The sequence below is a fragment of the Gymnoscopelus microlampas genome (genome assembly GCF_963454915.1).
Source record: "Gymnoscopelus microlampas genome assembly, chromosome: 22".
NCBI classification, from domain to species: domain Eukaryota; kingdom Metazoa; phylum Chordata; class Actinopteri; order Myctophiformes; family Myctophidae; genus Gymnoscopelus; species Gymnoscopelus microlampas.
The window spans coordinates 13,781,522-13,853,610 of NC_139959.1; the positions used below are offsets into that span (position 1 = coordinate 13,781,522).

The 72,089-nt window shown below is 40.6% G+C and overlaps 3 protein-coding genes and 2 long non-coding RNA genes across 7 annotated transcripts in view; 3 read left to right on the forward strand and 2 right to left on the reverse strand.

The window, feature by feature from the left end:
• Positions 1-3,180: 3,180 nt before the first annotated feature.
• Positions 3,181-22,174, reverse strand: mybl1 (v-myb avian myeloblastosis viral oncogene homolog-like 1). 2 transcript variants are annotated; one of them, XM_084047980.1, is made up of 15 exons: positions 21,704-22,174; positions 17,983-18,082; positions 17,554-17,625; positions 16,983-17,075; positions 15,802-16,022; positions 14,955-15,156; positions 14,468-14,542; positions 12,169-12,408; positions 9,858-10,229; positions 9,540-9,679; positions 8,957-9,071; positions 8,428-8,544; positions 8,221-8,322; positions 7,658-7,846; positions 3,181-6,841 (listed from the first exon to the last, which is right to left on the reverse strand). In XM_084047980.1, the coding sequence occupies exons 1-15, from the start codon at positions 21,730-21,732 to the stop codon at positions 6,713-6,715; spliced, it is 2,196 nt and encodes a 731-aa protein (XP_083904106.1). In that variant the 5' UTR covers positions 21,733-22,174; the 3' UTR covers positions 3,181-6,712. The 2 variants fall into 2 exon arrangements, with proteins under 2 accessions (XP_083904106.1, XP_083904105.1); XM_084047979.1 differs by having other exon boundaries at positions 9,858-10,247.
• A 3,928-nt stretch (positions 22,175-26,102) lies between these two features.
• sgk3 (serum/glucocorticoid regulated kinase family member 3) lies at positions 26,103-46,434 on the forward strand. The gene is made up of 17 exons (XM_084049215.1): positions 26,103-26,339; positions 34,584-34,775; positions 34,999-35,085; positions 35,354-35,426; positions 35,648-35,723; positions 35,959-36,034; positions 36,889-36,938; positions 37,397-37,454; positions 37,989-38,072; positions 38,170-38,301; positions 41,840-41,952; positions 42,478-42,514; positions 43,053-43,139; positions 43,464-43,559; positions 44,958-45,113; positions 45,350-45,439; positions 46,078-46,434. The coding sequence occupies exons 2-17, from the start codon at positions 34,695-34,697 to the stop codon at positions 46,246-46,248; spliced, it is 1,467 nt and encodes a 488-aa protein (XP_083905341.1). The 5' UTR covers positions 26,103-26,339; positions 34,584-34,694; the 3' UTR covers positions 46,249-46,434.
• Positions 43,566-44,870, forward strand: LOC311039375. Its single transcript, XR_014600160.1, has 2 exons — positions 43,566-43,702; positions 43,944-44,870. It is a non-coding gene; the product is annotated as an uncharacterized lncRNA (long non-coding RNA).
• A 12,923-nt stretch (positions 46,435-59,357) lies between the features above and the next one.
• Positions 59,358-72,089, forward strand: part of mcmdc2 (minichromosome maintenance domain containing 2) — a gene marked incomplete at its 5' end in the record, with an annotated part of 16,926 nt that continues 4,194 nt past the window's right edge. Inside the window, 14 exons of the mRNA XM_084048332.1 lie at positions 59,358-59,454; positions 60,365-60,495; positions 60,607-60,666; positions 61,379-61,577; positions 62,291-62,413; positions 62,582-62,683; positions 63,680-63,808; positions 64,118-64,355; positions 64,510-64,718; positions 64,886-65,052; positions 65,696-65,875; positions 66,003-66,145; positions 66,626-66,735; positions 67,025-67,203. Of these exons, the coding sequence (XP_083904458.1) occupies positions 59,358-59,454; positions 60,365-60,495; positions 60,607-60,666; positions 61,379-61,577; positions 62,291-62,413; positions 62,582-62,683; positions 63,680-63,808; positions 64,118-64,355; positions 64,510-64,718; positions 64,886-65,052; positions 65,696-65,875; positions 66,003-66,145; positions 66,626-66,735; positions 67,025-67,191 (2,055 nt within the window). The 3' untranslated portion in view covers positions 67,192-67,203. The remainder of the gene's footprint in view (positions 59,455-60,364; positions 60,496-60,606; positions 60,667-61,378; positions 61,578-62,290; positions 62,414-62,581; positions 62,684-63,679; positions 63,809-64,117; positions 64,356-64,509; positions 64,719-64,885; positions 65,053-65,695; positions 65,876-66,002; positions 66,146-66,625; positions 66,736-67,024; positions 67,204-72,089) is intronic.
• Positions 67,902-72,089, reverse strand: part of LOC311039217 — a 4,202-nt gene continuing 14 nt past the window's right edge. Inside the window, exons 1-9 of one of the 2 annotated variants that reach the window (XR_014600146.1) lie at positions 71,971-72,089; positions 70,714-70,754; positions 70,005-70,063; positions 69,670-69,703; positions 69,398-69,450; positions 69,130-69,182; positions 68,858-68,916; positions 68,611-68,652; positions 67,902-68,381 (exon numbers count right to left, since the gene is read on the reverse strand). The exon at positions 71,971-72,089 is cut by the window's right edge and continues 14 nt beyond it. This is a non-coding gene — a long non-coding RNA (uncharacterized lncRNA). Of the gene's footprint in view, positions 68,382-68,610; positions 68,653-68,857; positions 68,917-69,129; positions 69,183-69,397; positions 69,451-69,669; positions 70,064-70,713; positions 70,755-71,970 lie in introns of both variants that reach the window. The other variant, XR_014600147.1, reaches the window with a different exon arrangement.

The following is a 72,089-nucleotide window of genomic DNA, read 5'->3' on the forward strand; positions in this document are numbered from 1 at the left end:
TTGTCAGAGATGATGATGATGTTCTGGGGACGGGTGGGGGGAGGGTTTGGGGGGACTGTATTTTGTCTTTTTGTTTTCTTTTTATGGTGTTTTTTGTGTAACCTGTCTTTTTTCCTTTTCCCTTAATCTGTCTTTTTCAGTTTGTCTTATTTAAAAATAAATAAAATAAAAAATGAGAGAAAAGATTATGATAATGTTCATTGTGCATATATATATATATTTTAAACAGAGTCAGTTCACGTTATGTAAAGAGATTACACTTGTAATATTGTAACCCCCCCCCCCCCCCCCCCCTGATATTACCCCAGTCTCAAAAAAATGTTGCTATAAAATGTGGATGTTTTTGCAACAGTATGTGGCAGTCTTCTAGCAGCCAACTAGTTTACGTCAGATGGTGCTGCTCACTCAACAAGTGGAAAGAGTGACCTATATAGCCAGGGCAGAAAGGCCAGCGTCCAATTTTGTCACATACCACACACACACACACACACACACACACACACACACACACACACACACACACACGCAATCAGGTCTGTGGACTTTCCCGCCTAAAGTGGCCTATCCCTACTGTGGGTGTCTTTGGGTGGAGGGGGAGGGGGGTAGCAGGGTGCCTGCCAGATGACTGCCCTGTCAGCCCTATAATGGGTTACCATCTGCTGTCTGGCATACACAAAGGAAAACAGTGTGTGTGTGTGTGTGTGTGTGTGTGTGTGTGTGTGTGTGTGTGTGTGTGTGTGTGTGTGTGTGTGTGTGTGTGTGTGTGTGTGTGTGTGTGTGTGTGTGTGTGTGTGTGTGTGTGTGTGTGTGTGTGTGTGTGTGTGTGTGTGTGTGTGTGTGTGTGTGTGTGTGTGTGTGTGTGTGTGCTTTGAGGGATTTGAGATTTTCGCTAGGGGGCTGGAGCCTCTCTTTCATGCCTTTCCCCCTCAATGTTTTATGTACAACATTTATGTACATGTACACACTATAGCAAGGTGACCTTTCTGACAAGAATTCAAGTGGATGTAGGACTCGTTTGAAGGCTAAATACAAAAGGGGAGCATTATTAACAACTTAAACCATACAGTAAATACTTCGTTCAATAGCGGAAAAAACTGGGCTACAAACACTACATGTTGTGAGCTTGTAGATCTATTTTTACAGAATGTTCATCAAATGTTCAACTATTTTTACCAAATGTTCATATTTTTTTTGCTGAATGTTCGCCTATTATGACTTGTCCAATATGAATAGGGGATGTTAGGGTTCATGTGGTTAATCGACGTTTTATCAAAGCTAATTTCACATTTTGAGATATCAACACTGAATCTTGTATGGTTTTGGTAGCACTCCAGTAAAGTCAATTAACCCCAAAGACTGCTCAGCAAGAACAAGGAACACAAGGTAGCAGAGTTACAGCCAATAACCAATTAATAGGTTTCTGACAGCTTTCACCCCGAGTATGGGTCACCCAATGACAAAAGCCAAAGTCCTCATTGTACAAGAGTGAGAGGGAAAAGAGGCAGGTTGATGTAGTGTGCATGCTGTGCCTACATGTTTGTTTGTGATTGTGATTGTGTGTATGTGCGTGCGCATGCGTGCGTGCATGCGCACATGCCTATATACATGAGCACTCTGGCTTCTCCAGCATAAGGCAAGTTTTGAGTGCTTGCCTCCCTCCATTTGTGGGCAATTGAGTGAATGGGCCTGTAAAACCAACAGCACTTGGGACAAAGGAGCCCGGGGCCATTAAGTCATGGGTGAACAGGCCCCTTTAGGGCCAGCAGCTGACCCTGTGGAGAGGCCTCTTGTTCTGGCGGAGGGGGCTTGTGTCCCTGGACCCCAGGCCAAATTGACAAGACCCCAACACACACACACTGAGATGACAGGGGTTCAACTCCAGGCTCTTTGTCAATCTCTGTCCATACCTAAATATAGTACCTGTCTAGCTGTCATCTCCACCTGTTTGAATGCTATACAATTAACATACTGTATTTTTGTGGACTATAGGATTGGAATTGTTAGATTGCCCGAGACTGTTGGCTCCCAACAAATCATTAATTGGCTAGGATCCAAAGCCTTGTCATGCCTGTGGTGAGCTTGTCAGAAAAACTAAAGCATCATTGGAAATGTTTATTATGTGGGAAAGGTATGGCAATTTGTACAGAGCTACTTTGGCAAGACGTCAGTGCCCTACTCCAATTTCTTAAACCTGACAAAATATCAAGGCAAATTATAACAAGATGGGGTCTAATAACAGCATGTGATCAGCCGGTGATGTCAGTCATCTATATTTGAGGGCAAAGTTTCAGCTAGATCCGACTGCCATTGACTTCCATTATAAAAAGAAAGTGTTATGGGCTGGCTGTTTTCTCCTTTTTTTCCTTTTTGTCTCCGCCAGAGGTGGAGAGTATGTTTTCGTCTCCGTCCTTCTGTGTGTCCGTCCGTCTCAGCCAAGCTAACATTGGTCAAGCTTCACGTGACACGTGACAATATGTTGTCACCAATGCTTTGATTGGCTAGCGAGACGCATGACGAAATAAAAACCTATAAATAGGTGTCGCACAAGTGAGCTTCCATCAGCCAAGCTAACATTGGTCAAGTGACACGTGACAATATGTAATATAAATAGGTAAGACAGGATTAATCAGGAACAGTACTGGCGGAGACCTGTGCTCCGAGGAGCACATTTTCTAGTTTATTATGTGTCTGGTGTGTGCTGTGTGGGCGTGGGGATGGTCTGCCTGGGCGTTACTTTCTGTGGAGCTGTGGAGCTGCCTGCTCACCTGGGAGTGATCTGCTCATCAAGCCCAGCAGATAAAATCCCTGGCTCTGGACTCCAGCTCTTGCCAGATTATTCAGTGTTCGACCGGTAAAGACCTGTGCCTCAGCTCCTCAGTTTTTTTCTGTATTCGGCAATCTCTAACTCCCTGTCTCCCTGTCTCAGATCCTGTACCTCCACGCCTACTGCCTGCCTGCCAGACGTTTTGCTTGTAAACCTGGTTCGGTTGTTCTACTTTTGGGTCCTATTTACAACACACCATAACAGAAAGTTAAATATATATATCGGTCCAGTGGTTTGCAAAATTATAACATACACACATCTATATGGCTCTGATATCTACAGAGCCACACCGTAAAAAAAAAAACAGAACCATTGTAGATGTCATACAAAAGCATTTTATTATTTTGTCCATATTAAGTACACGGTTAAAATGGCAGTTGGCAGGAATTCTAATATACCATGGTTATGATCATTATTGTAAAACTGTATACAATGAAAATGTAAGTGTTACATCTGTGATTTGTCTAGTAAACAACAAAAAAAAGTCCAGCATCTTGTGTATTGCTCATGCATAACTACAGTAGTATGACAACTGCTACTTTTCTGTACATGCACTTAATTCCCTCAAAACCTTTACATGGCCAACTGTTGTTAACATGCAATGCATGTTCATACTTGGACCTACAAATGGAATGTACACGCACAAGTCAAACCAACAAACAGAATACAAATTAATCTGTTAGACTCATCTCAGCCACCATGATAAAATACAAATATTAAGCTCTTTTAAGCATTTAAGTCAAATATTATCACGGTCAGGCAGGAACCTTGTATCTCAAAATGTTATCAATCTTTTTCATAAATTCGTGCCCTATTTTATACTTAGTTGTATGACAAAAGTAGTGAAAATAGCTCATCTACACAAGCTCACGAGTCATGGTGTGATGCGTTGTGAGCTTGTACATCTGCTATTTTCCCTCTTTTTTTTTTACATTTTGCAAAATTGTGAACATACTTGAAAGATTTCACCTATAATGACATTCCCAGAGCAGGCACACCAGGTTCAAAGTGGCCTGTCTGTGTTTTTTTAATACTATTGTACCAATGAAAAGTCTTGACAAGAGCTTATAGACTAAATAAGAATTACATTGGATCCAAAGGAAAACAGGTTATTTTTTCCATTTCCTGAAAAGTTTTTGGACATACAAGGTTTCCACCCGACAGCGACGATACACTTTACTGTCCTCCTGCATACGTGCCTGATCTTTCCACTTGATATCACTGACAAGATTCCCTTCTTTTTCTCACTCCCATGCTTAATGCTAGATAATCCCCCATCTAAATCCAGATTATAGGTGATGATAACTGGATCCAGTGAGGTCAATATCACTGGGAGGACCATTTAGAACGGTAGTGTTACTTCACTGCTCTTGATTATAACATAAAAAGCATAAAAACACTGTTTCAGAGAGGATTTGTTTTGAGAAGATATCCAGAAATGCCTTCATCACACCAGTATTGTAAAACTGCTAACATGAAAGCAGTTTTCATAAATTGTTTTAAAAGTATCACACAGCCTAAATGCATGCAGAGTTAGCAGTGTTTGTGTACAAAGCCATCACAATAAAAAACATTTCATAGAAGGCTTTGTTCTAGGCCTATATAGCTAACATCCTTCTGTGGTAGCTAGAGCACACTTTTTTTGTTGCCTTTTCTTTTCTTTTACTTTGTAAAAATCAAGCAGCTTAATCGTGTCAGTATCCTCAATCCTTACATGTTAAGAGACATTCATCTAACAGCAAAACAAAACCAAAAACCAAACAAAACACACAAGCACACACACAAATGAGAGCTATATCGTCAGCACAAACAAATGAACAGTCCAACAATTACAACGACGAGCAAAAAGTGCAATTTGCCTATGATTAGAGGTCAGAGATGGAATCCTGCTACCTAAAGCCAAGAGAACAAGAACACACTTTGATTCGAAAGCAATAGTAAAAGAAAAGAAATATTAGTGATAGGACTACATTATGGTTATTTACTAGAGTGAGTCTTTGTCTGATTAGAAGTAATGATAAAACAAAATAAAATTAATGGATGTGGCAGTGCATGTTGACTTCTAACTTGGGAGAAAATGAGCTGAATGGTAGCCCAATACTATTTTTGACAGAGAAAATGAAAATATAATTCTTCAATAATTTCTTTTTTAAATGTTTTTTTTAAAAGAAATAAATATATTAATTAGTAGACATTAAATAAATAAAACATCCTACAGCCTTCGGGCTCATGGTAAATCCTTCTCGACCAAACGCTTGTTGCATTATGGTCAGTACCAACCTTTGACACACTGAAACATCTGACTAAAGCCAGATTCACACTTAATTGCACTACAGTGTTGTGCGTAGAAAATAGCCAACCTACTATTTGGTCTGCTATTTGTGAAGCGCGACACCGTCGTACTACGGAGCATAAATTAGGCCTTAACAACGCTGACCATTCCTTCCCTAGGACGACGCTGAAGATGCTGCTTATAAAAAGGGGCAAGCAAAGCCAAGGTTTTAGGCTGTCTCGTCAGCAAAAGGTAAACTTCTCAATGAAAGATTATGGCGTCCAATTTATATTAACATCTGAGCTTTAGGTAGCTGTCAAACAATAAATACAAGAAAAAAAAGAACAAAACGAGATAACGTACCCTTCCGTTCTGAGGTTCTTTCACAATTCCATGCTATGAAATACATTCAGTCAATGTCTCAGAGGAAACTATGGCCATGGAAAGGACTTGGGCACTGTCACTAAAAGATACGTGTCACAAGTGCTATCCAGTTTGCCCTTCAAACACTTCTCCTTTCTCTGCCTCAAATTCAGTAGTGCAATACTGACCGCTTTCTATTCCCGTCCCACAAGTCTTCATATCATCAGGGATAAGCATTCGCCACAACACAGCGCTGCCGCCATGGAAAACCCAACATAACTGCATTCCAGGCTCTTTTTTGATTCTTCCTGTTTTCTTCAATTGAAATGTTAACCTGATCATGTGTTGATGAACTTAAAAAAATATTGTTTTTCAAACAATATATGGTGCCTCAATGCAAAAAATATGGGTTCTATTCTTCATGTCTTGAAAACATACTTTTTGTATGCACATGATTTTTTATGCAACTACAGCGACAGGGCAGTTTAACGAAACAAGCTGGAGGAGATACACAAGTAGCGTTACATCATAAAATGTCTCATTCTTTTAACTTTTTTTTCATTTCAACAATATATTAACAATATAAAACTCAAGAAGCAGCCACTGCTAGTAATAAACAGTCTATAATCTACAGCCCGCTGTATGGGCGGGCTGTTTTTAACATGGTCGACTAGTGCAGAATATCTATCTTCTTCCTTTCTTTCAGTACAAAAGAAAATGTTACGTAGCCAGGGCAACAGCTTGCGTGTATTGATCAGAAAAGACAGGTCATCTAGAAAACACTTACAGTATGAATAGAATAAGTGCTTGAGCAGTGACCTAGAAACACGGAGAGAAAAAAAACAAAACTAACATAACAGCAGCCATGCCTTTTTTTATGTCCTTGGCAGTGCATTTCTGCGTTATATAAAAAGAAAACATAACATTGTGTTTGGTTGCCTACGACAGATTGTCTGTTGAGCAGTGGTTCTCAAAAGTGGGGTCCAGGGACCCTCAGGGTTCCTTGAAGGTGTTCTAAAATGGGTGGTGCTGGAAGCACAAACAAGCTGGCCAGATGTATGTATGGAGAACCGGGATGACTGGAGACTCCGATGGAGGGCTCGTCTGAGAACGACGCGAAGAAGATGGGGGTGCTTGAAATTAAAGGATTTGAGAACCACTGCTGTAGAGGAAAAAGTGGAGGCCGGGAATTACAAAGCAGCTCCCACTGCAATTGTGTCGGACAGGTGTAGTGTGTGTGGGTGTGGGTGACTTCAGAGCACAAGGGCCCTCGAGGTACAGCCGACGGACGGGTACGGGTTGAGGTACTGGCGGGCCTGCTCTGTCATGATTAGCTGGTCCTCCGTCTTCCCAAAAACCACTGTCTCCCACTCACTCTTCACCTGCAGATGAGACAGTTATTGACAGTTACTGATGAAGATCAGTGGTCTTGTAAACATCCCTCTGACAACAGCACACTTGCATCGTTCCCGACATGAATGGCCCCAATTAAGTCGTTGTGCCAAATAACCCTCCCCACACCTTTTTGTGTTGGCACTGCTATTATACCCACGCTGGGCAAGACCTTGGTTGAGTGTCTAAACAGAAGTACAGGAGTTTGGCAGAAGTACCGCCCAAGGAAATGATGGTGACGCTTTACAAATCTGTTTAGATTTTCCGTGAATGAAACGAGTGTTATGATTGGTCGAAAAAGATAGTTTCTGGGGGAAATACGTCCGACGGAAGTCCCGCCCCTATAGACACTCTCTGCTTTAGGTCGTGATCAGGCTTTTCTCTTCGCAGATGATTAAAGCTGGGAACGAGGCTATATTGTACCCTACTGGCTCACCTGCCAGTGAGAAGCCCCCACCGGGAGGACGTAGTGCCTTTGTCCTACTCCTCCTGTTCAACACCCTGCTGACAGAAGCCACCCCAGCCTGTAGGAGTCGCAGCGACTTAAGATCACGCGCCCTGGCTTCCCTTCCCCGAACATGACCAATTGTGTTCTTATAAAACGCTCAGCAGGCGGGGTGCATCGAGGTGAATAATAATACATTTCTGATCAAAATGGTGAGGTCAAATATCTCAGTGGACTAGATATTGGAGAAAAAAACCTCAGTGAACACATACTATAATATATTTAATTACAGATATGTGTATTCATCTTTGAGTCATTTTACATGCCTGTTGTTTACATCAAAGAGCATTCTTCTGTGCACCTGTACTGAAGGGTTGTGTGTTGGTGTTCCGTGGGTGGCTGGGGTCTTCTTCCCTCTGGGGCTGGGGAGGCGATGCAAGGGAACTATGGAGGTCTCCTCACTCCCAGAGGACAACGGACGGCTGTGTTCCTCTCGCTCAGGGATTGGGGTCATCAGAAAAGAGCTGCTCAGCAAATTTTCGTCTGCCTCCTACCAAAGGATGTATAATGAAATTAATCAAGTTCTGTAGTTCTGCAATTCTGCAATAATTGTCATGACCAGACAAGCTTCAATGTTTTTGTAGAGGATGATTGGCTTATGAGCTGTGCAACCTCAATCTGTGCACTATGTTTTGCTAACATTACATGGTATTTCACAGGTGGCGCAATTGACTTTGACAACATACACACATGGATATGATTGAAATGAAGCAAGAATCTCTGAATGTTTGCAAAAAATGGAAGCACAGTTAGTTATCAGTGCATATAGTCTTCTTTGAAAAATTACACATGTACAGTATTGTATTTAAAACATGAATGATGTATGGTGGCCTGTGTTATAAAGTGACTTCAGCATGAAGTTACCTCTGCATTGAGCTGCTCTTGGAAGAGCTGGACGTTGAGGCAGTCTTTGCCCACGGGGTCAAGCACCAGAGACTTGCGCACCTTCCTGGCTGGGCCATCCATCTGAAATAAGACACGCAAAACCTGATATTATAAAACCACCCATGTGGTAAAATGTCTTACTGTGCTGAAATGTCAAATACTAAAATATTTTAAAGAGCATTTTACATCATGTTTCCATGTCCTAAATTCATGCTGAATGTCTGCTCTGTTGAAGATATCGGCTCCAATCTCTCGCTTCAGAACTTCACGGATATCTTCCTCTAGAAATGCCAGTGGCTGGGGCTGCAGGACAGAGATAATACACAAACAAAATATAAACACAATGAACAGGTGGAATGTTACGTTATGGGACTGTTAAATGAGACACTTAATGAACAATGTACTTTTCAGACTTTCGGCCTAGCGAGACAGGCAAGGCATTAATTAAGATTGCTGAAATCTCCTGCCCCTTAGGAGAGATGCTTAGACACTTGACCTATGAACATCTAATTTGCAAACCTATCTGTTTGCAAATGTCCACAAAGACAAGTTGTTGTGATAAGCATGGTGAAGATACATGCAGAAGTTAATAATTTGACAGTAAAGCCTGAGTTTGAGCTAGTTTGAACTTTTTGTTTGGAAGATAAATACATACATACAAAACACACATAAGCACACAAATGCATGTGGCAAGCAATATGCATTTACAACCTACCTCCATCTTCAGTGGCCCATGCATTTTCTCCTGAGCAGCCAGAGCATTTTTGAATGGTGTTGGTGTCCTGGGAGTTGGCATCATTACGGCCTTACGGAACTTTGGCGTCCTGGACCTAAACGCAGACACACCTTATAACATAGGCTATAACAGTGGTTCTCAAACGTTTTTATTTCAAGCACCCCCAGGCCACAGACCCCATAACTTTTATAGTGTACAAATTAAATCCCCTGGGGGTCCACGGACCCCACTTAAAGAACCACTGGGCTATAAAATAATTATCAATACAGTACAAAGTCAGCCACGTATTATTTAATCTCTCAAGACAGATTCAGCTAACAGCAGAATCTGTCAGCACCAATGCCTTAAACATGAAGTGTAGCTGTTAGTAGGAATACACAGAGAAGCACCCGGGAGGAGGAAGTGGACTAAGAAAGGGGAGGGAGGAGCCAAACCCAAGTTCCTGTTTTACACAAAAAAAAAAGGTTTTGCCCCAAGAGGCAAATACAAAGACATTTTTTACCGAATGGGTTACCAGATTGCCTATTAGGTGACAAATATCAGCTATTGATTATTTTCTTACCCAGCATTCTCTTTCTGCTGCTTGGGTGTGGTTTCTTTTTGAAGGGGCGTGTTTAGGAGACACTTCTGGCCACACACAGGCGTTGAGGTGAATGCTGGGTGGTCCAGGCCTAGATGCTCTGCTCCTGACACGTTGAACAACTGGAAGAAAACAACCCGTGACAAATAGGAAGTCACTCACATTGGTAGTAGTGGAAGAAGTGCTCAGATTTAGTTTTACTCGCGTTGGTGAATTTAGCACCATGTACTGGACTAATAGTGAAGATTATGAACAGAGGATTATTAGTTTCTTCTTTTATGAAAATGTTTTTTTTTATACCTGAGATGGGGAGAAAGGCATCGACTTTATGGGCGTTTTCTTGGGCGAGTTGGTGACGTTCTCTAAGAAGGAAGGGTAGTTCCTGTCACACATGGGAGACTGTCCCCCCTTCTCTCTTCTCTTCCTCCTCCCAGTGGACGGCTGAGGTGGCTTGGACGTGTTGATGGGAGTGAGAGGGTTGCCCTTGCCCGGTCCAAACGGCGCACAGTGTTTCTCGTGGGCGGGGATGGTAGATGGGGGGTTGACCGTGTAGCCCAACGCCTCCATCGTCCGTTCTTGCAGCAGGGCTGCGTATCCCTCTTGGGTGTGCTTGGGGGGCGTCGCAGCCTCCGATAGCTCAAAGCTAGCCACCTCGCTCCACGCCACAGGGTCCTGCAGAGCCAGACAGATCTACAATGGATTTTCAGGACCATAAATCAGATCTATATGCTTGATTTAGGTGTAGCATTTAGCAAGTATTGACGACAACACTATTGACTATTCAGTGCTTTCTTTCTTTCTTTCCTTATCCCCTTATGACACATCTGTGAAAACGGTCTAGGGGCGCTGCAAAACAAATCCCTCTACGAGGATATTCAAGTTTTCTACCTATCTACATACAGAGTGTTTTTTTTTAACCCTCAATACTCCCACCTCGCACTTTTCTAAGCCAGTCTTGTGATGGGAAAAAACTAAATGAAAGTGGATCAAAATGAAAGATGATATGAATGCACTTAGTTTCCGTTGGCTCGGTGTTGTTTAGGCTGTGAACTTTGATAGAGCACAGCCTGTACTGTCTCTGGGTGTCCCCTAGTGAGCAACATAGTCTGTACACATGGTCCACTGCTGGAGATGGTGTAGGAGTTCTACCTAAATCATGCTCCATCGTACGACAGTGTTGCACATCAGAATAGCATTCTACAAGCTCACAATGCGTTGTGACTCATTGTGAGCTTGTAGCATGCCATTTTCGGCGTGCAACACCGCCATACGACAAAGTCTAAATCAGGCTTTCAAATCACAAATGCTCCTGCCTGCATCAAGTCAGCATTGTGGCAACATTTCAGCTCCCCCATTAGTTAAACAAACAAACCTAAACAAACATAAATAATGTGCGTGTTGTTGGCGGTGAAAAGCACAAAAACACATTTATGTGGAATGGTTACTGTGAAAAATATACCAGTGAAAGATTGTATTAAAAATAACTTTTGTTTAATTGAAAAGGACTTTAAATCCAAACATCCAGCAAACCTCTGCTTATGCTAAAGAAATAATAGGCGTGTTTGTGATATTGGCAACACGACCCAGTTCACTGGTGGAGAATGCTGGATTTAATAATGTAATGAGTGTTCTAAAACCACACCATGAAGCACCAAGCTGTGTCCCTTCACAGCTCAAAGAGAAGCCCTCTCTCAAGATGTTTAAACTTTAATTACAGTAATTACTGAATAGTATTTTTCTTTAAAAACCAAGACCGATGCAATTCTATCAGTGCCGTAATATTAAAATTGTCGAATGGGAGGACCGGTCGGCTGGCCGGTGGGCGGACCACGTCATCGCGCTCATGTGACTCTGACTCAGCCATAACCATATAAGGAGTTCCCAATGCAGCTTCGCCCAAATATTTAGTGTTGTTGTCTTACACCTCAATGTGTTGTCATGGCATCAGGTGCAAACAAATCAGCACCATAAATAACCGATATGGCCATATATGGGCATACCCATGTATGGGCATATACTGATGACATCAGGGATCTCCAAATATGGGAATATCGGTCGGATCGGCAGTGCGACGTTAGCGTGGAAACCGGACAAATCTGCCAGTGCAAAAAAAATTATAGCCCTCAGCAGATTTGGTCTGGCCCCGCTCGATTGTGATTGGAATTCCCTGCCCAGAAGTTGTTGGGCACCAATCAGGGCCCAGTATGGGGCGGGTTTATCACCAGAGGCAGTTTTTTAAATCGCCCTTCGGAAATGCAAGTTCCCCACAGAGATTCCAGACTAATATCTCCGCAGTGCACCGAGCACTACAGTTTCTTCCCCACGATGCAATTTCCCTCGTTGTCTAGAATGAGGCGTGGTCTGGCGCGATCAGGGTGGAATGCTATTTTCTCCACAGACTTTGCGCTTCAAGTGAAGACCAGCTTGGAGCTGGTCTCATCTCTTGCATCTCTGGTGCAATGACAGCAGCGCAGGTGACATTTTAACCTTACAGGTCCATTTGTTTCCATTTGTACAATCTAAGTTAAAGTAACAATGAGTATATTATTGTGTACCTTATGCAAGTGACATACTCAACAGGCAAGGCATAGGCAAAAGTGCACACACTCACCGAGTCTATAAGCTCCATAGTCTCAGCAAACTCTGGTATATTCTGTAAAGTGGACAGGACGGTGCTGGTCTCCACCGCCAGGAACTTGCTGGGGGAGATGTGGAGCTGTCCTGGAGGCCCCTGGGGAACTGTGGGGCCCCTCAAGCGCCTCCCCTCCCCCTGCTCTTCCAGGCTGCTGTTGCTGGTTGTCAGGGTGTCGTCTGAAGCGGTGTCTGACCAGACTGAGTACTGCTCCATACTCTGAGGGGCAGGAGGGACACAACATGAAGGTCAGATACTGCAGCAGGCTGTGGCAGCAGATCTCTAGATTGTAACGGTAGAGTTTAGCGCTGGGCAATATGTTGAACTCTCTAAAATGTGAGATAGCCTATATTTTTTATTAATACAATGTATATAAGGCACAGAAGTACACATTGTGTAATCAATTAATTTGGTTGATAAACACTTTGACAACACTTTCAAGTCATATTGCCCAGCTCTTGTTGAGGTATCAAGGTAAAAGAAATGAAGAATGCCAATGAAGTTTCAATGAGTTTAATTTAACTCTTTTATGAAAGCTCATTTCATTTCATCATGTAATGTAAATTAATATTTTTCAAACTCTGAGGCTGTGTCCGAAATCACTCATTCACTACTTCTATGTAGGGGACTATGTAGTCAACTTATCGGTGAAATAACACATTTTGTATGCCAGATAAACATAGTCATTTTTCTTTCAGCAAAATGCATGATGTTATGTATGGTTTGCGATAGTGACCATCAGTTGTGCCCTACTTTGTACGATGCATTTTGGGATAACATTATTCCACCATTTAGGGTATAATAATTATCACCAAGGCCGTACATTCGGACACCACTACCAAATGGCGTAATGACTACATAGTGCACTATACTGTATAGTGAGAAGGGAGTGAGTCTGAGTGTTAGCCACCTCTGTGACCAGTGATGATTAGGTCTCAAATGCTGTTTATTACATCTTCTCAATAGAAACTTCATTCAAAGAAAACCCAGGGACACACAATGGTGATACTGTAACAGGCAGCTGATGTTGGCACAATATCAAACATAGAAGCGGCGATGGATTTAGATGATGAATGCGTCAGATGGGAGAAGATGGTGCTGGGAAAGACAGAACAGAAAGAATGGAGAGCGGCTGAGGTTCCACGTCAAACCGCTGGCTGAGATAACGCACATGTTGAGCGTGGGCATGTGAGAGGGGCGGGGGGGGGGGGGGGGGTCGCTGGTGGGGAATGGGAAGAGGTTAATGGTTGGGTTGGTGGTGGTATGGAGGGGCGGAGGAGGGGAGGAAGCTGATAAGCAACGCTTCAGGCCAGTCTGAATGAGTAATGAGATGGGAAGCTAGTTACTACAGCACAACTACAGCAAATCAGGCTGCTGGCACATACATACATTGACGGTGTTCACGCGGCGGCCATTTTGCTCTTACTTCATACCTTATTGACATAGGAGCATGGCCGCTGTGTGAATTTATGGTCAATGAGTACTACAGCACACTCTCATGTGCCAGCTTCGAAACCACACACGCAAGCTAACCAGGTATGGTAACTAACACACTGCAGAGTGTGCTCTTACACATGGGCCTCTGCACTGCGCTTGGCGCCGGACTTCATTCTCTGCTGACATAAGCAGCAACTCAAGCTCCTTAATTCTTTGCTCTCTGTCTGGGTCATCCAGGCAGGGCGGCTGGAATGAAACACGCGTTGGAGGGGAGGAGAAAAAGGAGGGACGGAGGGACGAGAGAAGGACAGAAAGAGGAAAATCAAAAGACAAATAATACATATAACAGAGATTTAATGGTGAAACGCTAAGATTTACTACATAGTAGAGCACAACCGATGCATCGGCCAGACGATATTTGTTTAACCCATTTAGACCTGAGGCCGATTCTAAAAACGCCTTCTAAATCCTAACCTAAATTTTCTGAAAAAAGAATGTTAAAATTCATGTAGCTGTATATAACAACGTATGTGTACCATTGCATAGTCATATCGGTACCCGTAGAAAAGGACTATTTCTTTAACTACATGCTACAAACTAGTAAACTACATTTCTTAAACTTCAACTACATACTGTATATCAGCTATAATGCCGTAAATGGTGAATTTTACCCCTCTTAAATCAATATCGGTGTCAAAATCGGTCGGGCTCTACTACATTGTTGTATTCTTTTATGTTAGGACAACAAGTCGTTTCCAGCAGTCTATGTACAGACACATGCAAGCGTAAACATACAGAGACACACAAAAGTAAACAAGAAGACACACAGATTCCCACTCACTGATAAAAAGCAGGAGGTGTCTGGGAGGCTGTCCATCAAGTGTCCATTGTGAGGGTCATAAGGATATCCCTGCATCTACAACACAGAACATCACACTTAACAATAAACTCATGACGACTACACACAGACCTCATACTTCTGACAAATATCAGAAAAGCAAGGACTCGTTTAATACCATATTGTCAGAAAAGGGTGACTGTATTGATCTGAAATAATGCAAAGAGATACTGCATTGGTCCTCAAAAGTGGAATCAGGGGACCCCCAGAGGTCCTTGAGGGGGTTCCATTGGGTCCCCAGCTAAATTAGGAACAGACTAAACATTTTTGGGCTTTTTCCAAGTGTTGTGAACATATAGGTCTGTTGTTTTTGAAAATGTTGAAGAATCTACACAAAATCTTTTCAAATGGGGGTCCGGCAGTCCGCGGCCAAAGAAATATCAATTTGGGGGTCCTCGACATGAAAATGTGTATACAGCAGCTGACCCACCTGGTTGGGGGCTGACATGGACAGGGGGCTGTGGTCACAGTGCAGGCTTTCCGGCGGTGGAGGAGGACAGGGTCTGTGGTGACGCCTCTTCACCCCACAGTGAGAGGAGGTGAAGGTCCGGCAGCCCTCCTGGAGGTAGCCCTCATGTTCTACCTTTCTTCTCATGGTGGAGTTCCAGTGGTTCTTGATGGAGTTGTCAGTCCTGTTGAGGAGAATGTGGGTCATGTCAATACTAGTTCTCAGGTGTAGTCTGCCACTCTCAGGCTACCGCACCAGTTGATTAAATAATTTTGTCATTCGATGCCACTGACCAACTATAATTTTCATCAGACCCGGCAATATTTTATTGGTGAATTGATTGCTGAAGAGTGGACTATGGTGCTATACTGTAACAACACTCGAGTTGTGAGCTTCAGCTCTGCATTTGTATATTTTCTAAACGTACTGCCTGGCGTGGAAACGACATGCACCACGCATAATGGCATACTCTACAGTACATCACATTGTTCGCAGCATCCAATCCCAGCAACACAAATGCTTCTTTGTTGTATTATTTTTTATTATTTTAGTTTTATTATGTTTTTGGTGGTTTGAAATTATGGATTATCTTGATTGATACTGTAGATATTCATAGTTTTTGAAGACAATAGAAAAATATCCCTGCATTTTTTGTGGCCAAAATATAAAATATTGTGTTTGGACGGATGATATTGGCCGTCACAAAAATATTTGTGTGTATATTCAATAGATTTGCCCTTATTTTAATCACTAAAAAGATATGATGTACAGTACAGTACTTGATGGGGCAAGCAGTGTGTGCGAGAGGCTGGGCATGAGGCTGCATTACCTTCCAGGCAGGAGCTTGGAGATCTCAGCCCAGCGGTTTCCCAGCCGCTTGTGGGCCTCATAGATGATATGATCCTCTTCCTGGGTCCATGAGGACTTCTTCACCTCTGGGTTCAGGTGGTTGTGCCACCGTTCACGGCATTGCTTCCCGATCCGTCCCTGGAGGTGCTTAGCGATCACGGACCAGCGCTTGGGGCCGTATTTGTGCACGAGGTCAATAACCTGCAAAAATGTTCAGGAAAAGGTTCAGCAAATCACAGACAGCGGTGGTGATTAACCACTTAAGCCCTATTTTATACTTTATCGTATAACGTCGCACGGAAATAGCAACAATATCCGATCTACAAGCTCACAACATGTGACACTTTTGAGATTGTAGGTCTGCTATTTTGGCATATAATGATATGCCTAAAATGGAGATGCCAGGCACTTGAGAGTGTTTACACAGCCCTATTGATAAACATACCATATTTATCGTGGTATCTTTCCTCCTTTCATTTATATGTGAGAATCTGCAGAAATGCCCTACATGGATCCATTCATAACAGGCCTTACAGAACTCTCATTCAGGGCCGTTCCTCTGGCTAGTACTGCCGCTGCCACTAGAATCCCACTGTAGGAGTTGCTGTAGTTGTTGGCTCTTTCTGTCACGGCTGAAAAATGCTGTGACGTCATCGTTGACAGTCTGGGGGTATCACAGACAGGTCTGTGTTACTGTTGTTGTGACGCCAACAGCTTGGTGGAATCAAAACGTCATTCTTGACATTCCTGCGGAGCACTCACTGTTCCATTTAAGGAATGCATTGTCTGCCTGAGCAGAAATCAACCTTCGGTCGGCACAGAAACGTACTGGGCTCCGAACCAAAGACTTGGAAAGTCTGAGTTGTGTTAGTTAGGCATGAGGTACTGGAGAATTTACATAACTACGGCTCAAATGAAAGCGTTGGCGGGAACCCTTGCTTGAGCATGTGCAGAGCTCTGCTAGTCCAGGGGGGAAAGATACATTGCACATTGTGCCATTTGTTCGTCCGGTGTTCTTTTGACTCCAATGGCTCCATCCTCTCCCCAGTCCCCACAGCATCCTTATACTTCCCCTATCATTTACCTTTTTACGTCATCTTCCTTTCTGCCTTCCCCTCTACTCCCTCCATCCCAGGACAGGGAACGCCCAGATCCTCTTACCTTCTGATCCTCCTCTTTTGTCCAGGGTCCTTTCACCAGCTCCGGGTTGAGCACCTTCTGCCAGCGGTGCTGACACTGTCCATCTGTCCTCCCCTGTGACAGAGAGACAGAATGAACGACACCTCGTCAAACCACAGCACACCTGTAGCCTTCTGAGAGTAGAATACCATTCACCCACACCCATGTGACTTTACCTCATTGTCAAACACACCCTTATAAGGGATAATGTCAATGATCTGCCTTCTAAATGGCTTGGCAGCTGCAACATATGAGACCAGCAAAGACAAACATCAGTGTGCCTGTGCCGGTCTCACTATGTTACAGAGAAAAACATCAACATGACTATTATTACCACCAACTTTTTCAGATTATTAAATGAGTATACACAGTGTGTTACCATATACAAGTTTTTTTTGCAAAAAATAAAATGTAATACTGTAACTTTCATTTGGTTAATTCTGTGATATTGCTATTGTTATACATTGCCAAATCAATCATATGATTTAAAACTACCGGTATTTATAGATCTGCATACTTATAGGCATGAAAACATATTAATGTAGCTCCTTACTGGAAAATAGCTGGCTATCAGTTTCCAGGAGTCAGTTCCATGCTGCTCCACTGACTTCTTCAGCTTTTCGTCCTAAGAACAGGCAGAGAGAGACAGACAGACATTGAGGAACCAACCTTCCTGAGAAGCTTCCTTTATCTGCATTCAGGTTAACGCCCTTGCATTTCCCTTTTAGAGAAGACGTTTCACAGCCTTCTTGTATGTAGCAGTAACAGCAGTGATGAATACGATTTCACCAAGGCATCCGACTTAGGTCCTATAAATATTTTTCAATTGCGTCCGGAATTTGAGCTCCACGTCGTTTTTCCCTTTGAGAGTGTCGTACAACATGCAATTGCCCTGCACACAAATAATGTATGCTCAATCTCATACACTGAATATACCACAGCAACTATACAAAAGACCAACCAGTGGCTCTCATGAGCTTACCTCGTCCCGAGACCATTTGACTTTGCACAGAGACTTCTTGTCTTTGCTCTTCTCTTTACTCTCTGGGTCTGTGGAATGTAGCTCTTCATCCTCATCCTCGCTGAAAATGCACAGTAGAGGTGCGAGAAGAGAGAAAGAAAAGCAGAGATCTATTAAAAGAGCTGTACTTGGTTATGCAATACTAACACCAAAAAAACATTCACATACTTCAACTCACATACTTCTAATGTAAAATGAAGATATTTCAGTCCACTTTTTGTGAACCAACTCTTTGCTTTTAATGCCCAGTAAAACTCTTCCTTAAAAGCAGTGTATTAAATTGGTAAATAGTTAAATTAGCTCCTTTTATGGTGTTCCTTCACAGGCTGCAGGCCTGTTGAGCAGGATTTGTTTTCAGTAGTTAATCACATTCAATGCATTGATTCAGATACTTCTTACATCATGCTGCTCTGACATATTGGTTGGCTTGTTGTGTCTGACTGTAATGCACCCAAAAATAGTCTTGTGCCTGAAGCTTGTGGTCTATTTCACGAGTACAGCTGAACGCTGAATATAGCAGCCGTCTTTGCATAGTTAACCAACACAACAAAATGATACTTAATAGATCCCAAAGCGTATTAGACAATAGAAAGGACTAAACAGCTGAATTGACTGAGACATCATCTGACAATACAGCATGCTAAAACAGAAACAGCTGAGAGATTATCGCACTTAAGCTACACACCACACTTTGACAAAACACTCACACAGCATATTTCTATTGTGATTAGAAAATATAGAAGAAAATATGAACATCAATGTAAAATGAGATGGGGGGGTGTTGGAAACAAGATTCCAGTCGAGTGCACTAATGTAAGAGGGAAAAGCATCAAATCAAACAGAACATTCCTAACCCTAATTACATCAGCCATATCCACCACAGATCAAATTATGATGTCACGTAGGGGTTCTTTTTAGACCACACATTACTGGTTTTAATGGTAGACCAATGTTGACCTTTTCTGAAAGTGTGACTGCTTCTTTAATTAGTATTTTCTTAAAAAAAATTAAAGAAAAAAAAATATATATGGATCCGCCACTGACCGCCAGCATAATCAACATCTGCTTCTACTCAGACGTTTCTCTGTGTCAGCCCCTGAATTCTTGACCACAAAAATGACATAATTACTCCTGAACAAATTCAAGTCAGGCCCTGTTTCCAAATCCATATAAAAGTGTTGCTGGGCAACACTTCCTTCATGGCTTCAAGCCGTACTTTTCACTTGAAAATCAGTTATGTTTGGCAAGCGAGTGGCGACATGGTCGTACAACAAAATGTATTTTAGGCTTGCATTAGTGTCTGTACAAGACCTTGACAGCGCAAACATTAAGACAGTTAACATGGCATGGGTACCACAGAGCAAAACTGTACTACTACACACACACATGCACACACATGCATGCACGACGCACACACACAGAGTAGGGAAAAATAGGCTTTCCCTCAGGTCTTCTAAACATGGGAGAAAGGGCTACTTCAGTGTGTTGACCTGAACATGGCAATTGAATTTCAGCACAGCTTAATTCCCCCAGTAGAGCAAAGAGAAAGAGATGGAAGTGAGTGTGGACCTGTCCGGCTGAACCAGGAGGAGGGGTATAAGGTGTTCCCACATCAACAGGCTCTTTCTCCTCTGGAAGTAAATGTGTGTGTGTGTGTGTGTGTGTGTGTGTGTGTGTGTGTGTGTGTGTGTGTGTGTGTGTGTGTGTGTGTGTGTGTGTGTGTGTGTGTGTGTGTGTGTGTGTGTGTGTGTGTGTGTGTGTGTGTGTGTGTGTGTGTGTGTGTGTGTGTGTGTGTGTGTGGGCCATGCAGCAAGGAGTCTTCGGAGGAGGTACGCTGGGGTGTGGTCAGGAAAATGGCAAAAAAAACTAACCGTCCAGGTTGCTGAAGTTTTGAAAAACTGTGGGAACTAAGTTTCATGGGAGTTTCTGTCTATATGTAATTATTGATTTAATTTTAACACGCCGGCATGCATTGCCGTTACATCTATACAGTATTACTCTATAATGACAGTATTCCTAGTCTAAGTTAGGCTACATAAGTTTAATAATAAAAACTACATACATTATGTTGCCACTGTAAAACCAATAGTTTACAGTATTTCATAGGATGGATAACTTCCTCAAATGTGCACAGACACGATCCAGCACTACTGCTGGAGAAGATCCTCATCAATTGGTTGGTAGAATTGAGATGATATGGGCAAAACGATAACATATTCTAGTGTTTCACCAGGTGCAACCTTGAGCTTGTGTCTAATTGTGGGGGACAAGGCGCCCCTCAACCTCGCACCCCAGATGGAAACACAAAGGGGGTGGGGGGACACGCGCCTCTGAACTGCTCATTCAAGCTGAAATTACGTCACTGCCATGTTTATGGACCAATCACACTATAAATCAATACTTAATTTAGCCATTCACATGCAAATCTCCTCAATGTTATGCACCTTAGCAGCTGCCTTTGAATTGACCCTGGTCATTTACTAGGCAAAATCAATTAAATGAATCTTCTTTGCAGGTATTTTTTTCTTTACACTAACATTTATTTCAAAAACAATCTGGTGACACTCGGGTAATTTGCAAAAAAACATTTAGAAAGAACAATGAACACTAGCTTAGAGATTAAGATAGCCACAGCAAACATTAAAAATGTATATGTTCTTTCACTTTAAAGTAATGAATCACCAAGGATGCTGCAGTGGGGTTGCATAATCCACCCATGCAAAAGGAGTGGAAATTAATCATTCATGTACTTTCCTAGAAGCTATTCCCGCTGTTTTTGATCATATATGGTACACTTTTGTAAGTAAAGACTTATTTCTTTTGTGTGTGAGGTTTAATAGAACAAACAAAGCAACACTACATTTATTTTAGATAGAACAGGCCTGAAATAATGATATTTGAGCATTCATCCTCCTTGATATTCTGTCACACAATTCACAAGCAGCCATTTAGGTACACATGTGGTCCTTATGATAAGAGTAGCAGGTGCACACATGCAAAATATGAGATATCAGAGACACCATGACGCTACACACTCACACTTTCATTTCAGATGATCACAGTGGTGGGAGAAGTACTGAAATGTTTTACTTAAGTAAAAGTATCAATACCACCATGTAGAAATACTCTGTTGTACCAAAGTACCAAAAGTAAAAGTACTCATTGTGCAGAATGTCCCATTTCACAAGTTCAAAATGTATTTAAAAAATCTTTTGAAAATATCAGATCTACAAGCTCACAATGTGTCATCGCGACGCATTGTGAGCTTGTAGATCTGCTATATTCTAATCGCCGAAATATATATAGGGTTGAAGTGGTTTTGTAATTTTAAAAAAAGTAACTAGTAACTAACAACTAACAACTAACAACTAGTAACTTGTAGTGGAGTAAAAGTACAATATTTTGCTCTGAGATGTAGTGGAGTAGAAGTAAAAGCATTGCAAATTGGACATACTCCAGTAAAGTAAAAAAAAACACCTCCAAACTGTACTGTACTTAAGTACAGTACTTTAGTACAATGTGCTTAGTTACTTTACATCACTGGACGATCACGTTATTAAAGGTAATAATCACGAGCTATTCTAAACATTTAACAAAAAAGGAATGCACTGAAGAAGAATACAGTAAACAGATGTCCAACAAGCCACATAAAGGAGAAGAAGCATCCCTATCTTAGTCCCACCTGCGTGATGATGACTTCACGTTGTCCATGAGAGCTGCAGCAGCGAGTTGATCGTATTATACAGCTTCCCAAAAAGAATATGATCGGATCGAGGTGACACACTTCTCTTAGATCTCCATATAAACACAACAAGAAGGTGTCGTTTTGGTCGTTTTCACGCAGACCTCGCAGTGTCAGCCACTCATTTCCTCAATTTTAATTCCTGAAATGCACCATGAGGGCAGCAAGCAGCAGTAGCTTAAGCCTTACAGTCCACAATAACATGATGTTCTTTCTGGCAAGTACTGTGTAATAACAACATACTTCCGTGCAAACGCGTGTCTTATATGAATGCACCTTCTTCGTTTCCCTAATATTAAATATTATCTCACCGACGGCCGGTATTTCTTATGCATAGAAGAAGGTGACATATTATATTTCTCTCGCCATATAAAGATATACGTCCAGGCTGCAGCGCTACTGTCCCGCTTGTCTGGCTTTGCCTCTCTCTTGGCATTCATGATTTTTCGTCCATCCCGCCGATTCTCGCGCCCAGCCTCCTCGCAGAGGCGGGTTTGAATCTGCGCAGGCGGCCTCGCGTCTGATTGGTCGAGCCGGTGACGCGTGCCAAAAAAGAGCAGATCTGCAAGCTGACAGGCGTGTTGCGATCCGTGGCGATGCGACGCGTTGTTAGCTTGCAGATCTGTTCTTTTATTTATTATTTTTTTGGCACGCGACACACACCCCTCGCGCGGTGAAGTAGAGAAGAGGGGGCCAGGGGGCGGGGTGTTCCAAGCTGCAATGTGGTTACACGTTGAGTGTATACTATAACTCTACTGTATACCCTTGTTTTTAATTGTTTTTATTCAGTGGAGGAAAAAGTATTCACACATTTACTTAAGTAAAAGTATCAATACTGCAACGTAGAAATACTCGGTTACAAGTGAAAGTCTGGAATTCAAAATTGACTTTGAAAAAAATCAAAATCTACAAAGTAACTGGTAACTAAAGTTTTCAAATAATTGTAGTGGAGTAAAAGTACAATATTTGACTCTGAGATGTAGTGGAGTAGAAGTATAACTATTTTTATTTTCAATTTTATGAAAATTGGAAATACTCCAGTAAAGTAACAATACCTCAAAACTGTACTTAAGTACAGTACTTTACACCACTGTTTTTATTTTGACACTTGCTTTGGCCATGTAAAACGTATGTTTTCTCATGCCAATAATTTGAAGCGGCTTTTATTCACAACTGTATAATATATAGACTCATGTCATTATTGATCACTGAACATTGCCTTTATCTAAGCAGGCCGCAGTTCTGCAGATAAATGATTTCTTATTGACACCTTGTGGACAAAGAGGTTGTCACATTCAATAGAAACTTTATGCACTCAGTTACACTTCATTGTTCCCCAGTATTTTAACAGGCCTAGAGCTGAGGCATTGATAGACCGACTCTAGGACATGTTATTTATGTAGCCTACACTACAGCATGGCCTAAATAGCACGTAAAATACAATAAAACACAGTCCATTAATGTTTTATTTATTGTGATCACACACACACACAGTAACCCAAGACTTCAGACCCTTATTTGCCACAATACAAGTGGAAGCTAAAATGTAATCAATGTTAGATATTAGGCTTTTGGTCAGGCAGAACCCCCCCCCCCCCCCCCCCCTTTGACCTTTGACACAACAGCGTTGGGGACACAAACAGGAATCGGAACAGGCTGGTGAGGAAGGCTGGCTCCATCATCACTGTTAATTTGGATGGGTTGGAAGAGGTGGTGAAGGTGAGAACAGTGAGGAAGCTGGAAGCTATCATGGCCTAACCGAGGACGCGACCTGCCATGCAGAGTCCATGGGACTTTGGGTAATAACATCATAATCCCATGTTTGGTTTGTAAAACCGTACTGCACAGATACTGTCCTCAGTGTATTCTATTCCTCAGTAGCACTGTAGGGTGTGGTTATTGTACTGTTTACACTGTATGGATACATCAGTGTATTTTACTGTAATGATACTGTGAATTTGTGTTTTTGTTTCTGCCTAGTGCAGGATACCGTAATGACGCTGTGATTATGTGTACTTGGGGTGGCCATAGCTGAGTGGTGAGCCCGCCTGGGGAGCCAGAGCCCCTATATTACCAATATTATTGTCTCCGCCAGGAGACATTGTTTTCACTTTCCACATGTCAAGCTAACATTGGTCAAGCCTCACGTGACACTGAGGCTTGACTTTGCATTGTTTCTGCACAGTGCACAATGCAGTACATGTATCAGGAGTATACTGTTGTATACTATCATTTATTGCTGATAGTGTTTTTGATATATAGTTTCTACTTTTTTTTACTCCTTTAGCTACTGGGTCACTATCTAAAGTGCTTTTTTATTTTGTCATATGATACTACTTGGTGTCATCTTGTTCTCAAATGAACCATCATTCACCACCCTTAGTTAGATGGTTAAAACAAAAGTCAATGCAGAGGTGGAGTTGGTGTGTGTGCAGGACTCCTTTTTATCAATATGGTCAGAGAAGGTCCTGAAATGTTTTTACTCTGCTACAACCCAGAGCATCCTGTGAGGGGTCAGCTCTATATGATATGGTTGGTATGAAAGAGGTCTTCCGAGGACCTACGACTGCTGCAGAAGGTGCTGAAGTTGGCTGAGCGCACCACAGGGAGCTCTCTCTCCCCCAGCAGGACATATACAACAGCAGGTGCCTGAGTAGGGCAAAAATAATTATGAATGACAAATCGTTTGTGATGATGCGAAATGGAAAACGCTGGATGTGTCTCATAGGCCAGGGTGAAAGGCTCAGAAAGAGTTTTTTTCACTTGCTGCTGTCAGAGCCCTGAATGAGGACATGGTCGCACGCACAAACGCACACACAAACGCACGCACGCACGCACGCACGCACGCACGCACGCACGCACGCACGCACGAACGCACGCACGCACGCACGCACGCACGCACGCACGCACGCACACACACACACACACACACACACACACACACACACACACACACACACACACACACACACACACACACACACACACACACACACACACAAAATATGTGAACATTTATCTGGGGACTGGATTCCTAATGACATCATGCCAAATCTAGACCCCATGCAGCTTGGCAGCCGACTGACTTTGCCAAGGCCTTCGATGCCGTAGACTACACAGTGGCAGTGCAGTGTCTCCTTGATCTAGGAGTGAGACCAGGTCTGATTCCATGGATTTGCAGCTTCATGACTGATCTGCAGCAAAAAGTGCACTACCAGGGACATTTGTCTAATTGGGTATATATTGGTACATATCCCACACGTGGAGTTGCACAGGGGCCTATGGTCTTCCTAGCATTAACAGTGCCCTCCAGAATGTAACACACCACTGGAAATATGTGGATGATATGATTATGGCCCAGTCGTGGAGGTCTCAGGTACCTTGCACCCTCCAACAGACCCTGAATGGGCTTGACATCTGGGTAAACAAGCACAAAATGAAACTCAATCCAAGAATATGCAAAGTTGTACATGTCAGTGGCATGAGACAAAAACCGGCCCTGCCAAGTGCCAACACTCGTCTCCATTGACCAAAACATACTAGAAGTCTGTGAGACAGTAAAGATTCTGGGGGTCACCATTCAAGCTGACTTGAAATGGGACAGCCAGGTGGACTATATGTTGACCTCAGGCAATAGAAAGCTTTTTGTCCTATGTCACCTGAAGAAATTTGGGGTCCAAGATCCTGAATTGGTTTCGATTTACACAGGCTACGTGTGGCTACGTGTGCAGTCCCAGTCTGGCACAGTTCCTTGACTGATGGCCAGAATAAAAGACTGGAAAGAGTTCAGAAACGGGCTTGCAAAATCATACTTGGCCGGAGGTACTCAGGATACACAGAGGCTCTCTGCACCCTCACATTGTGCACCCTAGCAGAGAGGCGCACTCAACTGTGTCTCGACTTTGCCACTTGCCAGGAAGCTGTATATAAGTCCAGCTTCAGAAGGTGTCTATCTCCCCTCAGGAGGGAGATCTCTGGTCGCCAAACAAGGAACGCAAACACACTGGACATTCCAACATGCCAAATTGAAAGATAAAAGAAATCACCAATCTATGGTGCAGACTCTTAAATGATAGTGGATTTTAGATGTGTTTTAATTTAGGTTATTAGATTACTTTTTTTATTCAGTGTTTTTATGGCACCTGTCTTTAAAAAAAAAACTGTGATCATGCTGAAAGCTGAATAAACATAAAACATAAACAAACACCAAAATACATACCGCCTTTTGCCAGTAGATGTCGCTGTTCGATCGTTCTTTGGCTTCCTCAATGTTTTCATCCTTGTCCTAGCCTACAGTGTGGGTCCCGTGACAAATCTCATTGGAACTTCTTGTCTTGATGTTTCCTGCTTTACAGCCAGTTGACAGAAGCTTATGAGTGTCACAAAAGACACAAGACAGTACAGTCTGTCCCTTTTTGAAGACTTGAAGAGGAGGGCGATCACCTAAAAGAAGAATAGAATCGCGAGGAAGGAAATAATCGTGAAGATTGAGACCATTCGATTGCTTTAGAGAGTTTAGACCGATTTCCAGTGTGAGCAACAACTTTGCCACCAGATGAGAAGCACATGAAATAAGGTAAGTTAGACAGGGTTATTTATTATCTTGCAAACACGCAGCTGGTTGCACATCGCAAGGCAAGCTACGAACTTTTAGTATAATTTAGTTACCAACCACTGTCCTCGACAACATTACTTCTGATGCTTGGTTTAAAGAATCACAGAGCAACATGGCAGCATTACGTAACTTTTTTTCTTTTCGGATTTTTTTCGGCTTCAAAGTCTTGAAATGAAAAACAGCGAAGGATCAACTGGATCCTAAATGCTTTGCTATAGATCGGTTATCAATATCAACAGGCTGCATGTTTTTAGTTACACACACGACTATCTTCTCAACAGCTAGAACTAGATAAAGTGCTCCTTGGATCTCCGCCAGGTCAGGTAGGTTATTGTGGGCCAGCAATGTTCGGAATTTGCCAATCAGGATGGAATGTGAAACATCAGACGGATCCGTCTTGATCACCTGGCTATAGAGATAATGTTTACCGATTTGCATGATGTTTGGATACAATTTGTAGGAATTATATAAAAATAATGTTTTGCACAATTTGGCCTCCTGGTGGCGCTATAATGGGGAAATGTTAAAAGGGTGTCATTTGTTCCTCAACATAGTGTGAATGTGTGTGGGCAAAGTTTCACAGCAATCAGACCCTCAAAATGGGCCACTCCTGCAAATTTTTATGTAAATCTTAAATTTGAAGGAGTAAAATTGTTTAACATAACTGAGCCTCCTGGTGGCACTATAAAAGGCATATGTGAAAAATGCAGGGCAAAGGTTTTTCCTTGGCCACCAGGGAGTGGTGCAGTTATAGGTAAAAACATGAATCGGCCTGTTCTAGCGCCACCATGAAGCTGATTTGAAAGATTTCAAGTAGTATTTCTTTCTCGGCCTAGTGGGAATGAATGTGCATGCAACATTTCATGGAAATCGCACGCTGTGTTCATGATTTGAAGCATTTTGTTCAAAACGGAGCAGTTACTGCAAACTTTAGAAGCTAATCTTAGCCAATCAGAATGGAATATGAAAAATCTGATAGACCCGTTTCGTTTAATGACTATAGAGATACTGTGTATTGATTTGCGTTTGGACAAAATCTGTAGGAGTACTGTCAACAAATTTGTTTTGCAAAAGTCGGCCTTCTGGTGGTGCTATAACAGGCCGATCTGTCAAATTTGGGGGAGAGGTTTTGCTCTGGCATCCAGGGAATGTGCTGGAACGGCCCAACGGTGCCGGAGATTAGCTGGTCACACACACACACACACACACACACACACACACACACACACACACACACACACACACACACACACACACACACACACACACACACCCACACACACTCACAGAGGACGGACAGGGTGCAAAGCATAGTCTTGGCCATGCATTTCGGCCTGGCGGAGACAATTAGCAGTTTATTTAGTATTTAGAGCTTGTAATTCCTTGTGTGTGTGTGTGTGCAATTGTAGTCGTGTTCAAACTGCTCAGTTTGTTCTGTCCCTCAGGGCAGGACATGTCATTTTCCCATAATACACGTGATCTGTTTGAGGTTCTGCAAACGTTTGACTACAGTATGAATCTTCAGTCCTGTGTTTGTCTGTCTGTCAGGATTCAGGAACAAGTAATTTCTCCACAAAGTAATTTAATGTCACCGCCCTCTATTAATACCATGCTTATGCTTATGTCCCACTCCCAGGTGTGTCCCACAGGCATTGGGTGATTTGTTTAAAAACAAAAGTTGTGGTTGTGGGTGTTGTTTGAGTAAGCTGTTTACCCTCCAATTGTACATAAAACATAGGCCTATAGACGGGTTTCCTGTTAGTAAACATGAGAGGAATATGACCGCGCAGCTGCGGGGGGAAGCCTATGGGTGCGTTTGGAAATTACGCACCGGAGCACACTCGCCTATTAGTTTGTATTGGCCAGTGCGCTCACTGCCGCTCAGGGCTGTATTTTCGAACGCGCCTTTCCCCCAGGCATGCGCAGATTGCGCATTCTGCTCTGTGATGACGTCGCGCGGAAATCCGTCTATAGAGCGTCGCAGTTCCCGCCCACTTCCTGGTGCCGGAAGTAAATACTCAATGCATTTTTCCCATTGACCTTTACAAAAATATTTATATAAATTAATTTAAGCCTAGAATCAAGCTATCCAGGATAGCGGTGAATCATGACCATAAAACGTTTGATTCTGTGAAAAAACGTTTTTGAAAACGGCAAAACAAAGGGTATTTATTAAATATAGTATATCATATCATTAAATATAAAATTTTTAAAAATCACAGAAAAAAAGGTTTTATGGTCATGATTCACCGCTATCCTGGATAGCTTGATTCTAGGCTTAAGTTGATTGATATAAATATTTTTGGAAAAGTCAATGGGAAAAATGCATCGAGTATTTACTTCCGGCACCAGGAAGTGGCGCAACTGCGATGCTCTATAGAGTACAGAAGTCCTGACGTCACTCGTTCATCCAGCTGGTTCGTAAAGTAATTTCTCTATGGAGAATAATATTGGGTCATCATAGAATTGTCTCATATAAGAGTTGGGGTCCAAAAATAAACAAACTGTCTCTGCGATATTGTCAGGGAGGTGGCTCTGTATCGTTTATGATAGTCAGTCAATTATATTTGATACAGTCTGTTTCTGGCAAAAATTTAACTAATTCGGCGGAAGTAACATTATCGTTTTCTCACCGTCAGTTGATGCTTCATATCCGAGAGAGTCAAATCACCGGGATCATTTGTTTATTTTTGGAAAACAGTTCTTATTTGACTCAATATTAAAGACGTCTATGGGAATTCAGAATGGGGGTGGAAAACCGCGAACCAGGTAGGATGTGTAAATTACGTCAGACTTCGGTGCTCTATATGATGGATTACTTGGATGTCTTGGGCAAGTAATAATTTGTGGTAGCTATGGGGTGCTGTTCTCTAATCCTCCCTGAAATCTCTCCTCACTTTTTACTAAACTGCTAATCTGATTACTTCACTTTTGTTTTGGATTGACAAGGAACACAGCATGATCTAGGTCTTTTTTGTTTTGTTTTCTGTGAGACCATGATCTTTTAAGAAGACATTTGAACACTGTACACAGATTTAGGCCTATTTATTTTCTTTGGGAAACAAAACAATTTGCATGGTGGATTATCTGATTGTCATACAGTATAGCTTGTACACAAGAGTCCTACATTGGCGATACCTCAAAGTATATCAACAAGCACAGCGGGCCTACTGTACCTGGACATTAGGTCCAATGCAGATCGATGGGATACACTGCCATAAGCTTGCATGAAAAAGTCATATTTGATACTGTGATTTCAGGTTTTGTGGTATTATATTGTAGTGGAAGAGATAAAATAGTTACAGTAGAATGTCTCATCAGATTACACTTGACCTACGTCAGCGTCTGAGATTTAAGATGAGCTGAAGCTTGCTGATTGCTGAGATGTGTGAGTTGTCTTTTTAGGCATTTGTGTGATTGTGTCATTTTAAATGTTTGCGTTGGCTATTCAAAAATAGCAGATATACAAGCTCACAGCGCATCGCTTGTAAATCTTTTTTTATTGTATTTATAGGATAGGACAGTAGACAGGAAATTGGGAGAGAGATGGGGAGTGATACGCAGCAAAGGTCGGCGAGATCGGGACTCGAACCCGTGACACACTGTCAGGCTGGCATTGCAGCTTAGGGTGGCTGGACCGCCAAGCTGCGGCCCAGGCCACAGCATGTCACTTGCGGCGCACTGCAAGCTTGTACATCTGCTATTTTTTAACATTTTTGAAAGATCTTGCAAATGTGAGAACTACTGATTTAGTAGGCATTCGTAGAATCGGCCTTCAGGTTTTAATGGGTTAACTTAAATCAGACACTCAGGTTGGACACTCAGGACTGTCCGAGTTCACACTTCCCCTGTTACAGTTCCTTTATCTGACGGAAACTGTCTCAATCACATGTCAGCTCAGCTTGACACATTTTAACATCTAACCTGTGTTTGAGTCTGGATACATCTTTGCGGGATGCTTTTTAAGTTTAGTGTTTTGTTTAGTTTTTGCCGATATTGAGTACCATATGATTTCATAGTATAATAATCACCATAATCTAACAGGCTTATACAGGACAGTAATCTCCTTGTTCGTGCACTCATCAAGTTCACATGCAGGATTATTGTTGGTCACTCTCACTCTAACAATTTATGTTTGTTTGGCTGTGTGCCTCTGCATTTGGCAGTGTATGCATGCAAGCCTGACTGAGCTTTCACTTGCTGTTCATTGTTGGCCAAGCTGTCCAACTTTGGTTAACAAGGCAGACCTTTTTTTGTGCATTGTTGTCTGTTTTTTTTCTTACACACACACACACACACACACACACACACACACACACACACACACACACACACACACACACACACACACACACACACACACACACACACACACACACACACACACACACACACACACACACACACACACACACACACACACAACAATGGTGTCCAACATCCTCTAGGATGTGCATTTGAACTAAGCAGGAAGAATGCTATTTCTGATCTTGTGTAGTAGCTAGCCCAGCATATTTGTGCCTGTCCAAACCAGTTATTTCATGTTGATGCCTGAGTTTGGCCTCATGCCAGGCCTAGGCTGTTGCATATATTGAAAGTGTGAGCCTTCTTCTACCTGAGTTATTCTACCTCATTGGACATTTTTTTAAATCTAGGCTAAAAACCTTGCAATACGGTTCCCCCCTTGCGTTCCCCATTGATTTCGTTGTTATGTCCACCTCTTCTTACCCTGTGGTTTTAAATACTGTGTTGTAAACCTTATTGTTTTGTTTTGTACATGTACAGCTGTGCACTGCCACATATTGATTGTTTAATCATACGTGCTGGCACATTTACACTATGTATACTATTCTATGATATTGTATTTTGTTGTATGATCTGTTGTGAAATGTACAGAGACCCCTTGGGGTGATGTTGCACTATAAATGAATAAAAACTGAAACTGAACTGCGATACCTCTAATCTGGATTAACGGCTAAATTGATTGTACCAGTTAGTGGGTGTGGCAACTGGCAACGTACAACATTCCAAAGGAATGAGTAGCAGCCTTTAGTTATGGTTGTAGTTTATTTCCCTTTTGAACAAAGGCATTTGTGGAATGTTAAAAAGCGGGTCCTACCCAGCGACATTTAACCTAACCATGTGGCATATGCACGCCACACACAGATGAATGATACGAGCCTATCTTTTTTTCACTGGAGGCCCTGTTGGCTGGTAGATTCCATGTTCGTTAACCGATCATGTTCAATGTTCTACTAGCCAACAATTATTGTGTTTTTTTTAATACAAAAGGTTTCTGCTGTGTTCAATGTTGGATTGGTAGAGATGGCAAAATTCACCAGCCACAAATCAAATGTGCTGGTATGTGGCAGGGGTTAACCTTAGTGGTAGAATGTTATAGAATGTAGAATGTTCAATACAGAATTTTCATTCAAGTCTAATGAGTTTTTGATTGTGTGTTAGTTTAGTTAGCATAGCTATTTAGTTAGCCTGACTGTTAGTTTGTGCTTGTCAATGCGTTGGAGGGAGAGAGGGAGAGAGAGAGAGAGAGAATGAAAGTACGTGAGACAGCGAGAGACTATCAATGAAGAGGGCATTGAAGGTCTCTCTGATTGCACTCGTTGCATTTTAAAGAGGTTTGGTCTCTTGCGGTTTCCCCTGCACAACGTGAGCAGCATGAGATCACTGCTGTCAGGGTGCAATCAGGAAGATCAACCAGGAGGAGCCGTTTTCCCTGGGCACAGTTTGCAGCGTGTTACGAGAGAACCATGGGCAGAGGAGTGAGCAGCTATGATGGTCATGGTCTGAAAAAAAGAAAAAGACGCTGACCTCACTATCATCAAACAATGGTCAAAGTCAGGGCAGCAGACAAAGAGCTTTGTTGTAACAGGAAAAAAAAGGCATGACATAACAAAGGAGAATGACAAGTCTGCCTCTTTGTGAGGTTTTGTCTGGATCACATTGCTTACATTAGTGTATATAATCTATACATTGCATGTCACTTTTCTGTTGAATTCAGAACGACTGGGTTAAGGCACTAAAGTATCAGTTGTAATGGGCTGCAAGTATTACTCTTTCAGGTAACTAAGGTTATAATCCACTATAGTTTTCATGGAAGAAGGGTTGGTATTTTAATAATAATAATAATACATCAAACTTATTATGAGTGATTTGCTGGGTTCTTAAACTCAAAGATGCTTTACAAAAAAACATGTTAGCATTATGTTATGCTAGTAATATGTTCGTTAGCTTAATGTTAGAGAAAGGTCAGGTCTTGTCTAGACCTATTGTGTATCTTACCCCAGGAAGGTAAAACATACCTCTGCAGCAGGGTTTCTCAAAGTGGATGCTGTGGCACCCTAGGGTGTTGTGACACAAGTCCAGGGGTTCCGCATAATACTTTGATAAAATTAGATATTGATCAATATCACTTCAGTTTAACCACTTAGACCCTCTATACTTAATTAAATGGACCTGAGTTGCACTGTACAGCGTTCCTTTTCAATCTGCAGTGTAGATTCCACACCAAATCTCTTCGGCACAAATAGCAGATCTACATGCTCACAACCCATCGCAACGTTGTAGATCGGCTATTTTTTATTACGTTTTCCCCCCTTTTTTTAATTGTGAATGTTCCCCTCAGAAGTTCTCAAGGTGCTATAAAATAACAATGTCATTCAGGGGTTGTGTGTGTGTGTGTGTGTGTCCTCAATGGAGTGACACCATTAATAGAACAGCAAGGGATACGTAACAAAAGTATTAAAAAAGTATTTAAGTACCGAATTGCTCTGGAGGAGGCTGATAGCTGATACATGTAAAGTGGTATTCTTTTAATATTTCCGGGCATCTAATATTCCACACTAACACCATTTACACCATTGTGGTGGTAGACTCCTCTTTTTACAACATGGCTCTGCAAGAGGCTAACCCGTCTATGAGAGGGTCTCTGTGTGTGTGTGTGTGTGTGTGTGTGTGTGTGTGTGTGTGTGTGTGTGTGTGTGTGTGTGTGTGTGTGTGTGTGTGTGTGTGTCTGTCTGTCTGCGTGGCCATAGCTATAATCTCTCAAACTGCTAGGCCTGTCACAATTATTACATAATCGCCTAATCGCAATTATTTGAGATAGTTGCAATTACTGTATAAATTCAACTGTGAGCTTGTAGAAGCACTTAAACAAGCTTAGTGCTTAATGAGTTTTGCAGTTTAGTAGACCTTGTATTGTGAATTTGTACTTCCATGTACTGTTATGTACTGTCATGTACTGTTCTCATGTCTTACTAAATAAAGTACTGTACATCAATACATCAAACATCAGATATTGCAGCTATTTCCACTATTTCTAATAATAAATGTGAAAGTATACAATTATGTATGGCCTATCTTGGCCATAGTACATTATTTATTTTGATTATTGGTACGTGCTATGAGCTTGTAGATCTGCATTTTTTTTTTAAATTGTGCAAATCTTTGAATATATATATCATTTATTTAAGCAAACATTTTTAACTCAAATCTTTGCTTCTGGGGGTACCTGGAACAATATATTTTGAGATGGGGATCCATGGCCAAATACATATAATTGTGGGGGTCCTTGACATGAAAACGTTTGAACACCACTGATATAGCAACATACGTTTTTCAGAAAACTGTTACATTTTAGAAGACATTTGTAGAAATGGCCTCAGGTCTTAATTTAAATTATTTGTACGACAATAAATCGTCAACTAAAATGTCATGATTGTGACAGCCCTAAAACCGCCAGACCGATTCAGTGCCAAACTTTGTGCCCAGTCGGCTACAGAAGTACATTTTGCAATAATAATAATACATTATATTTAAAATCAGACAAATAAAGAGACAAATCAGAGAGAAAGAGAATCTGTGGGGTAGAGGGAGAATGGTTGTACTCGCGAGCCGGCCTGGTGTTAATGTGTTTATGTTGAAACACACTGACTGCCGTAACCCTCGCCCATTAGAAACCTCTCCAGAAAGCGCAGGGAAGCTCAAACCTCTCTGTGTGCCTGGTTTGTGTGTGCACGTGACATGCATGTGTGTTGACTCATGGTCAGGATGTGGCACTGGGTTGAAATGTTGCTTAGTGGGCACTGGGCAGACAGACGCCGTTTCAAATTAATATGTAAGAAACAACTCGATCTCTTGTTTGGGATCCTTATTAACCATAGCTTATGTTTTTTTCCTTTTTGGCAGAGCCTGCATGACGATGGTCCAGTTGTGCGGATGAGGTCTATCCTGGAAGGCTGCTAAAGAACTGGACCCTCTGCAACCTCTCAACACTTTGAACTACCGAAAGCCACCATAATGGAGGAGGAGCTGTCCAACTGCCCCAATGTCAGCATTCCCTGCTACAATGAGCAGAGAGATAAGAAGAAGCGTTACACGGTGAGTTCAGAATGAGTCAAATGAGTCAAAAGGTTTAGCTGGACTCCCAACTACCAGTGTTTAATGATAGCTTTGTCAGTTTGACCCTAAGCATCTACAAATGGTGTATCTATGTTACCATAACAGCTACCCTAACGATGAGTTGAGTCAGTTGAGTCACTATAACAATAAGATACTGCTGTTGCAATTTTATGCTAACGTGAGCTGTGCTCCCTTTTTTCAGGTTTACAAAGTGATGGTGTGTGTCGGACATGGTCGTGAGTGGTTTGTCTTCAGGCGTTATGCAGAGTTTGATAAACTCTACAACACAGTGAGTGGTGCAGCGCTGTCCTTTAGAGAGATTAAGCCCACAAAGTATCTCAACCTATGATCACAATTTCCATGTTGTTTAATAACCATTAGAGCATGAAAATCTATGGGTAGACACACGCTTGCTTTGTATTTTATGTACATGGACTTTTGTATAAAGGCTGTTGTCAGTAGCATTAAGAAATATAATTGATTTTAATCTGACTATATATTTTTTTATAATTTCCCCATATCCTCTGCATTATTATGATTTCATCATTTGAATGCAGTTAAGGAAACAGTTTCCTTCTATGAACTTGAAAATCCCAGCCAAGAGAATATTTGGGGACAACTTTGACCCAGGTAAGTGTTCTCACACTGTGCTCTTACTATTTTCTCTTTATAAAACATATTCAAATCCTGACCTAAGTTTTCTGAATAAAAAAAAAACCATGATGTTCCTATATACTGTACATAGCAACAAGAACCCCAAAAGGGGTTCCCGGCTTGAAAGGTATAGTTACGTAGTGGGTTTCCAGGTCTAAATGGGTTACAATTCTTCTCGATCCCCATTTGTCCAACAGAGTTCATCAAGCAAAGACGAACAGGACTACATGAGTTTATCCAGCGGCTTGTCTCGCATCCCCAGCTTTCCAACCAGTAAGTATAATGTCCTCACTGCTACTTCATTGAATTACCGACTCCATCAAATCTACAACAGAGTCAATGCAATAAAACGACTGCAATGGCCTGAGTCGCATCAGATCAAATTGGATCATCCGTGTTTCATCTTGACATGAAGAAAACATTGGTTGATCCAGTGGAGCACTGCCATGTGGTAAAGTAATGTTCCAACATGTAAATGTGAGCCCTCTGTACCTCTTTAACTCTGCAGACCGGATGTGAGGGCCTTCCTACAGATGGACAAATCACAAAACTTTTCAGATGGTTCTGAGGACGAGGATGACAAAGTAAGTGACTCACCATGCAGACTTTGCACAAAGCGTTGGTCAGTAAAGAGGGAAGTATTTTGAATGTTAGTATCAGATTGTGCAAATTATGCTGATACCTAGTGGCGACATGTGCTAGTCTAAACATAAGTTCATCTAGTGGGTATTGGTCATTAACAATTAGCAGCAGTGAGCTGCTGTTGAGAAAATGGCTTATACTGTATGCTTTCAACCAAACCCAGCACTATTTGTTTTTAAATAAAAATGTCAACTTCCTGTTTATGTTGCTATTTTTATTAGGACCCGGACTGGATCTGCGGATCTGGATCCGGATCTTCAAATTGTAAAATCAACAGGGAGTTGACATTTTTATTTAAAAAACAAATGGTACTGGGTTTGGTGACACATCAACCAATAGACAATATTATATTGTCTATATTATATTGTATACTCTTATATAAAATATCAAATATACTCTCTCCATTCGTTTGTTCGCTCACTCTCTTTCTCGTGTGTGTGTGTGTGAGAGAGACAGAGAGAGAGAGAGAGGAGGACAATAAGTATGTGTATAATATTATGGTGGATTCAACCTATTTGTGTGATTAGAAATGTGTTGCAATTTGTTGCTTGTGATCGGACAAGTTGAATCTCTTGCGACTCAATCAACCGGAATCAGCCAAGTGATTCAGACCACTGGGATGTTTCTCTGCAACATTCTAAAACCATTTTGTCGCAAATCTTTTGGTGGTCTGAACTACACTTTAAATGTACTGTATAGCCTTGACAATGGATAAGTGTTCACTGCTCCAAAGTACATAGCCTCCAGTCACACCATAGCCACTGATCTAGATAATGTTTTCTCATATGTTTAACAGAACAACTCTACCTCCAGAAACATCAACCTGGGACCGTCTGGAAATCCACAGTATGTTCCACGCAAATGTGCTTTAAAGAAAAGTTACTAAAAATGCCTGCAATTGTTATTTTTTAATCACTGGCCTACTCCTTTTTCTTTTTTTGATATTTTCAGTTTAACCCATTAAGACCTGAGGCCGATTCTACATATGCCTTCTAAAGCAGTAGTTCTCACACTTTAAAGATTTTTCAAAACATTTCTGAAATAGCAGATGTACAAGCTTGCAGTGCGGCACAAAGTGACATTCTGTGATCTAAATCTAAAATGACACAGATGCTTTCCCGGTTTTAATGGGTTAATGGTATACAATCATGTTTTAAACTACTGTACACTATTAATTATATTTCCCCCAGCAACCCCATCAGAATGAAAATACTTGGTTCCCCTACTTAAACTCCCTGGCTTACGTTTTTCATGAATTAGTTTGTTTTAAAACAATAATAATAATTATTTTCATTTTATTCCAGTGCCAAGCCTACAGACTTTGACTTTCTAAAGGTCATCGGAAAGGGGAGTTTTGGAAAGGTATGTGATCACAAAAGAAGTCGCTTGCTCTCATATACTCATATGTAAGTAAATCGGAATTAGTCATAAGGAATTGATTGATTGATTGAATACGTTATTAACACTTTGCAAATAGTACAGGTGGTAGTGATGCTAAAAGGATAACACAAAAAACGCAATACTTCACTTTCAATCTGGAGGGAAGAATAGTGGTGTATTGAATCTAATTTACATATGAGGCTGCTTTGTAGCTGTTACAGGATCATCAGAGAAAAAAACTCAAATCATATTTTCAGTTTAATGATGTGGACAGAAACATAATTGAATGTATGTAGGTCACGTGACTGCTTGAACCACTGCAGCTGATGTTGAGTATTTCATTGTGTTGTCTGTCTGTTGGCTAACAGTAGTTCTACTTCTGCATGTAATGACCTCCGGTGAGGAAGTGAGAGTCTCTTAAATATTTAGCCACACTGTTTTATTGCTTGTAGGCAACTACTATTGTCTGTGTAGCTGACACAGTGCTCAATAGGACTTCTCTCCCTTGTGATGAAGGTTTTCCTTGCAAAGCGGAAACACGATGCAAAGTATTATGCAGTCAAAGTCCTACAAAAAAGGGTCATTCTCAATAGAAGAGAGGTAAGTTTATGTACTCTATCACCCTGACCCTAGCCATGTAAAAGTCAGGCTCACATGTTTTTGTTGATGCTTAGTAAATCATTTTACTTTTCTTTAGCAAAAACACATCATGGCAGAGCGCAACGTGCTGCTGAAGAATGTGAAACACCCCTTCTTGGTTGGGCTGCATTATTCCTTTCAGACTGCAGACAAGTTATACTTTGTCTTGGATTTCATCAATGGTGGAGAAGTGAGTACTTTCACTTTTATGAATGATACACTCATGAAGAAATGAGTCACTGGGCCAGGAGAAGCCCAGAATAGCAATAATACACACTGCCTCCATAGAGATGCATGATGTTAAAGTAACAAGGCACTAAGAGTACTATAGTAGTGAGTAAACAGACAGGCCTATGAGTCAAAATGTAACCCAGATTGTTTGAACCATGAAAACTACTGTATACTTTACTATATATTTTGACTGTTAAACATCTCTTTAATATTCTACTGTGATCATGATTGACCACTGAAACCAGGATGCCTGTCCTTACAGTACAGCACTTTCCTCACCTCTCACACCTTGGAAAAGTTAAGTCATGCCCACAAGCATGTTGCCCACATGCTTGTGGGCGTGACCATGTAGCCTGGAGTTGTCAGACTGATCACGTGGGATTCACTCATAAGTTCCTCCACGGTGGAGGAACTTGTGAGTGAATCCCACGTGAACAGTCTGGCAATGCCAGGCTAGTGTCCATCGGCATCAGAGCCATTATATGAGGGTGGGACAAGTCCTGTCCACCTTTTTTAAATGATGAGTTTAGACACCCCCTCCCCACACTTGTTTTTAACTATGTTGAAAAACAGTGCATCCTCTTCCATCGACTCTGCCCTCTTTTCAGAGGACTGTCAGTGCTTCATTATCAAATCCATTCCACTTGATTTCAGGGGTCCATTAGGGTTAGGGTCCATCATTTGAAAATAATCTCTGAACCAATCGGTTCTTGGAACAAATGTTACGGGTCAATCAGGGTTCGGGTCATTTTGGATCCGTGAAGAGCTCTATGTTGGAGTGCCTGACCAAGCTGGATGCACCGTGGAAATGTAATGCCCCAGGCATTATTTGTTTACCTAATTTATCAGTAGTGTAGTGGTAGCTACTCTGTTTTCTGAATCAAAGGGCCGTTCAGTAGTGACAGACTTTCATTGATCAAGTAGTGCATTTCTGAAACGTAAGCACAGCAGAGATTTCTACTGCGGTCTGAGGATCAGTGACGCCACTGCTATATACAGAGATTACAGACCTAAGTGTAGTCGACAGAAGCAGTGTGGTATGATGGTGGTGACATCATACACCAATCCTTGGACTGATTCCTGTCTGCTGCAGGGGAATACAGACACGCATGCTTGTAAATGACTGTGACTCTGTAGTCTAGAAGAAGACATTTTGCAACCAAAGAAACAGTCTTTCCGATGCTAATTTTGAAAAGCGTTTCTTGTGTTGTGTAAACAAATGCCTCTTGTGAGAAAGATCAGGGCCCAGCCTGGTCACCTCATCCTCAAAGGACGTGTTTCCATGCAGATAGATCTCATTCACACGGACACACACACACATGCGCATGCACACGCACGCACACGCACGCACGCACGCACGCACGCGCACACACACGTGCGCGCACACGCACACACTCTACTCTCTCTGTGTCATCAACTCTTATTTGGAACAGTGGTTCCCAAACAATGGGTCGGGACCCATTGTTGGGGTCACTCAACCACTATTTCTGGGTTGCACATAAATATTCACATTTTTTGCTTTTTATATATATATATAATTATTAATAATTATTATTAATATTTCAATTGATTTTCAAAAGAAAAAAAAAAAATCCAGAAATTTTAAGAAAAAATAATATCCTTTTTAAAGTGAACTTGAACTCATCGCGACGCGTTGTGCGCTTGTAGAGCGGCTATTTTCACAGCCTTTGAAATAGGGCTGAAAATGCCAAATTTCTCTTTTGGGTCTCGAGCTGAAAAGTTGTTGTTTTTTTGTCATGTTGTTACAGTTCGGAGCAGGTCTTTATTCTTTTGCTACTGTGGTTTGAGTTGAATTACTTGAATTAGTTTTGAGTTAACTTTCAGTTAGTCCTGCTAATTCTACCATGTGTAAATTGGCCGTACCCATGCAAACACAGGTGTGCTTGACCATGCTTGCACGCACACATGTCTGTCTGTGTCCGTCGGTCCGTGCATCCGTCTGTCCGCACGCACTTGTACACACACATTATGTATTATACATTTTGTTACATGTAGCACTTTTATTACATTTTTTTTTTGGAGCAGAGAGCAAAGGGCACATCTTATTGCTTAATAAACAATTGAACTGAAGGTTTTTGGTTTCTTTATAGTTTTATTGATCCTTGAGATAGCATTGACTTGGGTTGGTTCAATGTAAAAAACAATAACAAAAAACATACCTTCAATGCGGTAAACTACTTTTGCCATGTTGCTGCTTAACGTGCTACATTTCTTTGGGGGGTAGCTAACTTCAGTGTAGTGAGGCTTAATTTAATTTAGACTAACTATTAGCTTAGCTCACTACACTTTCCAAGTAGCTTGATCAACACTGGTAGAGATGATGTACAACTAAGCTACTCTTTCAAGTCTTAGTGTCTGTGTATATTCAAATCATTCCAAGCTGTCTTAAAAAGCATCTGTGTCATTTTAGATTTTTGCGTTGGCTATTCAAAAATAGCAGATATATAAATCTTGTTATTACAGAGTCTTGAGTAGAAGATCTATTCTGGAGTACGGATTGCATTTTTCATCTTCCCTCCCCAACCACACACACACACACACACACACACACACACACACACACACACACACACACACACACACACACACACACACACACACACACACACACACACACACACACACACACACACACACACACACACACACACGGACAGGTCAAGCGTGACCAACCAGTCCCCTCTGTTTTGTAAAGTTGTTAACACACGTTTCAGTGACTACAGTACTGTATGTGAATATGGTGTCTCGTGGCTAAAAACAAAACACCCCTACCCTCCGAGTAAGGTTTTTAAATACAACTGTATTATGACAGAAGTTGCCGAAGCAAACTGATGGGTTTGCAATCCATACCTTTGTGATAGCTGTTTTTTTTCTAGCTCACAACTGGAATCTGTGAGCAGAGTTTTCCACATTAGAATAAATACTTCCTGACCACTTGTGCAGTGTAAGCCAGTGTTACTCTATGAAAATATTTATTGGCATTTTTACACATACCATTGAAGTACTGGCAGAAACAAGGCATACAGTTAGTGCCCAGAAGCATTTCTACAGCCTTGGTAGTTTGTGTGTGTTGTGCGTGCGTGCGTGTGCCCGTGTGTGCCTGTGTGTGCATGCGTGTGTACTGTACGATATATCTATATCTATATATATAGAGATATATATATATGTAGTGGCTTTGTGGATGTTTCATCATGTGTCTGTAATCTAACAAGTTAAGGCTTTCCATCATGTGCGGCTGGGTATTAGACTTTTGCTCATTCAAGGTTGGCACAGTCTGTGGTAAATGCTCTCAAGCTGGCTGACTGCATTCATGAGGAGTTATTCTCAGACAGACAATGCAGAAATTAAATGTGAATCACTCAGCCGTATCATGACTTATCATTTGATTTTGTTCATCTTGATCATATGCTGGTAAATAAAATATGTCTGCTTTGTTCTGTCTTGATCTAAATCTGATCTGCACCTTATTGTTTTAGCTATTCTTCCATCTTCAAAAAGAACGGACATTTCTGGAGCCCAGAGCAAAATTCTACATTGCTGAAATGGCAAGTGCACTGGGATATCTACACTCTCTCAACATTGTTTACAGGTATGTGTGCGTACGTGTTTTGTTTTCCCCAGCTTGTCTCTAGCTTGCCCGCCCCCCCCCCCTCACACACACACACACACACACACACACACACACACACACACACACACACACACACACACACACACACACACACACACACACACACACACACACACACACACACACACACACACACACACACACACACAATGTAATTAACATTATGAATGGCGAACCCAAACAACCCTTGACAGTTACTCGGTAGTCCTACTAACAGAAGTTGGGGAACTTTTAGATTTTTTTAGAGTTGCTTTTACTAGTCCTTAGCACTAATCCTTATTAAGTTATGTGTGCACGCAGTCATGTGTACAAATGTGAAATTGTAGTTTAACTAACATGTGAATGCAATTATCTGTCACAAGAGAAGCCTATGTCCCCATATTACCTTAAGTAGCATCCTTGTGATGTAAGATTTGTTCCATGCTTTGTTACAAATTCTTAAATAAATACAGATATGTATTTTATGTGTTTATATTGTTGCAGGGACTTGAAGCCAGAAAATATCCTTCTTGACTATGAAGTGAGTATTTTATTTATTATAACTAAAAACAATGTAATGTAAGCAATATTAACATTATATAAAATATAATGAAAGTAAATGCACATTTGATAGTTTGGATTGATTTTGGGTCTGCAGTTCTCTGCACTGTATAGAGCCATTGCTAAGGATTGTATACAGATTTGCTGAAACAATATGGCTGCATATGATAGGTCTGTCTGTCTGCCTGCCTGTCTGTCTGTCTGTCTGTCTAGTATATACTCTGTATATAGCATAGACGTAACTTTTTGTACCGTGTATATCTCTTAAGGAACAAGTGTGTCAGTCATTTATAGTTTCAGCCGAGTAGAATATGTGATTGGATTAGGCCTTACCCATGCTTTTCCTGGTTAGCCTCATTGAGAAAGTGGGGGGGGCAGTGACTGGTGGGGGCGGCGGCGGTGGGGGGTCTAACATGGCCAACATTCCATGGCAACAATAGATCCCTCAGTGCCCAGGATAATGAACAGCTTGTACGGCAGTCGCCGTCTAAAAATGTGCCTGTCTCCTCTCTTTACAGGGACATATAGTTTTGACGGACTTTGGATTGTGTAAGGAAGGCATCTCCCAGGCTGATACCACCTCAACGTTTTGTGGGACGCCTGAGGTACCAGAGCATTCACTTGCGTAGATGTGTGTGTCTGCCATTATGGTCAATGTTTTCCTCGCAAGCCTCACCATCTGTGTCAAAGTTACAATTATTAACTAAGTCTTTGGAATAAAATGTGGTTAATAATCAGACAAGTTCCAATTTATCTTTTCTTGGGGACATAATATGCACAGGATATGTTGAGTAAGGTTCCCCAGGATAATAAACTGTCAGAAGATACTAATTGATAATGGTGAATTTCTGTTCTTTTTTCTTTTATTCTAAAGCAGATTAATGAAATGAAATCTTATGTTAATTATGCCTTTTTCTCAATCGTACAAGTATCTTGCTCCAGAGGTTCTGCGGAAGCAGCCGTATGATAACACTGTAGACTGGTGGTGCCTGGGCTCAGTGCTCTATGAAATGCTATTTGGCCTGGTGAGTTTTTCCTGTGTACCATCTCCTCAAACTTATGAAACTGAATCACATACTACACAATTTGACTTTGTGTTCGCCCACTTACACAAAGACATAAATCAACAGTTCAGGAGTCGCATAAAGATACAGTATTAACTCATTCAGTGCCTGACTTATTTCTGGCAGTTTGGCTCTGAGTGCCAGAGCCAAAAATACATTGTAAAAAAAAAGTGCAGTCTTTTTCAGTAAGATGTTAAACAAGAAGTGAATGGAGCAGCAAATCTTCAAATCATGATATCTTGGGTTCTGAAAAAAAAATGTCATGACGTCGGCGGCGTCATTGGCACCCTGGGCTTATAAAAACGTGACGTCGGCGACGTCAATGGCACTGAATGAGTTAAAGAGCTTACATGCAGTGAGTATAACAGGCTGGCAATCTGTTTATCTTTATATACAATAACTCATTGTATGACAAGCCATTGTATGACAAGCCATGATATATTGTCATTATATTAAATCTAATCTAGTTCAGCACGACTTAAAGTGGAGGGCCAACAACAAACCCCCTTAGCACTATCAAAACATTTTTAATAACAAATTAGAAGAAAAAAATAACATTTAAAAACGGCAAATTATGATCAAAGATGAGCTAGATTGCCTTGGTTTTGTCTTCTTATTTGACTGAAGCATCTTTTCTACAGTGCTTTTATAATCCACTGACTGACTTTAAGGATGCTGCAGCCCTCCACTTTTGCCTTTTTCTTTGTTTCTTTAATAACAAGTTATTCAAACAAGGCGGTTGCTATGCAACGTTTTCAATAATCTTTGTCAGTGTCATTGAGCAGCTCTGCCTCCTTTGCTGTTTATCATAATAGGGCATAGAGATATTACAAAACTTCATTAAACCACACCTTTGATTGATGCTATTTGCCCATATTGGTGTTCAAGTCATATTTATCCACACATGTTCATCAATCTCATCTTTCAGCAGCTTTGCGTATCGTCCCTTTAAGTTGGACTTTTCCACAGAGATATTGCTCTATTCACTCCTCCATAGTTAAATCTCCACAGAGATTGAACTTCACCTTACATTTTGTTGTGGATTTCACCTTGACTTAGATTTTGCAGCCTGATGGGTTTTCTTAGCCACGGAGTGATATAGAACTGTACAGAGATATTAGATTAATAGCCAATACCAGTATACTATTATATGGTTATTATACCACACCTATCAGTCGCATTTTTCTAAGCAGCATTTTTTTAAATATGTTGTTGAAAATGTATTATATTATTGCTTGAAGCCTTGATAATGTTCCTTTTGAAATTGAAAATGTGAAATGAACATTTTTTTAAAAAGCACTGTTTTGATCTGCCAGTTATTCCCCTACACATACAGTTTGTGTCTCTTTCATTTTCTAGCCTCCGTTCTACAGCAGGGACACCCATGAGATGTATGACAACATACTCCACAAGTCGCTGACCATGCGCCCTGGCGCGTCCAGCACAGCCTGGTCTCTCCTCCAGGCACTGCTGGAAAAAGATGGTGCTCACAGACTGGGATCCAGAGATGACTTTGTAAGTGATGTTTCATCGCTGCACTTCCACTGTCTTTGTTGAATGGAGTATGTGGTTCTTCTCCTCTCCATATTTTCAATTCGGCTCCCTCTGGTGGATAGTCTGTAAATGCACTGGAATTGTTGTTGGTCAATACTTATTGTCAGTCAATATAATTTATGTTTGGTCTTACTTAATAAATAAATACTCATGTTTAATTATGCTTATTATATTATTATTACTACTATTATTTTCAGAATGAGATCAAAGCACACAATTTCTTTTCCTCCATCAACTGGGATGACTTGGAACAGAAGAAAATCTCTCCTCCATTCACACCAAATGTGGTAAATATCTCCTTTTTTCGCATCTCACCCATGTCATATATTATCTTGTATGGATATTTGCTTATAATCGTATGTATGCATGGCATGCTATACATATATATACTGTATATGTCTTAATATGTTAACCTTCCCTATGTCTTAATATGTTAACTATCCCTATGTCTTTGTCTTAACCCATTCAATCCGGGGATCGCATCTCGTGTCATTTTAGATTTCTTTGGCTATTCAAAAATAGCAGATATACAAGCTCATAGCGTGGAGTGCAGCACTATGAGCTTGTAGATCTGCTATTTTTTGAATAATTTGTGCAAATCTTTGAATATATATATATATATATATATATATTTTAAAGCGAACATTTTAACTCAAATCTTTGCTTCTGGAGGTCCCCGGAACAAAATATTTTTACAAATGTTCGCTTTAAAAATATATATATTTAAAGATTTGCAGGAATTTTCAAGATAAAAAATAAATAAAAGCAAATCTACAAGCCCATAGCGCAGCACTATGAGCTTGTATATCTGCTATTTTTGAATAGCCAAAAGAAATCTAACAATGACACACAGATGCGCCCCCCGGATTGAATGGATTAATAAGTTAACCTTCCCTTTTCCCATCTTTTCCCTGTGCTTTCCTAGAACGCTCCCTACGACATCACAAACTTTGACCCAGAGTTCACAGATGAGACGGTCCCCAACTCTGTCTGCTGGTCCCCTGAACATTCCATTGTCAACGCCAGTGTAATGGAAGCGGATGATGCCTTTCTGGGCTTCTCCTATGCACCAGCTTCTGACGATTCCTTCTTATGAAACTTCCTCCCGAGAGTACTTGACTCAGGGACGTGCACAGATAGACTCTAGATGGTGCTAGAGCACCTGCCCTTTGCCCTCTTGACCAGAAGTGCCTTTTTTTTTCAGTTTACAGCAGGGGTCTTCAACAGGGGGTCCTCAGAGAACCACCCGAAACCTAGCATCCCTTTTCTGAGGAGAACTTTAGCCAAAAATAGCAGATCTACAAGCCCACAACGCCTCGCGCTGCGAGGCGTTGTGGGCTTGTAGATCGGCTATTTTTGTCAAAGAGGTATAGGTGTAGAGGGAAAAAAGAGCAGACCAAGTAAACAAAAAAAAGTATAATTTACTTCAGCACCTGCCCCTCAAAATGTCTGTGCACGCCACTGACTTGACTTGCCTTAACTTGTCTTGTTTTGATTAAAGGGAAGACTATTATACTATGGATTAACCCATTCAGAGAGACCAAAGTGAGCATTTGAGAAAACACGGCACTTACGAAAGAATTTGGGAAGAATGGAGTGTGTATAAAAAAAAAACTTTATTTTTTACCAAATTGTATTTATATAACAAATTGTATTTTTTAAGAAATATGGACCACCTTTCTTTATTAATAACATATGCAACTGTATTAATTGGTTGTTCCTAAAATGAGCATTTGTTGTGTGTATGTAAGGGGGGGTCTTCTTCATGTAATTCTCATGGTAAAATGAACACATTTTGTCACTCAATATAAAGTACTTGTCTTCAAAAGTAGAACCACTTTTAGGACATTAAATGTCACCACGTATTTTGCAGTGAGGTGAACTGTAAAGTGTTCTTGTTGTATTTACTGTAAAGAGCTATAACATCCATTTAGGGTGAATTTAGCTTTCAGCTGGAAATTGGGAATACTTGAGAGGTCACTGTATATAGCATTATGGTTGACAGGTCATTTCAATGCATTTTCTGATAAATAATGTACATAATATGTATTTCGTATTTTTCAGTGAACTCATGTCTTAGCAAATACTTATATCAATGTCATTTTGCTTACTTTGTTTATCCTTCATCTGACTTTAAGTAACTCATTTATTGATCATGACAGAAATGTACAATAATTGCCAGGCAATCAAGAGTACTGCTGGGCAATATTAAACATAATATAAATTCAGTCTGTGGATTAATGTTGAGTTGTTTGTGTGATACAGAGATTTATTTATCATTTGCTTTTATTAAATAATTAAACGGAAATCATGGAATAATAACCAGTGGTGTAAAGTAACTACATGTACTCAAGTACTGTACTTAAGTACAATTTTGAGGTATTTTTACTTCAATGGAGTATTTCCAATTTGCAATACTTTTACTTTTACTCCTCTACAATTATTTGAAAACTTAAGTTACTAGTTAATTTGTAGATTTGTTATTACAATATTACAATTATTATTACAAAACATACATTAACCACTTCAGCCCTATATACATTTCGGCCATTTGAAAATAGCAGATCTACAAGCTCACAATGCGTCGCTTTGCGATGCATTGTAAGCTTGTAGATCTGCTTTTTCCTAATTATTTTCACATTTGATTTTTGATTTGAAAACTTGGGGGGACATTCTGCATAATGAGTACTGTACTTTCTGCTTTTGGTACTAAGTACATCTCTTTTGTCTTCATTTTCTAGGGGAGGCGAGATTTTAGTTCCTGCCTCTGCGGTGGGTACGCCACTGATAGCATCACAATCATTTTTAACCACTTAGCTTTGGCTATTCAAAAATAGCAGATCTACAAGCTCATAGCGCTTGTAGATCTGCTATTTTTGAAAAATCTTGAAAATGTGATAGAAATATATATATACATTTTTAAAGCGATAATTTTTAACTCAAATCTTTGCTTCTGGGGGTCCCTGGCACAAAACATTTTCAGATGGAGGTCCGCGGCCGAATGTATATCAATTTAGGGGTTCTTGGCATGAAAAAGGTTGAAAACCACTGTTCTAAATGGCAGTGGTTCACAAACTTGAGGCTTGGGTCCCAGCTCCCGGGGAGACATCAAATTTCTCTCCCAAAAGAGAAATTTGATGTGTCCCCGGGAGCCTGGGTCTTGACTCAAGACCCAAAAGAGAAATTTGATGTCTCCCCGGAATCATACAGGAAGTAAGCTGGGGAACATTGGACTGTAAACGAGGGGGAAGAAAGAAGGGAAAAGGAGAGAAATTGAGAGAAAAGGGATGGGAATGGCTGCAATTCTAACTCAGCTTCATGTAAAATCCTGCTGCAAGCAGTTATGTATCCGAATATTTTCAAAAAGCACTGAAATGTTAAAACTAGCGTTTCTAAGAAGGGGAAGTATGGATCCCAAGGTCGCCAATTCGATCCCCGCTTTGACCAAAAGTAACCTGACACTAACAAGTGCTCATGCTGTGTTTTAGATCATTTTACACAATGACTGTGATGTGAAATGTAAATAAGTGTAGAGAGCTGTCCCTCCACACCAAGGCCGTAGAACCATTTACAGTTATTGTTCTAGCCAAGAACGATAACTGTAAATGGTTCTACGGCTATAGAGTCTATACCACAACTAATGGTAATGACAGTAGACAATGACAGTGGTGAACAACAATTGTTAGAGTAATTTGATGAATAATGCAAATGCAAATGGCCAATCAAAATCCTTCTGTATTTTCAGGGCAGCTGTATAGGCTACCACCATGTGTTTACAGAAGGTCATCATTCATCCTGCTCACATCATTAGTTATCATTCTTGGTAACTCGTCATTAGATGTGCCAATTCATTGTTATGAGTCCTAACACATCTTTCAAATATCACTTAATATGTGACACAGATGAGTTTGATTGCTTGCATGCATGTAATAGCTACTTCTGTTGATGCACATTTCTCATCATTTAATTTTGCTAGACTCAATTATTCTTACAGATCGTTTTAGTAGGAACAAAGTCAATAGGCTACAGCTGTAGAAATATTGTGTTAGGTTATTACAAAATATACACCCTATGTATCTCTCAAGCACACTGCACACATACTAGGCTGTAGGGTAATAGCAAACACAAATAGGTCTAAATTAATGAAATAATTGTACATGATAAATAAAAACGAAATAATGTTTCTACATTTCAAGGTTTCAAGCCAGGATGACGTGCATTCAATAATGACATCAAAGTGCTTGAGTAAGCAAAGCAAAGTTTGTTGTTTACCCAGGGTGTCGGACTAAGCACGAAGCTTGTTTCCAGCCGGACCCTGCATGGAAGCCTTGCTCAAGGGCTATTCAGTGAGCATTGCTTTCTGTGGGACATCATTTACAGTGCAATGTGCACAATGAAAACCCTATCTAATTCAAGGTATTTTATAAATCGCCATCATTTTGGTCTGCTGCCACGGATAGGAGGTTATTATTCCATCAAGAAATACAAATATATAATAAACAAAGCATGCACACCCAGATCCAAGTGATCAAATGCACAGCAACATCCTATGCTTGAACCACAATGAAATTAAAACATGCAGTCAGCATGTGGTGAATATTCTGTGTTGCTCAGTACGCAACCATCTTTCACATGAACAGCTTTGTCTCTGTCTATATCAGTCCAAAGCCCATTACAGTGTCAAAGACAGCCAAAGTACTACTACATCTTCAAATATCTCCCCTGTTCAAGTGAGAGGCTATATAATAGTCGTTTGGCCTTATGTGTCCCTTACCATGCAGGAGACTGGGGTTCGAATCCCGACCGGTACATTCAGAAATTTCCTAAAAGAGCCGAACTACAATCTGCACTGTATGACATAATTCTCATACTCCATTCATTATAACACAGAGATGTTATTAGATACTAAGCTATCCATGTTAACACGTCTTAAAGGGTAAGACCACTTTGGTAGAGGTTTGGGTTGTGTAGTTACCTTGCCATTATGTAACCCCAAAGGTGGGCAAGAAATCAAAAATAATTGCTCCATTGATTAGAAATTGATAATTCAAAATATGCTCCTCATTGACTTACATTGTACGGTAAAACAGCTCTCAAAGTCATTCTTTTAGCACATAAATGAACCCAAACATAGCTGATTCAGACAATATAGAACATCACCAAACCCAGTACTGTTTGTTTTTTTAATAAAAATGTCAACTTCCTGTTGATTTTACTATTTGAAGATCTGGATCCGGATCCGCGGATCCAGTCCAGGTTTTCCACTTATTAAAAATGGCAAAATCAACAGGAAGTTGACATTTTTATTTAAAAAAAAAACAGTACTGGGTTTGGTGATGTTCTATATTGTCTGAATCAACTTTGTTTGCGTTCGTTTAGGTGCTAAAAGAGTGACTTTGAGAGTTGTTTTACCGTACAATGTAAGTCAATGAGGAGCATATTTTAAATGATCAATTTCTAATCAATGGAGCAATTCTTTTTTATTTCTTGCCCACCTTTAGAGCAGGGGCGTCAATTGGGTATGGCAGGCTATTGCAGCTGCCATACCCTGGCTCCAGGGGAGAAAAAAAAAAGAAGTACTTTTTTGATAATAAATCGGGAAAATCAGGCAAAAATAAGAATTAAATAACATAACCCTAACCTAACCCGAATCCTAACCCTAAAACCGAAATAAAGTATACAAAAACTGGAAAAAAACGAACCCAACCCGCCCAGAACCGCACAAAAACCTCATGCACGCGCGCTGCGCGCGCGTCCATGAGGTCGCGTGCATGTTGCCATACCCTAGCTTTTGCTGAACTGACGCCACTGCTTTAGAGTTACATCATGGCAAGGTAACTACACAACCCAAACCTCTACCAAAGTGGTCTTGCCCTTTAAGCTCTAGGAGTCTCAACAGTTATAAGTGACTACCGTTTAATCTAGCTGAAGAGGCAATTCATTGACCACAGTTTAGCACAATTTTAACATCCCAGATCAATCGAAATATTAATCCACTGTGCCGACTAATACACCATGACATAGGAGTATGTGCTAAAGATGTAATCACAGGTAATCACAGGGCTATCTGCTTGATATATTATAATAAAAGTGCATTCAGGTATTATGAATCAATGAATTGAGTGCTAACATTTAATGTAAACATACACAACAGGACAAAGGTGAAACAGTAAGCACAGCGCTGCAGGGAATCGAACCCTGTTCCCAGCAGAAACCAGGAGTACCGACTACCAGTGCTTCCCTCTGCTTTTTTGGCATGTTGACACCATATGTCCATACTTGCATGGAAATGTATGAAAAGATATGAATAACCTGGTTTTATCAACACAGCTCTCCTTCGGTGTTTACTGATTGACATGTAATCACACTAGACTAATACTATACAATAGCACAGTGATTCTCAGACTGGGAGACTTTATTTTTTTTTATATATATATAGCATCAACTAGCCACTATAAACCCTATATACATTCAATAGAATTTTAATACTAGTCATCAAGCTACTAATATAGACTGAAGTAATTAAAGCGGGTCATGTTTGCATGTTTGGAATTGTAACAGCTGAAATCAATAATATATCAGTATTTTGATATTAACCTGCGGGCCGCATTAAGTGAGGGTGCGGCCCCCGGGCCGCCAGTTGCCCATGTATGCTCTAACTCTACCACTGGGGTTTCTTAGTTGTCTACTGTATTGTATGCTCTTCAGCAGTGGTGGGAGAAGTAAGGCCCAGCATCCCTATTCTGGGGGCGAACATTCGTCAAAAATAACAGATTTACAAGCGCACAACGTGTCAACGTGTTGTGAGCTTGTAGATTGACAATTTTTAGTGAAGAGATTTGGTGTAGATGGTAAGAAGGCAAGCGGGAAAGTAAAGTCTTGAGCCATCTGTGTGGCTCAAGAGATAAATGCAAGGTCTGAAAGCAGAAGGCTTAAGGATCAAACCTCCTGAAGAACATTTTCACTGTCCATCTAAATTCTAAAAGGTGGGTTAAGTATGACGTTCCCAATTGTAGCTTCCATGCCAGCGTGGCTTAAAAGGTAAATACGTGGTTCATAAACCCAGGATTCCTGGTTCAAAACAACTCAAACAACTACTAAATAAAAACTGAAAGGGTAAAACAACTAAAATGAAACTGTGGTCAATACAAACTGGTGATGGAAAAAAAACACTAAACAATAAAAAAAAAAAACACTAAACAATACAAAGAATACCTCAATCAAAATAATGTGAAAAAACAGCGTCTATAAAATCACAAAACTAAAGAAAAAAAGGGTTTTGCATAATATGTAAATTTCTTAAGCCCCTCCCCCTGGGGGTGGGCTCCCTCCATGCTCCTCCCTCTCCTACCGGATTCTAAAGCTCCTCCCCCTGGAGGTGGCTCCCTCCATGCTCCTTGTCAAGTACTCCACCCAAACTTTTTTCAAATCTGCCTGTTACAATTCTTTTTAAGTATACTCTCTCACACGCACGCACGCACGCACGCACGCACGCACACACACACACACACACACACACACGTTTGACCTTATTAACACTCATGCTTGATTTTCAGGGACACTTTCTTCAGCAAAGACTATGGACTTTGACTGTAGAAGGTAGAAGCAACATTGTCAAGTGATGTAACCTGGTTGTGTCAATTGAAGTATTTTTCATAAGAATATTATAATATACAGGAAAACTGTGGAACAATGAAACGTGGAATTAAACATAATCCTCTGTTGCAGTGAAATGAAATGTTTTTTTTTTTTTACAATGATGATGATTTCTAGAAAACATGTTTTCTCTGCATTATGTCCCGCTAAATGTGACAAAATCTGCCAAAAAGAATACATCTAGAGATAATGCCAATACAATCTATTTTGATTTTATATTTTAAAATAAAGTCATATTTTTAGGCACACTTTCATTCTCCATCTAAATTTGACTAGGTTAAGTATTTCGTTCTCACTTGCATTTTCAGTGCCAGCGTGGCACAAGACATAATGTCAGGGGTTTATAAACCGAAGGTTCTAGGTTCAAAGCTCAAATTCAACAAATAACTAAAACAACTGTGAAATCTAACTGGTGTGATTAAAAAAAGCTGGTTCAAATGCCTCAATAAAACTACCATGAAATCAAACCATGAAAAAACACATTAACAGCTGTCAAATTAATAAACAATGGGGAAAAGGTACTAAAGGGGGAAAAAAAACACCTAATAATAAAATGCTTAAAATAAATATGAAGTAAAAAAAAAAGACAAGACAAAGACAAGAATTGTTCAAGGTTATGTTTGACCATTTTAAATAGATCTACAAGCTCAGAAATCACGACGCATAGTGAGCTTGTAGATCTGCTATTTTCAAAAGATTTTGATACATTTTGAAAACTTGAAATGGGACTTCTGCACTTTTAGTACATTTCGATGCCAATACTTTTGAATTCCTGACTTTTACTTTAGGGTAGTGATACTTTTACTTAAGTAAAAGATGTGAGTACTTTTCCCACCACTGTTTCTTAGTTGTCTACTGTCTTGCATGCTCTTCAGCAGTGGTGGAAGAAGTAAACCCCAGCATCCCTATTCTGGGGGCAAACATTCGTCAAAAATAACAGAGTTACAAGCTCACAACGTGTCGACGTGTTGTGAGCTTGTAGATTAACTATTTTTAGTGAAGAGATTTGGTGTAGATGGGAAAAAGGCAAGCGGTCCAAGTAAAGTTGCAACTTTACTAAGAATAGAGGGTCTAAGTGGTGAAGTTAAAATATCAATACCACAATGTAGAAATATACTGTGCATCTAAATTCTAAAAGCATAAGTATTTCCTTCCCATCTGAATGTTTCATGTCTCTGTGGCTCAAGAGATGTGTCACTGTTTATGAACCAAAGATTTTAATGTTCAAAGCTCCTAAAGAACATTTTAGCTGTCCATCCAAATTCTAAAAGGTGGGTTAATTATTACGTCCTCCAAGCATTTTCCATGCCAGCGTAGCTCAAGAGATTATTCCAGAGTTTTTAAACGTAAGATTTAGGATTCAAAGCTCCCACGGAACATCTTCCTTGTATGTCTAAATCCTGAAAAGGTGGGTTAAGTATTACGTTCTCAGTTGCATCTTTCATGCCACCACGGCTTAAGAGAAAGCTCTGGGGTTTGAAAACCGAAGGTCTGGAGTTCGAAAACTCCTGGAGCACATTTTCACTGTCCATCTAAATTCTAAGAGGTTGTTTAAGTATTACGTTCTCATTTGGATTGTCCATACCTGTGTGGCTCAATAGATAAGTACAGGGTCTGAAAGCAGAAGATTTGGAGTTCAAAGCTCCTGAAGAACATTTTCACTGTCCATCTAACTTCTAAAAGGTGGGTTAAGTATGACGTTCCCAATTGTAACTTGTATGCCAGCGTGGCTTAAAGGATAAATACGTGGTTCATAAACCCAGGGTTCCTGGTTCAAACCTCCTGTAGAACATTTTCACTGTCCATCTAACTTCTAAAAGGTGGGTTAAGTATGACGTTCCCAATTGTAACTTGTATGCCAGCGTGGCTTAAAGGATAAATATGTGGCTCATAAACCCAGGGTTCCTGGTTCAAAGCTCAGGTTTAGGGTTCAAATCTCCTGTAGAACATTTTCTCCCTGTCCATCTAAATTCAATATGGTGGGTTAAGTATGACGTTCCCAATTGTACTTTCCATGCCAGCGTGGCTTAAAAGATAAATACGTGGTTCATAAACCCAGGGTTCCTGGTTCAAAGCTCACTCAAAACAACTCAAATAACAACTAAACAAAAACTGAAAGGGTAAAACAACTAAAGTGAAACTGTGGTCAATACAAACTGGTGATGAAACAAAACAATAAACAATGAAAAAAACACTGTACAATAAAAATAAAAAAAAAACATCAAATTAATGTGAAAAAAAGGCTCATAAAATCGCAAAACAATAATTAAAAAAAAACTTTGCATAATATGTACTTCTTAAGCTCCTCCCCCTGGAGGTGGGCTCCCTCCATGCTCCTCCCTCTCCTGCCGGAGCTAAAAGAGGGCGTGAGGAGGGAGGCGGGCTTCATCCATGCATCTCGCCTTAAAAAGACAGAAAATCGAGATCTTCCCTGACCAAGATTCAAACCCACAACCTTCCGCTTGTGAAGCCTATGCTTTTCTCTTGCACCACCAGGCCTTTCACATTAATTAGGATTTTGAGGTTATATTTAAAGTTAAAGCAAGAGGTGACAGGTCAAAAGACGAAAATCCACAGCAAACACCTCTACCCCTGACAGAATGACTGAATCTACTAGATACACCCTCTGATGATCAGGGAAAGGGTTCATCATGACACAACTGAGATTTAGGTTGTTTAAAACCATCTGAGTCTGAACCCAGATTTACACCTTCATTGAAAGCAAACAGAGAGATGTTTCGTAATGTCATAAAAATTCATACCCTTTTTGTCATTTATAAATTCCTTAGTTTCAGATGATCAAAACTATAGCAGTTTTGGTGTTAAATCAAGTAGGCTACATTGTTCTGTTGTAAAGTGTTCAACTATAGTTCCTCAAACAGAGCTGTATTATGACCACAGATCCTCTTTGATTAGCTGAATTAAGTTTGAGAAAATACCACTTTGCACTCATGGCATGCTGCATATCAATCAAATCAATGATCAATTATAGGCCGAGCTCCATACTTCGTTTTGAGGTATTCTAGTGACTCAGGGATAAAAAAATTACGTAAATTGAATCCAACCACTTAAATGTAATGTATTTACTGCAACAACCAACCAAACGGCTGAGTTTGTAACAAAATGAGGAAACAAAGAAGGTTTAAACCATTGAGACCTGAAGCCGATTCTACATGTCTCCTAAATCCCAACAGTTTTCTGAAAAACTTATGTTTCTATATCAGTGGTGCTCAATCTTTTTCATGTCATGGACCCCCAAAATGATATGTATTTGGCCGCGGACTCCCATCAAAATATTTTGTTCCAGGGACCCCCAGAAGCAAAGATTTGAGTTAAAAATGTTCGCTTTAAAGATATATATATTCAAAGATTTGCACACATTTTCAAAAATAGCAGATCTACAATCTCGTAGCGCGGTACTCGGTGCCGCGCTATGAGCTTGTATATCTGCTATTTTTTTGAATAGCCCAAAGTGTAAAATTAGGCTTTTTAGCTCAAATCTAAAAATGACACAGTTCCAGGTCTTAATGGTTTAAATGATTTTATTAAAACTAACTTAACCCGATATGGGTAACCGGTGTCCCTCAGGGCTCAATACTAGTGAATTTTCTGTTTTGTGTTATTGTGGGGAAAGCTTTGGCTGAAAATAGCCTATCGACAAGCTCACAACGTGTCAATCGGCTATTTTCTGCTATAGCTATCCCCATAATACGGATAGTGCTTAAAGGTCAAGACCACTTTGGTAGACGTTTGGGTTGTGTAGTTAGCTTTCCAAAGGTGGGCAAGAAATCTAAAATAATTGCTCCATTGATAATTCAAAATATGCTCATTGAATTACATTGTATGCTGAAACAGCTCTCAAAGTCACTTTTAGCACAAACGAACGCAAATGAAGTTGATTCAGACAATATAAAAGGTCACCAAACCCAGTACCGTTTGTTTTTGAAATAAGGCTAACATCCTGTTGATTTTGCCATTTTTATTAAAAAGAAAACCCGGACTGGATCCGCAGACCAGGATTCGGATCTTCAAATAGTAAAATCAGCAGGAAGTTGACATTTTTATTTAAAAAAAAAACAGTACTGGGTTTGGTGATGTTCTATATTGACTGAATCGCTTTGTGTTCGTTTATGTGCTAAAAGCGTGACTTTGAGAGCCGTTTTACCGTACCATGTAGGCATATTTTGAATGATCAATTTCTATTCAATGGCGCAATTATTTTAGATTTCTTGTTCACCTTTGGAGTTACGTACATCATGGCAAGGTCACTAACTACACAACCAAAACTTCTATCAAAGTGGTCTTGTCCTTTAACAACCAAAAGGCTGGAGTGCTTCCAGTGAGCTTCATGGTGAGAGAGAGAGGACAAGAGTGGAGTCCAGCCACCTTTTTTATAGAGGACAATCCAGGTGGACCAGATCTCCACTGATGACACACTCCGCCCTCCAATCATTCTGAAACACATGACACATGGTTAGTAACCATGACAACCACACCAGTTACCCTGACAACCCCCAGGATTGTCACAAGAATTAAATATAAAAATAGATAGCTGTGCTGTAAACAATTTAGGCTGACAAGAACAAAGTATTATGGCATTGAATAGCTTTCTTTTTTTTTAACAACAGGACTGTATGGCATTTTGTTTAAGCAAAAGTATTGTATGACTTCATTTTTTTATGACACAGTTGATTTCTTATACCAGGGGTCTTCAACCTTTTCAGGCCAAGGACCCCTTAGCTGAGACAGAGATGAAGCAGGGACCCCCTCTACATATTGTATAAAATTGTGTTTCAGATTAAACTTTATTGTTTACTTGGTCTGCTCTTTTTTCCCTCTACACCTATCTTTTGCCAAAAATAGCCGATCTACAAGTTCACAATGTGAGTTTGTAGATCTGCTATTTTTGGCTAAAGTTCACCTCAGAAAAGGGATGCTAGGGTTCAAGTGGTTAAAGGGATATTTCACTTTCAAAAAAACTTTTGGTGATTGTATCGTCTACTCAGGCTTTTGTGAACCCCCCAGACAGTTTTTATGTTGCTTGATCAATATTTAGATATTAGATATTCATTTTATCAGACACTTCCCCTTCCTATACAAACCCATTGCAACTTCAAACTCCATTTTTAACATGTTAGATTCATCAAAAACACCCGTCCTTGGTTCACCCGTCTCCTACCGCCCCCCTAATATGCGAGGGGGCCGTGTTTTTTCAATTACATTTTTCATTTATTTTCAATATTTTTTTGGGAAAATGAAAAAAATAAAATACAATAAAAAAAAAAAAAATAATAAATGAAAAAAAATCTCGGAAAAACACGGCCCCCTCACGCATTAGGAGGGCAGGGTGAGTCACCAGAACCAAGGACGGGTGTTTTTGATGAATCTAATCTAACATGGTTAAAATGGAGTTTGAAGTTACAATGGGTTTGTATAGGAAGGGGGCATGTCTGATAAAATGAAAATCAAATATCTAAATATGAATCGAGCAACTTAAAAACTGTCTGGGGGGTTCACAAAGGCTTGAGTAGATGATAAAATCACCAAAAGTTTTTCTGAAAGTGAAATATCCCTTTAAGGTAAATCATATCACACAAAGATTTGGCGGACCCCCTGTAGTAACTCTGAGGACCCCCTAGGGGCCCCGGACCCCCTGTTGAAGACCCCTGTCTTATACTATACTATTTATACTAACAAGCTAAACTCCTTTTTGCATCAACTCCTCCAAGGAACAGGCCATGTGATGCAGTTGGCAGTGCTTCATTGAAGAAAAGGTGACATTAAAAACAAACAATTAGACAAATAATCATACATTGATGATGATAATGAAGTGCACATTAGCATTCACACTGACTTACATTTCAACAGTAAAGTCACATCAGACAATGAGCATGATCTGTCACTTTTACACACAGTAATGAAAGTTATCCTTGCCTGGGCTTACCTCTGTGCTGGAGGCTGACGACAGGGGAACAGGTTCTCCTGAGAGAAATGAGCTGCGATGGAGAGATGAGTGAATGACATGGTCCAAGGAGGAGATTTACTAAAGCAGTTAAACCGTGAAGCTAGCTACAGATAACGACCGCCAAGCGCCAACTACAGAACACATATTTGAAATGATTATACATTATGAAATTATTATATATTATACATATTTGAAAATAGCTGATCTACAAGCTTGTTGATTTTAAGTACATTTTGATACTAATACATACTACTACTTTTCCGCAAGTCATTTTTAAATTCTGGACTCTTATTTGTAAAAGAGTATATCTACATTGCAGTAATGATACTTTCATTCAAGTAAGAAATGCGAGTACTTTTTCCACCACCGCTTGTAGATAATTAAATGGAAAATCTGCCGTGTGGTGCTCGAGGAATGGTCACCATGGCAACGGGTTAGCGCGAGCGCTTTTGGTTGACATGATAATCCATTGATTCTAGATTAGATCTAGTTTACTAGCGTCTCTAGCCATTATAGCCTGTCTTCTTGACCGTTTAGTGAGTTTAAATCGTAGAGCTATAGGTTTAAATAGATAAAAAAGGAAAATGGACGATGTTTTATCGTTAAAAGAATCCGTGTTGTTCTATTTAGACAGGAGTGGTGGCCTTGTCAAACTGGCAGAAGACTGCAGGCCGTTCAACGGTAAGAAAGCCGCTGTGTACCCGGAAGTAAAACCAGTGGTGGAAAAAGTACTCACATTTCTTACTTAGGTAAAAGTATCAATACTGCAATGTAGAAATAATCTGTTACAAGTGAAAGTATGGAATTCAAAATTTACTTGAGTAAAAGTGCAAAAGTATTGGTATCAAAAGTAGGCTGCCTAAAGTAGAAAGTACTTATTGTGCACAATGTCCCATTTCAAAAGTTTAAAAAAGAAATGGAATTTGAATTCGAATTTGAAAATAGCAGTTCGTGTCAAGGACCCCCGAATCAATGTATTTGGCCACGGACCCCCCTTCTGAAAAGATGTGTCAGCGACCCCCACACAACATTTGTGTTAAAATATTTAAAATATTTCAAGATAGGCCTATAAATGCAAATGTACAAGCTCACAAGCTTGTAGATCTATTTTCAAATAGCCAATTTTATGTAGGGGTTAAACTGATTGTGATGCTGTATCAACTAATTTTGCTGGGGACCCACTGGAACCCCCTCAAGGACCCCTGGGGGTCCCTGGACCCCACTTTGAGAACCACTGTTCTAGAGCCTAGGCTCTCTCTAGACCCGTGGTACTTTTTGGTGCCAAGGACCCCTATCTGTGAATGTTTTGTGCCAGGGAGCCCCTAGAAAATGTTCAAAAATAGCAGATGTACAAGCTCACAGCCCGGCACGAAGTGACGCGCTGTGAGCTTGTACATCTGCTATTTTTGAATAGCCAACGCATAAAATATGGATAAAGAGCTTAAAATATATTAAACACATTTAGCTGGGGACCCCCTGCAACTCCCTCAAGGACCCCTGGGGGTCCCCGGACCCCACTTTGAGAACCACTGCTCTAGACAGTAATTTCTGCTAGGTTCACAGACACCACTTGTTGCCTTGTTGTCTCCAGACCCCCAGCAGAATGAAGCCGTGTATAGGTTCTGTATCAGCGTCAATCCCTCTGATGCGATAGAGTTGGATCCCATGCTGGGCGACTGCATCCTCCATCAGCCCCTCAAAGCAACAGCTCTGTTTCAGTCTGTGAGTCAGTTCACCCATGTGGTCACCTCACCTCCCAATGTCTATTTTTTCAATTTTCTATTTGATGAAGTCTTCAGTAAATGATTCCTCTTTTTGTATACTCTGTTTCAGGTTTGTTTCCTTTCAATAAAGACTCTTAACCTGATTGAAAGAATACACACAGAAAGTCAGGTATGGGTAATATTAAATGTGCAAGACTTTCTGGTCAATGACTAATCATTAGTCATACATTAAAGGCATATTTCATTTTTTTTAAATGGGTCATTTTATTGTCTACTCAGGCTTTTGTGAGCCCCCCAGACAGTTTTTAAGTTGATTGATTCAGTATTTAGACATTTGATATTCATTTTATCAGACACCCATTATAACTTCAAACTCCATTTGTAACATGTTAGATTCATCAAAAACACCGTCCTTGGTTCTGGTGACTCATTTTGCCTTCCTAATACATGAGGGGAGGGTGTTTTTTCGATTACTTTTTATTTCTATTTTTTATTGTATACATTTTTTTTCATTTTCCCCCCAAAATATCAAAAATAAATGAAAAAGTAATTGAAAAAACACGGCCTCCTCACTTATTAGAAGGACAATATCAGTCACCAGAAGCAAGGACTGTGTTTTTGATGAGTTTGAAGTTACAATGGGTTTGTATAAGAATGGGGCGTGTCTGATAAAATGAATATCAAATATCTAAATACTGAATCAAGCAAACATGTGACCACATTTTTTTTTAAAGTGAAATATCCCTTTAAATACATTAGTAATTTATTAATTATCACAAGTAGCCCACAGACAGCATGGCTGCAGTGCGTGTGCCATCGCATCTTTGATTTGTAAGCAACGGTAGTTTCACACAGCTTATCGTTTCCTTGTTCATTCTGAGGTGAATGTAATCCTGAAGCTGACACACCTGCCGCCATTTCCTGAATACACTCTGGACCTGTGTGCCTTCCCTGGTGGCTCCGGCCCCATGATGAGGCCTGTTGCCATGGAGGGCCTGGTCATTGCCATGACTAGGATCACAAAGTACACCCAAGGGGCCAGGTTCCTCTGCACTGATGATGACTGCCCCTGCTCTACAGGTACTCTTACCCCAGGCTGGGACAGCGGTGGAAGTACACAGATTTCTAGGTAGCAATACCACAATGTAGAAATACTCTGTTGCAAGTAAAAGGTCTACATTCAAAAGTTTACTTGAGTAAAAGTACAAAAGTATTGGCATCAACATATTCTTAAAGCACAATAAGTAAAAGCACTGAAATATTAAAAAAGTTGTCAAACTTTTTCCAGAATAGACAATTTTCGAATAGCCTAAGTATAAAATAGGGCTAAAGAGGTTCATGTATGTTTTGTAATTAATACATTAAATGTACAAAGTATCTTGTTAGTTATTAAAGATTTGAAATAATTGTAGTAGAGTAAAAAGGTATTAAATGTTGGAGTAGAACTCAGGTAAAGATAATCAGGTAAGTTAATGTACCTCAACATTGTGCTTAAGTCCAGTACTTGAGTAAATGTACTTTCCACCACTGGTCTGGGTGAGATTACTGTTACCCTGACAACAGCGAGAAAGAGACTTGTGCTCCACCAGGGCAGCTCTGTAATGTGCTCCACAAGTCGTAGCTATGGAAACACGACTAGAGCGAATCTGAATGTTTAATCACAGTTAATACTCTGATGCCAGTGTTATGTAATTTGCAAGACCATAATAATTACACAGGAAATACTAATGCATTCAAAACTCAGTTGCATGTTTGTTTATAGACGATTGTGTTGCACGGGTTGCTTCGTTTAGGGTTCCATCACATCCGGATCCATGCCCCGGGGGCCACTGAGTCAGCAACAGTGAGGAATGACTTCAGCTGTCTCATTTGCCGTTCTCCTCTAAAAGAGGACGTCAAGTTCAGAGTGCTGGGAGGTGAGAGTGAGGTCGCCCCAACTCAATTACTGTGCGCTTTAGTGTTTACTGACTCTGAGAACGTTATTTGAATGGGTTACTGGGCAATGTGCATTAAATAACTGAGTGCTTGTGTGTGTATTTATATTTTTGTGTGCATGTTTTTCCGTATGTACGTGCGTATAACAGACAAACAGCTGGTGGAATTGATCCATGTAAAAGCATTGGATAGCCTGAGTGTCTGGCCACAAAACTCACTCAGGTACCAATCTGTCACCCTGTTTTTAAGAGGTAAGAGTAACAGTGCATCACAGATTATTCATTACGAGCAAACGTGTAACATTTGACGGCACATTTGTACTGTAATGTACATTATTATTAGTGTATCAAATACATTTAAGGTTAAACTTGATTGCATAGTCCCACTTCACTGCTTGAGTTATACTATTAAAGACACCGTTACTCTGAAATGTGTGCTTTTGATACAGGAACTGACACTATAAGACAACAAAACATAAGCTTGCAGTGAACTCTGTGAACACTAGGATAAATCAGAGCTATATTTTCAGTTATGATGGGTTAAAAAAAGAGTCTTATAAGGCTTATCTTCCATTATCTGCAAAGTCACTATACTGTATATACAGTAGGTATTTGTATATGAACCAAAATGTATGGTCAAGTATATTCCAGATTGTATCTGAAGAAATTCCTGCATAGGTAAATACAGTGTATTTTATTTGAGAAATCTGAAATGAATTGAGTATATTATATTTACCCTTGATTATGAATAATACGGTTGTAGTAGCTTGTATTGACAGACAATCAGATGACTTGAGGTTTCTCCGACTTTTTAAATGTGCCTAATTTTGGAACACAAACCTAGTAGGGGAGAGTTCAAATGAATAGATCTTTGAGTAGCCTACCACGCGTTGTGCCCCTTGGTGAGATATTAGGTGTTCCTGTCCCCTCTAATAACATTGTCCAGCCATTAGTCTGGAGAGACCAGCCAATCTCAGCACCAGGATTAGCATATAGTGTTGACCCAGTCGCACGAAGGAATTCAATACACAGGGCTCCCGTTACTAAACATATATGTTAATAAGTGCAAGGAACACTCATTAGCTGGCTGCACGATTCTCACATAGTGGAATCTTTGTTCTGAAGGCCTCTCTCTGTGTTTCTCTTGGCAGTGGTGTGTAGGTGGCATGCATGTTTCTTCAATAATCAGCAGACGGGTACAGAACAACCCCCTTGAGTGCTATTGCTTTGTATCCCCTATTCACACAGATGAACTCTGTAACTCCATGAGAATCGGACGTATCTACAGGGTCCTGGGCATTCCTGCACATGTGCACCAGTGGCCCAACATCATCTGGAGTGTAGAGGCCAATAGTGTCCAACCGTTGGAGCCAGTTTGTAAGGACTTAATTTACCATAATTCGTATAGTTGAGTGTGATATAAGAGCAAAATGGCTCAATGTGAATATGGTCAATTCAACACACAGTAAAACCCTGCTCCTAATCTATTAGAAATTATTCAGATCCTAAAATACCAGCTGCTGTTCAGGAATGCTGTGATTAATTGAGACATTTCAGAATATACCTCTGACACCATGTATTCCAATTCATCATAACACTTCACCAGCTACATGTTTGTGCACGGAGCATCATTAATTATAGTACTACTTAAACACCACCGCCATTTTTCTTCACCACTGCCAACAGACCCACAGAAGGTCAGTGACAACTTCCAGGCTCTGTTGAAGGCCACAGCCTGTTCTCCGTGGAGGTTCTCCGCTGTGGTGGCCAACTCTTTTGGGTCGGCTGTCGTCCCGCCGGGCCTGTACAATACTCTGAAGCTGAGCCTACTGCTCAGCTTAGTTCAGAGCAGAGCAGACGCAACAGACATATTTCACAGCTTGGACCTACTCGTCCTGACCACTGACACTCTCATACTAGACAGGTAAAGTCAAACACGAGACAGTACATTTAGCGTGTACTGGACATGCAAATCCAATTAAAAATCCACTTTATGACCTTGTATTGATCAACTAAATGTCCTGTGTGTGTGTGTGTGTGTGTGTGTGTGTGTGTGTGTGTGTGTGTGTGTGTGTCAGGCTGATGGCACACGCCCTGGGCCTTGCAGGACGCAGTGTCAGGCATCAGCCCTTGGGGGAGATGTTTGCCTCTCTTTCCCGGGACGAACATGGAGCAGGCACTGCCAACATCCATGCAGGCTCTGCCCTACTGGCCACCGGAGGAATCTGTATGCTGGGAGAACTGGGCTGCTACAGACGTGACAAAATGGATGCCGTTCAGTCAGGTGGTGAAGACGGTTTCATTGATATGACTTATTACGTGCCACAGTAGTGTGCATGACAAGCACTAATATCGATAGGTAGAGCATTATTGTGCTGGTTCTTCTTAGTATTGGATTCACATCTCTTTTGGAGCTGATTGATATGCTTTCCCATCTCTTATCTACTCTTTCAGTGCTGGAGAGTCGCACTGTGTCTGTGTTCATCCCAGGGAAGAAGTATGGTGAAGATGCCGACCAGCAGCTCTCCTTCCCAGTCCAGTGCAGCTTCTGGGCACTGGCAGATACCATGGATGCCTCCCGGCGATCTGGCAGAACAGAATGTATCCTGCTGGGAACAGCGGTCTGTGCATGACACAGCACATCATCACATTGCATCTCTGAGGCTCATTGCAAAATGTGTTGTTCAGGTTAACCTCGGCAGCTCCAAATGGAGACAAACTTAGACTGAATTGTAGTAGGGTCTCACAGTCACAATGTCAGTGGAAGTGGAGATTGCTTGGGACATTTTGTTTATGAGTTCTAGAAATGTTAAACCTCAACCGGCCCAAACGTTGTTTGTAGGAAAAAGGGCTAAATCAGGAAGTTGAGACAATCTACTTTCCCTGAAGGAAATGGTTAATTGGTCTCTCTCATAACACAGATTACCTCCCAGCAGTGCCCTTTAGATTAGAACATACAATGCTTGTTTTCCAAGACCCAATGCACAGAGGACAATAAACTGTGTTACCATAGCAATAATAAATAGTCCTTTCAGAACGCATACATTTTCCTCATTCAAGGACATGTACCATAGTTCTGCTCCAAGAGAGCTGTCATTCTCGTTAGGTCATCTCAGGCTGCTCTGTGTCTCAAAGTAGGATGGACTCCAGTCAGTTCTTTCTATACAGGGCAGGTTTAACACTTGTAAAAACATAACATTTTTAGGAATGGTCTCAGAATCTGCATGTGAAACATCATGATACTCTGTTGCTTTGCATGTGCAGGAAATGGGCCCAGTGCCAGCTCCGCTGGCAGAAGCCTTTGGCTTGGTGATCCAATGTCGGGATGTCAGGGGAGAGCAGCCCTTGCTTGCCCAGACTTTCCACACCCTCAGGCAGGCAGTCCAGCCGGGAGAGCCCCTTTACTCGTCCTGCACGATGTACACCACACAAGACTACCGGGAGGTGAACAAACACACGTTTTAATGTCTATTATTCATTTTCACTTCAGTACACACTCTTTTGCCACCATTGAGTGCACCATCTATCCATCCAACCTCATATTTACCATCTTAAATTCTCTGTCTTGAAGTTGCTGGCCCATGCACAGGCATTGCATGTGGAACTCAGTCATGGGGCAGCAAAGATGATCCATGGATACTACATGGCCAGTCGTAGGATCCGATCAGACCAATGTAAAGGGGTCAAGGTGTCAGTGGCTTCTGTCAAATTGCTGTAAGGGCTTTTCATTATTTACAGCTTTTCCATTACATATTTTGATCTGTCATTAGGTCTTTAATTTACATTCATGTTCAAATTTACCTGCTGCATTTCTGTTATCAACCACAAGGTGGAGCACTCTCCTTACTGTTATGCTTTATGCAGGTCTTACCCTCTGAAGACTATTTTTCATAAAGTTTGGATAAATGTTTAGAGAACTCTTTCAGTGTTGTTGAAAACATTATGAGAAAATAAATCTATGAAAATAAACCTCTTTAAATTATGAGAAAATAAACCTATGAAAATAAACCTCTTTTCAATTATGGGTGTACAACAAAATGTCCATCTAAAAAATAACTTAACAAATGTGCTCCTTACTGGTACTTACAGTAATGGTAGGCTGAATCCTTTTAAATTACATTACATCTGTACTCACTTTATTTTGTGCCCTTATCCCATTATCATTCACTCATTATACATAAACAATTGTCCCAGGATCTCTCTGGCTGAGGCTCATTGTAAACTATGCCTGAGAACAAGCGTGCTGGAGGAAGACGCCGTTGTTGCTGTGCTCCTTTGTGAAAACTCCATCACCCTCCGACATGGTACAGTGTCACTGAACGTTTTTCAATATACCACATCAGTAGTCAACATCTATGGTCTTCTTGCAGATGATCAATCATAATTCAACTCTAGTCTGATCTGTATGGTAAATTGCATTGCTGTAGGTTTTGATTACATACAGTATATATGTGCCATGTATTAACAAAACAAATAAATTGTACGGTATCAGAACATCTAGTCTAGTTACAACTGTGATACTTTTCACTTTAACAAGCTCGTGTATGCCAATAACTGACCAATACGTCTGGGGATGGCTGCCTCTTCCCACAGGGACCTCAGCTCTCGTTATCCCACCTGACGCAGTGTTTCCCTTTGACCTGTGTGAGCCTGACTCGTTGCTCAGGCGAGACGTGACCTTAGAGCAACTCCACCAGAACATCCTGCACTTCATCTACGCCTACGCACCCGGGGCAGAAACATACATCACAGAGGAGTAAGATCTTTTACAGGTAGGTTCAAAAACCACAGATCAACCACTCAAGACCACACAATATATGGGGTGTAGTTATAAATATCATGCAGACACCATCTGCATTTAGAAGTCTATACTCTACAACCCTACATACCAAGTCAACTGTAGAGTACATGGCAAATTCCAAGAATGTTACCAGTGAAGGCCAGACAGAAGCATTTGTGTGCTGAAGTTCCATACTGAAATTATGACTGACAAGTCACTTTATTTTCCATCATCTAAATCACAAGCCATATAGGGTAAATTGTAACCAATTTTCCAGGTCAGAGGAACTAAATCATAAGCCAGATGGATTGGTGGTGGGTGATTTCTGTGGACATGAGCTTAACCACATACATTTGGCAGAGAAACCACACTTCCTCTGTAGTCCGACCTATGCTATAAAGGCGAGAATATATTCAGAACAAGTCACAGATGATGGCTAGTGTGGAGAAATATACACTATGGCAATATGCTGATGATTTAGTCTAGTCATGCATTGGCACTACATTTTCACTGTCTGATCAATCAACTGCCATTGTCCCACTACAGACAATACTGCAGTCTCATCTAAGTGTCGCAGAATTACTTAAATCCACATGTTCAGTATATTATTCTTCTGCAGTTTATTTTAGTCAATTTACAGAAACAAACCAGCATATTTTCCATATCTAAGTAATAATACATTTCAGCCCATTTGATGGGTGAGGCACATTTTTTATTGGTCACAATATAGGTAACAGTCAAAGGAACAGGGCTAATCTTGATAAGTGAACATTAATGGTCCTTGCACACCGGGAGCGTGACTAATAATGTGAACATGAGTCAAAACTATTAATTTGGTTATGCCTCTTCCATACAGGCTGCTTTAATTTGCTATAAAAACAATTACATTGCCTCGCTATAGTCGTATTGTGTATGTACTCATGACAATAATTTATGTTAATTCATTGGATGAAATAAACTCTGCTTGTATGGACCTCAACAATTCAATGGCGTATATACTGTACACTCACAACAAGATGTAGTATACACCATAAGGAGAATGAACATTCATTCATTGATGCTGCTGATCTGGTGCAGTAGATTTGCCTTCATGTGTTGGGATTTCAAAAAGCATACAGTATGGTTGGTTGGTTCATATCTGTGTCTTTCAAGACTCTCCAACAAGTAGATCTACAGAACAAAATGAAAACAAAAATAAGGTGGGGAGGGGTTACTCTCAATTTAATTCATATAAGCAGAAACTTTGGGGGGCTGGGGGTCACTTCAGCTGGTCATTCAGTTAAGTCACAGTCTCACCATCCTAATGTCTGACGGGTAAACGGCAAATGTGAACTCATCATTTGATCAGCAGATGTGACCAGTAAGAGGACAACAGTGTTTGTTTCACCAAGATACTCACCTCAGTAGACTGAGAGGCCTAAATCTTCAGCAATGACATGAACTGGAAGAAAAAAATAACATCCATGTATATTGGAACTTTTTACATGATAGGCCCAAATGCTTTTGATTGTACTTAGTATTCAGTTAATCACAGTCTCACCACCCTAATGTCTGACGGGTAAACGGCAAATGTGAACTCATCATTATTTGATCAGCAGATGCAACCATTAACAGGACAACATAGTTTATTTCACCAAGATACTCACCTCTGAGGCTCTGACCCACAACATTAGACGGAAGCCTACATCTTCAGCTATGACATAAGCTGGAAGAACAAAATGACATCTATTTATAGTGGAATTTATGGTGCTTTTCTATGATAATCCTTAATAGTTTTGATTGTACTTGGTATTCAGTTAATCACAGTCTCACCACCCTATTGTCTGACGGGTAAACGGCAAATGTGAACTCATCATTATTTGATCAGCATATGCAACCAGTAACAAGACAACATAGTTTGTTTGACCAAGATACTCACCTCTCAGACCCACCACAGTAGACTGAGGCCTACATCTTCAGCTATGACATGAGCTGGAAGAAAAAAAAATGACATCCATTTATATTGGAACTTGGTGCTTTTTTTAATGATAATCCCAAATAGTTTTGATTGTACTTGGTATTCAGTTAATCACAGTCTCACCACCCTATTGTCTGACGGGTAAACGGCAAATGTGAACTCATCACTATTTGATCAACAGATGCAACCAGTAACAGCACAACATAGTTTGTTTGACCAAGATACTCACCTCTCAGACCCACCACAGTAGACTGAGGCCTACATCTTCAGCTATGACATGAGCTGGAAGGAAAAAAAATGACATCCATTTATATTGGAGCTTGTGGTGCTTTTTTTTATGATAATCCCAAATGGTTTTGATTGTACTTGGTATTCAGTTAATCACAGTCTCACCACCCTATTGTCTGACGGGTAAACGGCAAATGTGAACTCATCACTATTGCACCAGCAGCACAAAACGGTAATCAAAGAGTACAGAAATCGATACTTCCAAGAGCTTACCTCAATATTTGTACAGCTCACATTCGCTTGGCACCTTCAGTTTTCAGGGAGGCCATGAAATGAGGAAATGTATCAAGTTAATACAAGAAGTTTTAAAACGGCAGTTAATACTGACTGGTAGGATGAAGCTTTTCAAAAATAATTTTAGCAATATTTGCCCTGGTTTAGGGCAAACCCAATACCCCTATTTTTTGTTAATACACTGGTATTCAGTTAGTCATTCTCACCACCATTTTGTCTGATGAGTACAAAATAGCATCACTATTCCAGCAGCATAAATGAACAGTAGTAGACAGTACCAGAGGCTATACTTTTCACAGAGATCGGATACTCACCGTATGCTCAAGTCGGCATACAACTTGAGGCTAATATCTGGCACCTGCAAGAATGGCATCTGAAAAGAATTGAAAGTTCAAATCAAATTAACTTCGTGGAACTAGAGCGGCAGTAGCTCAGGAGGTAGAGCAGCCAACTGAGAATCATGTCCCAGGTTCTAACGTCAGCTTCTCCAGACTTTGTGTTATCCCTGAGCAAGACGCTTAACCTTCAACTGCTCCCCTGTGCACTCACGTGTCAATGCAAATAATTGGGGATCACATTCACTACAAATCCTCCTTCCTTTTATTGTTTTATTACATTGTCGAAGGTAATCAATTTACACTTGAACCACAATGTTTTGGGAAGCTGGTTCTACATTATTTAAACATGCTGGTAATTCAGTTGTCACTGTGTCACCACCCTTTAGTCTGACGGGTAAACGGCAAAGTATGTGAACTCATCACTATTCCAGCAGGAGAAAAAAAAGACATTTCACTTTGATCACTTTAATAAAAAAGGCACTCATATCTACAGCCTGCATCTTGGCAGTAGCAAGAGGTCCGACTCTTAATAGGTTGTGGATAACTTAAGCATAATTCAGAGCTCTAACCTAGCTGATGAGCCAAAAACAATTCTATGTTACCCTGCATCTCTCACACACACACACACACACACACACACACACACACACACACACACTACATATAAAAAAGGTATTCAACTTACCATATTAGGTGAACATTAAGATTCCATTCAGCCATCTTCACCTGTACATGTAAAAGGACAACACAAGTTACATTTGACACGTCAATAATTGTCATACTAGGTCTCAATTTTTCCATCAATGAACCAGTTAAGAGCATAAAGATGTCATACTCCACCAGACTAGTCGAGTATGTGATTGTCACCTTCAAATAGTATTTGCTATTGATTTTAGCTTGCATGAATAAGCTGTACTGAGGGAGCAGCCAATATGCTGCTTAGCACCTATGACTGATCACTTGAAGGTCACAAGGGCATAATGTAACACAGCTTGAGAGCAAGACTGAGGATGGGTTCAACAGCAGGTCACAACCTCTGCCATGACCTTTACTCCTTCAAGGGGCCAGAGAAGTGTTTTTCCCAATGAAATAATTGATGCGACAATTCCCTGACCACCCCATCTAGTGCTGACCCTTTGGCTCTAGTTGAAGCCATGAATGGACAGTAAGAGGAACATGAATGACAAAAGATTTTTAACTGAGTGAAAGCATGATTTATTGCTATACAGAGGGGACCACGTTCTTCTATGAGAATCGATGTAATAATCCCACGTTAGCGTCGGATCAAGACCATCATGGATGCATTTGATAGTCTGACTTTTACCTTCGCATCTATGCAAATGTCAAAATTGATTAAATAAAAATACATAATGGTCCTCTTAGTCTTGATCCAAGGCTAAATCCACGTAGAGATGTTTTCCGTACTAATATTTCTTTGTAAAGACATGCCAGGCCTAATGGTCTAACGCATTGGTTCTCAAAAGAAATGTATTTCTTTCAAGGACCCCCAATTTGGTATGCATTAGGGCCAGTTAAGTGAATAAGTGTTACTCAAGTACTGTACTTGAATACAATTTTGATGCATTTTTACTTTACTGGGGTATTTCCAATTTTCAGTACTGCAAGCCGACCTACAAGCTTGTAGATCTGCCATTTTCAAAAGATTTATCCATTTTAAAACTTGTGAAAAGGAACATTCTGTATAAGGAGTACTTCCTACTTTCAGTATATTTTGATGGCATACTTTAGGACTTTTACTCAACACTGCTTGTTGCTTCCACGTGGCCATGAAATGCGCCAGGCTAACGTTAGCTAATAGCTACACCCTGCTAACTATCTAGCAGCTGTATCAAGTGCAAGAAGAATCTTGTTTGAAAACAACCACAACAGACAGAAACGATGCAGTCATTACAAATACAGTGGTTTCCCCATCATATATTACCTTCTGTTCTGTGGGAAAGCATTGAAGAAATGTTGTTAGGTGGTGTTGGAGGAGCAACACACACACTGCAGCTTTCCTCCATGACGGAGAGAGAAGGAAAGAGAGAGCGATCCGATGAT

Coding starts and splice junctions, on each gene's coding strand:
- mybl1 (XM_084047979.1), bottom strand. CDS start 21,732: ATGGACAACGTGAAGTCATCATCACGCAG. Junction 17,076..17,553: donor TGATAGCCAGCTATTTTCCA/GTAAGGAGCTAC, acceptor TCTCTGTCACAG/GGGAGGACAGATGGACAGTG. Junction 6,842..7,657: donor CACACAACCCTTCAGTACAG/GTGCACAGAAGA, acceptor TCTCATCTGCAG/GTGAAGAGTGAGTGGGAGAC.
- sgk3 (XM_084049215.1), top strand. CDS start 34,695: ATGGAGGAGGAGCTGTCCAACTGCCCCAATGTCAGCATTCCCTGCTAC. Junction 38,302..41,839: donor ATTTCATCAATGGTGGAGAA/GTGAGTACTTTC, acceptor TTATTGTTTTAG/CTATTCTTCCATCTTCAAAA. Junction 43,140..43,463: donor CGTTTTGTGGGACGCCTGAG/GTACCAGAGCAT, acceptor CAATCGTACAAG/TATCTTGCTCCAGAGGTTCT.